Genomic DNA, 70768 nt, shown 5'->3' with positions numbered 1-70768 from the left:
GAAGAGGACAGACATTTGACCCCTCTTGAATTCTGCTCCCCAAAGCACTCAATACATTCCACCACTGCTAAAAATGAAATCAAAACAACACCAAAACAAAGCAGGGCCGCTTCACTCACACACCTGAAAGCAGCACTTGGCAGTCTCGAAGAGGGGATGGGTTAGTCTGGCTGAGGGGAAGAGGATCTGGTTATCTCAGTTCAGCACCGCCTTACAGTATAACCACCGAACCCAATCCTAACCCAAAGGGGATGGGGCCAAAGGGTGGCCAAAGCGATGGGGAGGGAGTGGGGACCCCACCTGCATTCTGGTGCCTGCCCAGGTTTCTCTGTGTAGATTGTCCACATGGTTTCCAAGAGCCTTGCGGACCACCTGCATGGTTATAAAGGAGACTTTAGGGAAGCGAAGAAGCAGAATTGGGCAAGATGGTGAGAGGAGAGACTCCTGGGACTGGTCTCTGATGGGAAAAGTGACAGTGTCACTAAAAGAAGTAAAAGTTGGTCTAGCTGAAATCACGGAAGCCAAAAATGCTGAATAGCCTGCAGAAATACAGACCCAAGGTCACTGCAGCGGTTCCCGCCTTGACATTTCTGTAGCTCTTACTGCCATTGATCACATCAGCATGTGGGGGGCTCTCTTTTCTGGGAATCACCTTGCTTTAATTATTTACGTGATCTCAGGCAGGGGGTCTCAAGTTACCCAAAACTGTCTTATCACAGTCATAAGCATGTCAGGGACATTCTATTTTTTTTTTTTTTGGTGGGGGAGGTAATTAGGTTGATTGACTGATTGGTTGAATGATTGATTTTAATGGCAGTACTGGGGACTGAACCCAGGACCCTGTGCATACTAGGCATGCGCTCCACTGCTGAGCTATACCCTCCCCATCTAGGGACATCCTTTTTGAGACTGCCATAGAAGCCAAACTCAATAGCTCTGAATAGTACTTAGCATCCCTCAGCCCCCCACCCAACTCCAGCAACACTCGCTCTCATTCCTCCTTAGGTATCCTTTCTTGATACCACCATCTGTGCATTCACTTAAGCCAGAGACACCATCGCATTCCTCACTCCTCTCCTCTTCTTCCCCACCCACCACAGAGACCAAGTCCTCACTACCTCTACCTGCACCTCCCAAGCTTGGATTGAGATCACTTCTCACCTGAACTATTGCAACAGCCCTCAAGCTGGTCTCCTTTGCTTCCCGTCTCCACACACCCTGCAATCCACCCATCACACAGTGGTCAGGGTGTTACAGTTCTGACTTAACCACATTACTCCTTGGGTTAACACTTGTCAGTGGCTCTCATTACTTAGAGGATGAGAGAAGGGGCTCGAGTCCTCCTAACGGGACGAGAGTTAAGGGCAAGTCTGGGTGGGACTGACTGGGAAGGCTGGGAACACAGGGAGAAGTAATTAGAAACACCCAAAATATGTGCATAGTTTTTTTTGAAATCTTAAGTTTTGCCCCCTATTTTTTTTTTAGAGGAGGAGGTAATTAGTGAAGTCTTAGGTTTTGAATTTTTTAATAGACCTTATTTTTTAAGAACGGTTTTTGATTTACAGAAAATTCAAGATAGTACAGAGTTATCATACATTTCGCACTCAGGTTTCCTTATAGTTAACATCTTGGTTTAGTATGGTGTATTCATTATTATAATTAACAAAAGAGGGTTGGTACATGGTTATTAACTGAACTTCATGGTTTTTTCCAGTTTCTTTAGTTTTTACCTAATGTCTTTTTCTGTTTGAGGATCTCATCTAGACTATCACACATTTAGCTGCCTTGTTTCTCTAGGGTCCTCTTGACTGTGATGGTTTCTCAGACTTTCCTTGTTTGGTTTTTTTTTCCTTCTTCTTATATTATTTCATGCCCATATGTGTATATTGAGATACAATTCTACAAGTATAATTGCTGGGTCAGTGTATGTGCATGAATACTTTAAAAAATTATATTTTAAACAAAATTTGATACATGAAAAGCATAAATGTTACACGGATATAAATTATAACATTAGTCATCCAATAAACACTCATCAACTGACCACCTAATCCAAGAACTAGAACATGCCTGGTCAGGTATTTTGCAGACTATCCCACAGTCTGGGTTTGTCTGATATTTTTCTCATGATCAGACTGAAGTTATGGGTTTTGAAGAGGAAGACCATAGAGGTCAGGTGCCATTTTCATATAAAGAGTACATACAATTAACATGACTTATCACCTTGACCACCTGGCTGAGGTAGCGTGTGTCAGCCTTCCCCACTGGAAGGTTACTCCCATCGCCCTCCAACATCCCATCTTTCCATAATGTATCTTCGGAAGGAAGTCACTATGCAAAGCCCACAATTAAGAAGTTGGGAGTTAGGCTCCCCGCCACTGAGGGCGGAGTATGAACATAAAGTATTCTGGGTTTTCTGTGCAGGAAACGTCTCTCTTCCCTCTGCTTATGTATGTATGTATTTAATCGCTTATTTACAACAGCGTGTACTCATGAATACTTATTTTGTACTTTGGGCTATGACCCAATAGTGCTTTATTTATTTTCTTTTTTATTGTGGTAAAGCACACATCACAGAAAACTTACTATCGTAATCACTGCACACTTCAGAGGTATTAAGTACGTGCGCCAACGTGCACATGCACGTTGCTGTGCAACAGTCACCGCCATCGTCCTGCGGAACTGTAGCTCTAGACCCGTTCAACACTCATTCCCCATGACCTTCTTCATCAAGCACACTTACCTCTCAGACTTCTTACCCTTCTCTCAATACCCTGTGAAGGTGGTTCTGGAATCTCTACCTCTCTCAGCATGTGCAATAACTTTTCCCAGGTCCCAAAAGGCTTCCCAGCAGCGTGTCAGGACTGTCCGTGGAGGACCGAGTCGTAAGTGTTGCCCTCATACCAATAATATCCCCCTCATTCAGCTTCATAGCCCGCTGCTCACTGCCTAACAGCCTCAAGATACTCCCCCAGGAAAGGATTCCCATGTGCTGGTACACATTACCTGCAGATCCATCAGCGAATAATTCTGCCCTCCCTTAGCAAGACCAGCACTAACCCAGTGGGCTTCACCAACGGCCAGGAGAGAAGGGGCGGGGAGATCTTGAGTTAGATGATGATGTCTTACAAGGCATCTGCTTCAGCGAGGCCTCTTCACAGTCTCCAGCCAATGGCAATGTGGCGACTGGCGTCTTCTATCCAAGGAGAATGGCGCACTTTTGTAGGCCGAGAAAATTCAGGGGACTTGGAAGTTCAGTGTTATCAAGCACATCCATGAACATGTTCCCATCCCACATTTTGAGATTCCGTTGCTTCTCTATGAGGGCCCTGCCCTTGGCATAAGAAACGTGTGGATGCTGCAAATTCAGCTTTCTGTGAAGGTTACTACGAGGTTCTAGGCCTGGTGTGTAGCATCATCTGCCCTCTGTGGGAGATGAGGGACTTTAAATACTACTATGCAGGCCTTCTGACTTTGGGCCAGTCAAAAGGCGTAAATGGATGGCCTGAGTCTGCTGTTTTTTTCTCTTTAAAGTATCAACAGCATCCAGCAACAATCAACCAAGTCCACTGTCCTTATGGGCACCGTTCCCTCCATGGATCTCAAACATCAGACGCTGCACCAGCCAGTGCGGCACCGTCTGCTGTACTTGCCCTGCTTCACCATAAAAGATAGTACGTTCTTGAACCCATTATCCTTGAAACAAAAAAATAGTAAAAGACACATAAAAGTGTCAGGAAATCTTGGCCAGTTTTGATGAACCCCTCAGCAAGGGCAGACTTGGGGAGTGAGGAAGCCTTCCCAAAATGAATGAATGGCTCTTGGCTTTGGCGCTTTTGAAATGTTCCTAGCATAAAGGAATGAGAGTACAGTTCAAGCAAGAAGGAACTACAACGGGGTGGGGGCCACCACTGGTACAGGCTGAAAAGAGAAGGGCGACCCAGACGCAGGCCAGTCTTCCAAAATGCCCATGGTCTCCTGCTCCCCCTAGTGTCGTGATGCAGAAGTGCAAGGGCCCCACCCAAGGAAGAGTCCAAAAAACAAAGCTTGGGTATCCAGGCTCCAGGGAGACACCTCCAAGGAAATGGTGATGAATAAGACAGGTTGCGCCCTGAAGGGTTCAGAGTGAGCAGGGGCACAAGGTACGTGCACAGGTGACTCTGCTAACAGTAACTGCCGCCCTTTACTGAGCGTCGGCCATACATCTGCCACAGCGTCAAAAGCCTCACACGCGTGGTCTCATCTTCCCGGCACACCACCGCCATCAACACCACGATGTGGGTGTGGTTACCCCCTTTACCCTAGAGCTAAGGAGACTGAGGCTCAGAGAGGACAAGGCACGCACCCCAGCGTCACTCAGCTGGTCACTGAGATCCAAGCTCAGATTGCGTCTGAATCTGGAGCCTGTGCAGGCGCTTCGGAGACTCAGCACGGGAAGTCGCACGGGGTGAGCCAACTCTCAGAGCCAGTGCCTGAAGGAGATGACATGTGACTGGGACTTTGAATGAGCACCAGGGAATGGATTCCAAAATGGGATGGAGCAGGGTCCCAGAGGGAAAAACCTGAGTTCAGGCGTCAACAGGGAAAACATTGTGACTGAATGGAATTGAGTGGTTCAGCTTGGCTGGATTGTGGGAAGCAGAGGGAAATAAAATGGAAATGCCAGCCGGCCTTGGTACTGTGTTCTGTGTTCTTAAGACCCCTGCTAGAGGCACGAGGCAGCTGAAAATGAAATAAGAGGTGTGGTTTCCAATCCATGTGGAAGGACAGAACCCACTGGCCCCTTGTGACTCTTACTGAGCAGCAGGGATGCCCCAGTGCCGTCAGGTACTCTGAGGGGTAGAAACGGGACGACTGGATGAAGGCCAAGTTAACAAGCATGGCAGGGCTGGTCTGAGACGGCGGCTGTGCCTGGGAGAAGGAGAAGAGGAGAGGATTCCTTCGCAAGAGGCCACTTGGTACGGTGACCCTCTCCTCTGGACCCCAAATGGTCGTGTGTGGTCCAGCAAGGTCAAATGCACTCAGATGGACAAAGAATACACTTTTCCAATTGAGGCATGTTTCCAGAAAAGTCATGACATAGAGTACAATGCAAAAAGACCCACACTCAGCGTGAGTAATTGTGTCACCGCTACGTCACTAAAGGTTTCTTCCTGGCTAAATTAAAAATAAAACTTTAGAATAGAAATATGCTCTCTGGGGTTGGGGGGTGAAGGATACAGCTCAGCGGTAGAGTGCATGCCTAGCATGCACCATGTCCTGGATTCAGTCCCCAGTACCTCCATTAAATAAATAAATAAAAACCCAATTACCTACCCCTCCAAAATTTTTTTAATTTTTTAAAATTAGAAAAAATATATGCTCTCTGGGTTCTGATAAGGATCCAACATAAGGGAGAAGACAGGACCCTTGATTCATGCCTTGGCTTAGACCACTTTCTAAGAGCAGTCAGGGTGACCTTTCTCCAGCAAAACTTAGGTCAAGTCACACCAGCTCCGACCCTTCTAGAGCCCCCACGCCCCAGGAACTCAGTCCCCGCCCGACTCCCTGAACTCACCTGCTCCTCGTCCACTGTCCTCAGGTCACATGATGCTCACTGAACCCATTAAGGCCATCCCTGTCTCAGGGCCTTTGCACTTGCTCTTGCTCTGCCTCTATCCACAGACCTCTGTATGATCATCTTGCCATCATCCAGGCTCAGCTCCAACGTTTCTGCCCCAGAGAGGCCTTCCCTAACCACCCTAGTTAAAACTTACCATGTTGTAGTTTCTTCACAGCCCCCATGAGTTACCTGAGATTGTGCTATTTACTTGTTTCTTGGTGGTATATGTGCTTACCACCTCTCGTTCCCTGCGAGGATGTAGGCGCCAAGGGGGAGCAACCTGCGTGGGCCTTGCCGTGTGCGCTGTTCATTCTCGGCCTAGAAGGTGGCCAGTGCGTGGCCAGCCCTCAGTTAGTATTTGTTGCTGGGGACACACTGGCTCTCTGTAAACTGAGTTTTCCACGTATGGGGTATTCTTGGTCATTCCCACCCTTGCCCACCTGCTGAGGCCTCACAGAGACCTTCAGGTGTAGCAAGAACAGGACCCTATCCTATGGCTCATGAGCCTAGAAACTGGTCCAACTTCTGGACTCTCCCTCCAGACGCCCAGTCCCCAGGCTCTTTTGCTCTTTTGTTGGAGTCATAGCGGTGTGATGGAATGGTTTGGCAGAGAGGTAGGTAGGCGTAGAGGGGAAGGGGTAGGGAAGGAAGAACTCTCTGAGCCAGAGGGATGGGTAAAGTTATCTCCCAGGTCAGGAAACCTCTAGGAGAAAACAGAGCGTCCTTGACCGTAACTTGCCCCCATGCACTGAGGAGACAATGCTGAGGGTGGCGTCTGTCCTCTGGGAAGCCTTCGGCAGAGCCTCCTGGCTGGTTAAGCCCTCCTCTACCGGCTACAGCAACCTCCAAATAACCCTAACAGAGCGCTTACCGTCCACTGCTGAAGCCACATGTATAGTCGGCTACCTGCCTGCTCGAGGCTGTGAGGACTTACAGAGCGGGAACTACATCTTACTTATCTCTGAATTCTCAGCGCCTAGTTCTGGGCCTGGAACGTGGTGGGTGCTCACTGAACGTGGAGTGAGTGTGCTTCTGCGGCGTGCCGGGGTGAGTTCTCTATTTCTGTGCCACTCCTTCCCTGTGGACCTGAGGCAGACTTTCCATGCAAACAGCCGCTCATTGTCGCGGCACCCAGCACCGCACCCCAGCGCAGGCCCACGCACAGTGAGCGCAGATTCCCGGGCAGCCTCGCAACAAAAGGAGGAGCCGAGAGGCAAATCTGGGACTTGTGTCGTGAGGACACCGTTCTATTTATACTTTCCCCAAGGGAAACAGACATTTCTATAAACATAAAAGATCTCAACACGCCTAAGCATGCGTGTTGGAGGGTGGGGACATGTGTGTGTCGCGTGCATCTCTTGGGGTGGGGGTGAAGAAGCTGCCTACTTGACTACCTCCCTCAGCTCAGCCTCCCGTAACCTTCTGTTTGGACCAGTCATTCAACAGATATTTCTTGTTTAGCTCCACATTCGTTTGTGCTTGCGAGTAGGCGACCATGGGAACCTTTGTTCCTTGAGACTGATATTTAATCTCCCCCAAAGCAAAAGCTCCCTCAACTACTGGTCTCCTCTGTGACACAGCATGACTTCAATTCCTGGAACATGTGCTTTACTGGGACCTCGTTATGTGCTTGGCTCTGTGCTGGTGTTTGGGGAGGACATGTGCTTTGTCCTCCAGAGTTAACATTGTTATCAAGTCATACACCCAAATATCTCAACACCCAAGAAGAACATTCTACATTTCCTAGCAGACGTAGGAGAGACTGTGGAAGTAAGACAGTGTTTCCTTAGAGAAGATATATTTCTTGGGGATGAAAAAGACTTCATGAAGAAGCTACCATTTGAATTTTATATTTCAAGGGTATTTTGTATACTCTATGGGAAACTCAAAATATCAGGCTCTATTCATTTAACACGGAGATAGTTGACTTCTCACTACATCTTCGCACCTCCTTCGGGGGTTGTCTGGCTTCATTTTTAAGACCACTAACTTGCTTCTTGGTTTGCTTTGACCTCCAAGCCAGACAGTGCTTCCCTTCTCTGCCATGACAGCTCTGGAATCCAGTCTCTGAGAATCACCAATCACATCCCTGTTGTAACTTCTGTGTTTCCACCACTTGCCTCCTTCCCCAGGCTGGACTGCAGTCTGAACCACCCCATCCCCCAAGGTTCCCATCACTAGTGTGACCTTCTTATTGGCCCCCAGGTGGTCTACAGCTCCAGGTCAGCCCTCAACCATGATCCTGCTGCTAGTCTTTCTGGACCCACAGTGGTGATGGGAAATGCATAGCTGCAGCCCTGGCCACCCCAGTCCATTCGTCCCTACTCACCACAATCCTACTCTTCTCTCTGGAGCAGATTCTCAAGGTCTCGTCCTCTCCTCAGAGAGTCTTATTCCTCTGTCCATAGCCTGATTCTCAGTCGAAACTTGGGATTCTATATTGACATAAAAATTGAGCTCCCTTCTTGTTCACTCTTATTTTCTCCAGCTAGACTCTAAGCAACTTGAAGATCTAAATTTTCCACTGCTTTCATTCTTGATGGTTACCCAGCCCTGTGCTTAGCTGCATGGCAGGTGCGCACCAGACATCTGGAGATGCATCTCATTTGCGTGTACTTCCCTCAGTGCCCAGCAAAGAACACTGCACACAGAGAGAGTACCCCACACACAGTAGGGGCCAGCTGAGGATGTGAGTGTGTGCGTGCATGCGTGTAGCACGGGGTATAGAGAGACCCAACCCCACGGAACCTTGGTATGACTCAGAACTTCAGACAGAAAGCACCTGATCTCTCTACCTGGAAACAAATACAAGACCTGCTTGTCTGGGTTCCACACACCCACTTGCCAGTATCATCCCGGATGAAAGGTGTGCATGGAAAAGGAGGAGGAGACAGGAGGGACTTCCCCCACTGCCTTCATCTCCCCACCCCGGCCTCACTGCTGAGAGCAGAAGGAAGTCAGCCAGGGAACAGAGGCCAGGGTGGTCGGACCTGAGGCTCCCGGGACCCACACTTGGGATCTTCTCTTTCACGCTTTGTGGCGCTGCCTTGTCTCATGCCCATAAGTGTTGAGATACCAGGTCCCAGCCCTTTTCCCTGATTCTTTGCTGCCTAAAATAGAACTATATTTTAAACTGATTATTTAATGCATTTCTCTTTAAGGGCTTTTGTTAAGAATGAAGGAGCGAGCCTACATTTTAATATTGTAAGGATGCATTTTACATAAGATAAACAGTAATGTATTTATAGATGTCCATGTATCTGTAGCTAAATCATGTTAGGCCAACTTTAGAACACTCTGCATCGCATTTGAAATACAATCTTTTTTGAAACTTGCATATAATTGGACAGTTTTGTCGCCAGGTTTAAGACAGCTGTCACATTCAAAGAAATACCTCCAAAAGCAATTATATATTTTAATTTAGGGCACTAGAGGAACGCCAAGGAAAGTTTCCAATAACACTCAGAGCAAAATTTCTCAAAATTTCTCAAAATTACATTTCTTACCACCCTATCTGGATACAGACAGTCAGATTGATATAGATACTACTGACAGAAATCACCCCCCTTCAAAAAATTCTCTCCCCTTCCTTTCTAAAATTGCAAAGAAACTGTGCAGACAGCAGACACTCAGCGTGTGTACATACTCTCTCTTTCATCTCTTCCTGTCTCTTTTATGTCTCAGTTCTTTAATATGAAGATCAACTTAGCCTTTTGATTTTCTTCAGTTTAGTGTTAATTTACCCTCCTTGCCCATTTCCCAGATTCTGAACAACAAAGAAAGACAAACAAGAGCTCTCCATTTGGAGGGACAAGCTAGTGTGAAGCCACTTTTCATACTGTCCTTTTAATCTGCATCAAAACTAAATCTAGCAAGAGAATTCGTGGTTCTCCAAATGCTACTGAGGGAGCAGAGGTCTGCCGCGCAACTCATCCCTCCCAGGTCGGAGGATGCAGAAGCAGACGCAGCATCCTACAGATCTGGGTTTTTCGGGCCGGCTGATGTCCTTCCTCCCCAGTCGTGTGAGTTTAGCAGAAGATCCTCTTGGTTGGGGAGGGAATGTCTCATAACTACTTTTTAAGATTAGGCACACTCACTGCTTGGCAGCCCTGAAGCTGGGGTGCAGAGTGGGATACTTCTACCAAGAGAAAAGGAGCCACCTTGTCTGTCTTCTCCCCCTCCTTCCCCAGACCCATGTATGCACACAGGTGTGAGCACACAAACGCCCTGGCCTCCAGCTTAAACTTACCTGATACATTCTAGACGGGACTCCCTGGAGTCCTGGGGGTTTGGTTGTCTCTTTTAAGAGAATCAGGAAGGAAGCAGAGCCAGACAAAGTGACAGGTGTCCTCTCCCTCAGTGACAAGACATAAAACCCAAGATCCAGGGACCCTTTGGGAGACTCTGATCTCACTAAAGACACTCCCCAAGTCCTCCGCATCTGTCTCTAACCCACTCAGAAACCCATGTGTGTGTATTGCTGGAAGAGAGGAAGCAGCCACAGGCACCTGGAGGGAAAGATTATGCAGGGACAGGAAACTTGCCTAGCTCCATCCACCTCGCTGTGTTTGTGAATTGTTCCTCTACCTTATCCTCTTATCCAGTGCCAGGTGGGTGTCAGGGATTCCCGACAGAAAGACTATGTGAGCAAAGACTTAGCAGTGAGAGACAGCAGGTTATCTGCCAGGAACTACAAACGGGTCCTTACTGACGGGGCAGAAGCATCGACGGGGGAGTGGTGAGACAAAGCTGGGGGGTGGGGGGCAGGCAGGGCCATATCAGCCCAGAACTTAGGCTTTATCCTGTAGGGAGGGGGCCTGAGGGGCCCTTGAGGGATTCTGTGTAGGAGAATGTCATGGGCCCACTTACATTTAAAATGTGTTTATTTAAAAAGTGTTCATTTTAACATGGCTTCAGACTTACAGCAAAGTGTCAAGAGCAGTACATAAAATTCCCAGATGACCTTCAAGCAGATTCACCTAGATTTCAAGTGTTGATCTTTCTCTCTCTCCCTCTCCCTTTCTCTCTCTCTCTTTATTTGCTTATACAGGTACGGATACAGACATATAGATACATACAGACAGATTCAGAAAAAAGGAAACAAGACAAACATATATAGAAGGAGATGTATGTGTCTGTATTTATATCTATATTTGCATAAACAGATACTAAGCTGGGGCATATCTACGTGTGTGTGTGTGTGTGTGTGTGTGTGTGTGTCTGTGTATCTGTATTTATCTGTTTTGTTTTCTATTTCCTGAACATTTGGAGAGTAAAATGCAGATGATATGCCCCTTTGCCCCTAAATGCTTCAGTGTCTAGTTCTTAAAAACAAGAAATTCTCTTACTCTTGCTTTCAAAATTATTACTTTGGTGCCTGTGTAGAAAATGGTTTGCCTCTAGAGAGACCCAGATAAGGAAATGGGTAAAGAAATCTCGTTGGCAGTCAAGGCAAGAGCTGATGAAGGCCAGACCAGGGTAGGCGCTTCTTAAAATCACACACATTCTGCATGGTACACCTTACGTGTCTAGGCGATAGATCGATGAGACTAGTAGGTGGTGAGATGAGGTTCCAGGTGCTGCCTTGTTTCTGGTTGGGTCTGCTGGGTAGATGGTAGGTTGCAGTGCAGTTCACTGAAATAGGGAGTGAGGAAGGCGGTGATAAGTTCTGTCCTGGGCGTGTTGTGACCAGTGTGCCTTTGAAACATCCAGATGGAGATACTGAGGAGGATGCTGGATGTACTACGGAGCTGAAGCACCAGGTAGAGGCCTGGGCTGGAAACGGAGATTCGCGAGTCATTCGCAAGTATAAAGGTGGTAATTAGCAGTGCTGGAGTGAGTGAGGTCACCAAGAGAAACGGGGAGCCTGGAGGCAGATCCCTGTGGAAACTCAGCCTCTTAGGGACCTCATTCCATATCTTGGGGCCCTGCAGAACAAAGTCAAGGCTTCATTCCATGCAGCAGCCAAGTCTCCCAGGACGTCGCTGTCATGACAGGGAAACCGCTGGCTGTGGGCCTGGCGAAGCCAGTGGCTGGGGAGCCGGCTGCGGGGGGGCTTGGAGGTGAATCGCTCACGTCTCACAGTTGGGGGCTCCCTAAGAGTCAGGAAGGGGAGAGGTGATTTGAAGGGGTTAATCCCTTTGCTCTGAAAGGCTGGATAAAAGCAAGAGAGGATGGGTTCTTGCTTAATGAGGTCAGAGTGCAGGCCACAGCGTGTCCCCGAGGAGAGGGGCAGGCCGAGAAGGGCAAGCCGGAGCCCCGCGCTGTGAGCTGGAGAGCCTGGGAGCAGACGCGTGGGGGCTGGGCGCCCCACAAGCCTGGTCCTGCCATGGCTGCAAAGGCCTGGCTTTGCGGGGGTGGGGGCAGACAGGAGGCGAGGAGAATTCCTAAGAGTTTGATGTCAACCTAAGTCCTGTTTCATTTGTTTCTTTGGTTGTTTTTACCTTCCTTTGGTCTGGTTTGGGATCAGGTACCCAGAGTTCAAGTCTCCTCTCTGGCATTTGAAAATTGTGACCCCGCATAAGTCACTTCCCTCGCCTACCTCATCTTTTCCGTATTTGCTAGTGAAGAGACAGGATGGACCACATTAACAATACCTGAGCTTTTGGATTTCACTAAAATTTAAAATTATATTTTTAAAAACAACGCATTCAGGAAAGAGGGCCACCTCTTTATTTGTCCAAGTTTGGGCAAACATCCTTTATAATTACTATCACTTCCGTAAATAAAGGTGATTCTAAAACCAATAACTCTGGAAAAAGCATAGTCCCAAAAAGCAAACAAAAAAGAAGACCTTCCAAAGAAATAAAATCAGCAACCTTATACCAACCTCTACAAAATACCATAACATTTCTCATTTCTCAGTGACTTGCTGAGAAGATCATCAAGTGTTGACCTAATCGTCAGACCAGGAATTAATTGGGAGCATTTTGTGTGACTCCTGGGCTCCTCCCAGCTCCGGCACCTGCTAGTCTAGAATGCTTTCCTGTCCCTGACCAAGCGCTGCTACCAGGAAGAAGGACCGAAATTCTGGGAACTGACGCTTCCCTGCTTGGCTTCCTGTGTTTCTTTCTAGTGCTCAGCACAAACCTGGCTCCCGGCAGGTGAATTCCCCCTCCTGTGGCCTCCTCACACCCTCCTCTACTGCTGCCCAGCGCAGTGTTCTGGCTGGTTACATGCAGTGCACATATAACACGCAGCGTGTGTACACGGCGTGTGGCACCTGCGACTCGCTGGGTGTCCCGCCGGACCAGACACGAGGTGTATGAACAGGCATCTGGTCCTTGTTTTCCCTCCTCCCAGCCCCGATCTCAGCCCAGTTTTGTCACTTAGAATCATAAGGGTTCCCTTGACTCCCCCTCTTCCGCTCCCTCCATCCTCTCCGTCCTCCAGTCCTGTTCTCAATTCAAGAACATTCTTAAACCTGTCTTCCCCTTTCCACTTCTGTCGCTGCCTCTTAGGTCAGGTCCCCCGCCTGCATCTCACGCACCTCGCCCCTGCTCCTACCTCACCGTGTGCACCACAGCCAAACTCACCTCCAAAAACACCCTTTCAGTCACGTCCCTCCCTTGGCTCCTATTCGCTACGGGAAAATCACACTGTGTTTACACCTGGAAAGGGCGTTAGGGATTATCATGTTTTGCAGAGTAGAAAATCGGAACCCCAGAGAGGAGAAGCTTGTTGTCCAAAAGCACACGGTTATTGTTGTGAGAGCCAGGGCTTTCTAAATAGAAGCCAGCGCCCATCTGCCTCTCTGTGCTAATCAATAGAATTTTACAAACTATCCGGCATACGATCACAGGGCATCCCTGCAGGACTTAAGGGTCAAAGCCGAGGCCCCCTTAGTGTGCCTTCCGCCCTGCCTTCCAGCTCTGCCGGCCCGGCCCGGGGTTCTGACCACCCACTCCAGTGAGTGTGGTCTCTTTTTTTCCCCAAACACACATAGGTTCTTCCCACCTTCAAATGTAGCCTCAGTCCGTATTCCCTTGCCTGGAATGTCCTCATTCATTTCACAGGAATGTATTTAGCTCTCAATCTGAGCCAGAACCCTTGCTGGGTGTCAGGATACAAAGATAAAGTCAGGGTTTCTGCCTTGAAGGAGCCCCACAGTCTGGGAGCTTTTCCTGCCCACCCTGAAGCTTCACTGTCCCCACCAGCCCAGCCCAGCCCAGAGGAGGGACCACTCCTCTGAGTTCTGTGCCTCCCTTGTCCCATGTTATCCCTCAGGTCCTGACTCACAGTGTCTGCCTCCCAGATCCAGTTCCTCTGTCACACTAGACTGGCTTTATCTCCCCAGGAAGGTCATCCACTCCTTGAGGGCTGGGCCTGTGTATCACTCGGTTCCCCAGTCTCCAGAGTACTGGGCCTGGTGTCTGACGGGATCACTACAAAGCTCAGTATGCACCTCCCGTCCCCACGGCCTCACCATCATGTTCACACTCATGCAAGGGAAGCGAGGATGAGACGACCACTAAGAAAACATGAAGGGGCAGAAACGTCCTCAAGAGCCATATGGAGCCTTAGGGTACAGGAACCACGCGGAAGAAGCGGGGTCCTGTGCCTGCTAGACACAGACCAGTGGTCAGTAGTGGGATGTGCGGAGGTTTTGGAAACCGGGAGGAAATACCATCTCCCATTTCATCAGCCACACTGAGAATTGGCTTTATTCCCTACAAACACTGAGTGCTGGAGGACAGGAGAGACTCACACGTGTGCATGTGAGTATGCGTGTGTGTGTGTGCGTGTGTGTGTGTGTGTGTGAGCATCAGAGAGGCAGAGGTTTGGAGAAAGAGAAATACAGAGTGAAGCTAATGAAAGTCAGTGAATAATACCATTCGAAATGTCCAGGATAAGCATTTGGTTTTATTGGTAACATCGAAATCACCCGTGCCTTCTGTCCTCTGCAGCAGAAGCCATACTGACCAATCATTCTTTTTTTCTTTTTAAGTTAAAGTACAGTCGGTTACAAGGTGTCAGTTTCTGGTGTACAACACAATGTCCCAGTCATGCATACGCATACATGTACTTGCTTTTGTATGCATACATATATTCATGTTCTTTTTCATTAAAGGTTATTATAAGATATTGAACATAGTTCCCTGTGCTATACAGAAGAAATTTTTAAAAATTTTATTTTTATACACAGTGGCTAACATTTGTAAATCTCAGACTCCCAAATTTGTCTTGAGGTCTCTGACTCCACCACAAGTCTGTTCTGGGTCGTGGGGGCTCCTGTGAGAAAAGGTGCACGGGATCTAACATCCAAAGCTCATGGATCAGCTGAGGTCACACTTTCTCGAGTGTGAGGGCCTCGCTACCAGGACACTTGAGCTTTTGAGCTCTTCAGCGAATCCGAGTCCAATCACTGAAAAACATCTAAAGCGCCTGGAAGGAGGAGGAGACATGAAGCCTTTTATCCCCCGTCCCCCTTACACAGGCCCAGGTCACAGAGGCAGCCCTGACGCCCCGGGCCCCGCTCTGCTCGGTCGTCTTGCCCCGAGCGTGGTCTGAGCACACGACTTCTTGGTGGACTCACGGTTGTCCCAGGGTAACTGCAGCACACCGCCTGCCCTCGCTCCTGCTAGGGACCTACACTGAAATCCCTTTCCAGCTCTTCCTGGGGTTGCTGTTGTCACAGTGATTCCAGGTCCAAGAATTCCTCTCCCAGGAAGGCCTGGATTCCTCTGGGTCTCTCGGTTACTTGCCCGTGCACGGCCTGCGATCCTAATAGTCCTAATAGTCCCAGCGGGAGAGACGACTGACTTCCAAGCCCGTGTGCCCTAGAGCCGCGGTGTGACTCCCCGCGATCTAGGGAAGCTGTGAGGCTTTCAGTAGAGCTGTGGCTAAATTCCGGGTCTGAGATTAAAGCCGGCCATCCTCTGGGCTAGCTTATCTATTTGCATCTCTTCCAGTCAAGGGCTTCTAATACCCACGGCGAGTGCTGCTACTTGTCTTCAAGTGTTGCAAAGATCAACTCCGGACTCCGAGAGCGCTTTGCTCTGGTCTTCCGAGCCCTGCTCCATGGAACACCCAACGGATGTTAAGCTCTTCTTCTGTGCCAAGTACTATGCACGTACTTCACATACGCTGCCCACTGTAGCCCTTACCACCCGCCTGCAGAGGGGTGTTACCCTCTTCACAGATGAGGAACGTGAGGCTCAAAGACACCACGTGCCCCAGGCCACCCAAACGGTGAAGGTCAGAGCCCCAGCCTCTGCATTACTTGGGGGTTTCTTAGAGGCACGTTCCAATCATCGTCAGACACAGGGAGCATCCAAGTCCGTGCCCTGGGCCGTCCCTCTTTGTCCTGGAATCTCTAACCAGAATGGGCAGGAGGAATTAGGACTGATGCTCTGGGAGCTCAGAACCTAGGACCCGGCCCAGCTGACTCCTCCGGGAGCTCATTTCAGTTCAGTGTTTCTCAGCCCTTCCACCTCCACTTTATGATAATCATTTCCCTGGGAAGCCTGGAGTCCGGGTGACTTACACACACGTAGAGAGATAGAGAGATAGGTCCTGTCTACTGTAACCACCCCGTATCTCTTCATGAAGCCTAATGGTTTTCTAAGGAACAGGCAGGACAGAAGGCGGAGGCCCCCATTTACCGTTTAAGCAGCAAGAGATGAAAAACCGAAGCTGCTTGCCCGGCTTCTCGCCAGTTCAGGCTGAATGTGGTTCCAGGTCTAGGTTAAAGTTAAACCTGCGCTGAGTTTAATGGGCTTCCCAGGAAGCCACGCACCCGTCATTTGTTAAGTTTCCCTTAAAACAATGCTCTCTGGTTACCCCGCCCAGCCTCCCCCTTCCCCCACCTACCGGAACGTCCCGGAACACTGCCCTCACACCCCCCACACCCTGCACTGGCCTGAATGCTTGCTTGGGACGATCCCAGATGCCAAAGTTCTAAGTCAAAAGTCATGAGTGGGTTTGGAAATCCGAGGCAGCCAGGTCTCGTAAAGCGATGGGGAGGTGGGGCTGGGGCCAGAGTTAAGGCACCATCACCCCCAAGCAAAGAGGGAGGCTGCCAGCCCAGGGGGTGAGTAAAGCCTGAAATTTGAGGAAGGACAGGTGCATCCTCTTGTGACTAGGGCCTAATTAGGATGCCCCAATCCTAGGCCACCTCATGGCCTCAGGCAAGGATACAAGATGTATAAGAGGTGGGCAGGCTCAGAGCGTTCCAAACCCCTCGGCATCTCCACACTCCAGTCGCTGGTGAACTTGGGTAAGTCTGGCAAAGGAGCCCCCCTCCTTGCAGCCTTGCTCCACATGGTCCCAAACTCTGACTGGGAGCTGGGCTGAAGCTCTGGGTGGTTGGTCAGAAAGAAAGTCCTCGTTTGGGCATCTCTCTCTTCCTCATCATCTGGGACCACCCGATCGTGAGGGGCAAGTCAACCGCTGAAAGGTGTGGGAAGGCGGGCTGAGATGGGGCGGGAGGGTCTGCCAAAAGGCCACGTCTGAGGCTCCTGCCGGCATGTGTGGTGCGGGTGTTCTGTGTCTCCTGGTGCTGAGAGGGGCTCGGGAGGAGGATAGGGAGGCACCGGCTCAGGGTCGGAGCTGCCTTTAAGGGAAAGAGGAGCACAGGGAGAGAGGGGAGCTCCCCAGGGAGCAGGAGTGCAGAGGCCCCGGGGAGCTGAGCAGCAGCAGCAAGACGATGGGCGCAGGGGCAGGGTCCTGCTCCGGGAGTCGGGGACCACTGTTCCCACCGCCCTGTGCTGCGTGCCTGGGGGGTGACTGCCTCCCTCTCTGAGTTTTGCTTTCCTCAACTGTAATTAAGAGGCGAGCTAAAAGGTCCATTTTGTCTCCAGATTCCTCTTTTCTGTGAATTTTCTTAGAGAGTGGTTAAGATGCTCCTTGCTACCCTTTTAAAATTGCTAGGAATTGATTTACTAAGTTGAAACCCTTACACGGTGCTCATCATGCACTGGTACTCGTGGGTGGGTGGGTGTGCGAGTGTGTGCGCGCACATACACACACGTATTCACGGGTGTACATATTTATGTGTGTGTGTTTGTATGGATGGATTTTTACGTATTCATTTAATTCTTATGACAACTTTAAGAAAAATAAGTACAGAGGAGTTCTGTAACTTGCTCAGTCACACAGCTGGTTCATGGTTTAGCCAGGACTCAGATCCCAGGAAATCCTGTTTCAGATTCCATAGTTTTTGCCATAACAGTACCTTTCTTTTTGTTCTCTTTCTCTCCATCTCTCCTTCTTTCTCTCCTCTCTCTTTGTACATTTCTCTTTGTTTTCTTCTGCCTCTCTCCCCTTCTCTTCTCCCTCTTCCTCCCTTCTTTCTCTCCTTCCTTTCTTGTTTTTTTGTCTCAAAAAGTTTGGAATAGCTTATAGCCTTGTAGCTACAACTTATACTCAAGCACACATGCACACACATTTACACACACACACTTCATATCGGTGAATCCACCAGGGCAAAGGAAAAGTGGGGCAAGTGTGAACGAGGCAGGAGGTTCTCCCAGATCAAGTCTCTCTAAGGCTCCAGCGTTCCTCACTCCCGTGTCTTTCTGTTCCCAGTACACATCCTGCCCAGAATGTCTCAGCAGAAGCAGAAGCAGTGCTGCCCCCCGCCCCAGCAGTGCTGCCCCCCACCCCAGCAGTACTGCCCCCCGCCCCAGCAGTGCTGCCCCCCGCCCCAGCAGTGCTGCCCCCCACCCCAGCAGACCAAGCAGCCTTGCCAGCCTCCACCCAAGTGCAAGGAGCCCTGTGCCCCCAAGTGCCAGCTGAAGTGCCCACCCCCTCAGCAGTGCCAGAAGTCCAAGCAGAAGTAAGCCCCGGGCCTGTGACCAGAGGCCAAGCCCCCGGGGGATCACAGCGCGTGGAGCCCGCTCCCCTCTCTATGCAGCCGTGGGCCCCACTCACCACCGGCTTCTGCGTGCGGCCGCACTCCGGGGAAAGGCAGCACCCAGACGGCAGCTTCCTGGATCGCTCCCTCTTGTTCATCAGCAGCTGCAATTTCCATCTCAGACAAGGATCTCATTCTAAGCTACCTAATTATCTTTGCTGACGTGTATCTACATTACCCTGTCGACTTCTTGGAAACTTGGCCCTGTGCCTGGACACCCTTTCCTGTCAACCTTCAATTCTGCTCCTATTTTCCAAACAATTAAACACAATCCCTCTGGCATTCATGTCTCAGTTTGATTATTTTGTTGTCTGGCAATTTAAAATTCCTGCAGGTTTTGTACCCCACTCCCCAGCCCAGAGCGCTGGGAGAGCTGGGCGTGTGGGCAGGCTGAGGAGGAGGCGTGGGGCAGAGGCACTCTGCAGCTGAAGGACATTTACACGGGTCCTGCTGGGGCAGGGAGGAGAGATGGGCGTCTCTGTGGCCTGGAGACACAGCCTACATCCATGGAAAATGAGAACACCACATGGGACCAGGGGAGAGGATGCCCATCTAGGAACACATGCCCAGACCGCCCCCCAAAAAATCATCCTTATCCTCATAGGCCCAGAAAGAGTAAGGGACTGCCCCGGCCAAGAGCTACATAATAGCCAAGAGCTACAAGAGCTACATACAAAGAAGAGGATTGAGGCAAATAAATTATAATTCAGAGAACACACTCCAAGCGTTTATGGGTCAAAAGGAATTGAGGATAGGGCCTTAAAAATTCTCCCATAAGTGAAAGAAAAGGCCAAAGTTTCTTCAGGCTAACCAAATGTGTAATTAGGGGACAGTCTCTGCGAGCATCATATATCCAACACACACACATCCACTGCCAATATTTTATCAAATCACAGCCCCTGTTATTTCTCCAGCTTGTGATTCTCCTGGGCTATTTTCCCTCTCACTGCCCTCCTGCTTCCAGCTCCCTAAATCCCTGGGATGTCAGGGTAACCAGGTAAGTCAGACCCATAACGAATCCAGACTTCCTGTTGCTATTGCTCCCACTACCCCAGCCCTTTCTACCAAACCCTTCCCTTACAAAACAGTCCGCAGACTGGGGTATCAGAACCTCCTCTCCTACACCTGACCCCCTTTTTGTGCCTCTGGGCTACAGAGGAGTCACTGAGAACCAGCAGAAGTACCTAAAAGAAGCCATAGGAAAACATAAGCTAAACATCTGGATTACCCGCAGCCTGTGCCACAGCCCCCGCCGAATGCAGAATCCGTTCCAGACTGAAGCTTCAGCAGAGCTTCCCCGCTTGGCTCATCTCTTCTTCCTCCATCCTACCTCTTTTCGTGCCTTTCAGCTATGCTCCATCCATCTGTTTATCCATCACCAATCCATCTATCGCATCCATCAGTCCATCAGGGCATCGTTTGTTAGCACCTCCCCCGCCCATTTGCTTAGAATGCATTGGATGCTGTGAAAACACAGATGCACACATGGGGCTCTGGGCCTCTTGGTTGAACAATCCCCACAAGAAGACCGAGCTGAGAGCTCCCAAGATAACAAAGAACAATTAGTGAGATGGCGTCTAATTAAAGGATGACTTGGGAGCCATGGGTACCTCCTTCATGCCCTCAGAATTCAGAGGAGACAGACAGAGAGAGAACCATGAGGGCTGCTGAGGGGCTGGAGGAGAACTTGGCCACCTTTGTCATCACGGCAGCTGCCCTGGGGCTCCCCAAAAATGTCTACTCCATAAGGAACACCTGGAGAAGATGGATTCCAAATAGAAGGACAGTGGGATTCGGGTAGGCAGGGAGGACGACATTCCAGGACTGGGTGCAGCCTGAGCCAGGGCTGTTCATGCCTGGTGGACCGAGGAGGGCCAGCCCTCCTGCGTCCCAGCCTCGGTCTTTAGTGGTGACAGTGAGGCCTCTGCAGCCACCCTCACCCGCTGAAAACCGCAGAAAGCTGGAGGGCGGCTCCAGTCTTGTGACCTGTGTCTCATAAACACCTCCCCCGTAGTGTTGCATTCAACAGAAGCTCAGGTATGACATACAAGAAGCATTGAGAAGCTGTATCAACCTTAACTGAACCCCCTGAAAACGAAGAGACCATGCCGAGCTTCCTGCACACTCAGAGGTCTCCTTCAGCCAACTTTCTGAATGTCTCCTCTCTTGACTCCCATACGCTCTCTCCCCTCAGATCTCTCGTTTGGGTTCTTACCCTCCCTCACTTAACCGCTTGACATGAGGTTTAATCCTACCTCTCTGGGCTCCATTTAATTTTCTCCTCCACTAATTATCATAATTAGCACGTATGCACATGTGCTCGTGTGCAGACCAGCTTGCTGATTTTTCTTTTATTCCCGTCGCACTGGGTTTGGATCCTGGAACCACCCTGATGCTGCGGTGAATCACAAAACTTCCCCAGGTCTCACTTTTCTCATCTGTGGAGTGGACAGAGTAATAGCTGGCTGCTGGGGCTGAAGGAGAGGGGTGCTCAACGAGACTGTAAATAAATAGAAGGCATCGCGTCACCCGTAGTAAGCGCTGAATGCTAGCTGCTGCTTTTACTCCGATTCTCCACTTTCTGCCAGAGCAGCAAGCTTAGAGGCAGGACCCACCGCTTATTCCTGCCAACTAGAGGACCTGAGCTTTAGACCTTTAGTGAGACAGGACACACCTTGGGGACAAGAGCAAAGACCGATTGCGTAGAGTGAAGGGTCTGAGAGGGGTTCACAGTGGGAGACGAGATCTTGTCTAGGGCATAATCACCCCATTTGGTGGTTGCCCTTTTCTTCCAGAATCTTCCCTTTTTTTTAACTGAAGTAGTTTACAATGTTGTGTCAATTTCTGGTGCACAGCATCGTATTTCAGTCTTACATATACACACACATATTCCTTTTCATATTCTTTTTCATTATAGGTTATAGTACAAGACATTAAATACAGTTCCCTGTGCTGTACAGTAGAAAATTCTTGTTTATCTATTTTATGTATAGTAGTATCTCCAAATCTCCAACTCCCAGTTTAGCCCTTCCCACTCCTTCCCCGCCTAAGGTTATTTCTGTCTGTGAGTCTGTTTCTGTTTTATAAATAAGTTCATTTGTATTTCTTTTTTAGATTCAACATATGAGTGATAGCATACTGTATTTTTCTTTCTCTTTCTGACTTACTTTACTTAGAATGACGATCTCTAGGTCCATCCATGTTGCTGCAAATAGCATCATTTTATTATTTTTTATAATTGAGTAGTATTCCATTGTGTAAATATACCACAACTTCTTTATCCAGTCATCTGTCGATAGACATTTAGGTTGTTTCCATGTCTCGGCTGTTGTAAATAGTGCTGCTGTGAACATTACAAAAGATACAAATCTTTTTGAATTGGAGTTCCCTTCAGATTTATACTCAGGAGTGGGATTGATGGATCATACGGTAAGTCTATTTTCAGTCTTTTGAGAAATCTCCATCCTGTTTTCCACAATGGCCGCACCAAACTACATTGCCACCAACACTGTAGGAGGGTTCCCTTTTCTCCACAGCCTCTCCAGCATTTACTGTTCATGGACTTCTTAGTGATGGCCATTCTGCCCGGTGTGAGGGGATACCTCGTCGTAGTCTGACAGATCCTGCTCTGGCCCACAGTGATTTTTCCCTGTCAGGTTGCACAGCCAGCTGTGTCTTTTGGAGGCAGCCTTTGCTCCCTGGAGGCAAGAGCTGAGGCCGATAAGCTGAGGACCCCTGTTCAGGAGCAGGGCCCTGACTGACACGGGGCGCAGGGCACACTGATGCCATCCTATTGATGCAGGCATTGCTATTCCTGTTAGAGACGGGGCTGAGCTGCAGAGAAGCTCCTCACCTGGGCTCACAGTGACAATAGCTTGTAGGTGGTAGAGTTAAGGTTTGAACTGAAGACCCTCAGCTCTCTGGTCCGTACTCTTTGTGACATGGCAAGTGCTCTGACGGTGTTACCAGCTAGAAAAAGCATAAAGACTGGAGACCATCCTTCCAGAACTTACAATCCACTGATCTGTTGGGCAGGCAGAGCCAGCATGTTCATGCTATCACACACGCACACGTGCTTACACAGGGATACAGGCTCATGCACGTTCACACACTCATATCAGTGACACCCACGGGGTTGTTATTCAGAGTAAACTCGTTAACTTTGGAGACTGACCATGACCACCAAGAGCAGAAGCTGGAGCGGCACCCCGGAGGCACCGGCTGTGACAGGCATTGTTCCCCTGGCTTCTCGGCGCTGGAGGACTGAGCTGGCGGCCGCCAGGGTGGTGGCACAGGCGCTGGTGGGCACAGGAGCTGGTGCAGTGGCTGCTTGCCCGCTGCTACAGACGTAGTTTTCACATTTTAACTCTGATTCAGCAACACCTGCACGTACCACTCTGCACCTGCTGGACATCAGCCCGGCGCTCACTCGCTCTTGCACACTCATGCTCATATTCCCACGTGCATACGTTCATGAGTCCTCACATGAGGCATGACTTACCCCACGCTGACACACAATCACACGCTGCCAATCACCCTGAAATACATATTCACACAGCAACACACAACCCTTGAACGCACCATCACGCATGCTCACACTGTAGTCTCGCGCAGGCACTTGGCCCCAGAGCAGAGAGTCCAGACCTCTCCCCAGGCCTCTGCAACATTCCAGCAGCGAATTGCCACTCAAGGACAGAAGCACAAAATCCCAAGAAGAAGGGTGTGATGCTGAGGGCTTGGAAGGAGCTGTGCCTCCCTCCGGGAGGAGTACGGGTATATATTCCAATAAATTCCCTGGGAAGTGGTACGGTGCAGAAAAGGACACACTCACCCTGGGGCCTGACAGACCTGGACTCGAACCCTGTCTTCCTTCTGTTTTATTGAGTAACCTTGGCCAGCCTCACCTTTCTAAGCTGTAAAATGAGACTAACTCAGACTTCCAGGCCTGCACTAGAAACTCAAAGGGAGTTGCTCACAGGTGGTAGTGGCCTGTCCTTCCCTCGGCCCTCCTCTACGTGGCCCCTGGGAAAGTGAGGGCATCTCAGTTGCCCAACTGCTGGGCACACACGCTGCGGGGCCCCAGGGGATCCCTGGCTGGCACTGGATTTCAGCAGAGAGGCTGCAGCTCTAGACACCGGGCATCCTTTGTCGGGAGCCCTGTCTGTGGGTGCAGCCAGATGGGGTCCACTCTGCCTTCCCCTGCATGGGCCCCGGCTGCCTGGTGCCCCTAGGAATTGCAGACTCCCGGCACTGAAGATGTAGCGGGCTTGGCCTATCCCCAGGTCTGCTGAGACCTCCTGGGTCTCTGTGGTGCCTTTTGAATTCTCTGTGTGTGTGTGTGTGTGTGTGTGAGAGAGAGAGAGAGAGAGAGAGCTGTTATTGTCTCTTGTTGTCGGGGTGGTCCAGGGGCAGAGAATAGTCATTGTTGATCCTGACTTCTGGCTCCTAGGATTCAGTCCTCTGCCTTCTGGAATTTTTACGCCAGTTATTAGGTTTCAGGTGACTGCCGCTTCCAGCTCGCTCTCCAACATCATTAAAAGGAAGCCCTTCCCCCTCTCTGTCCTCAGCTCTCCAGACGGTCAGCCCTTAGGCTTGAGTCTCCTCTGTCCCCAGGGGCTGATGAGACAGAGGTTCACTTCCACTGGAGCTGAGGAGGCACTAAATACAGCTCCCAATAAAGAGCACTGGACAGAGAGTCAGGAGACCTGAGCTGTCGCCGTGGCCCTGCCCCAGCCGCCTGTGTGATCCTGACGGTTCATCATCTCCTTTCCCCGCCTGGTTTCCTCGCCTGCACATGACGACGGCAGGCTCACCGGAGTCTTTCTCAGCTCCCTTCCCATGCTGACTCAATGGACGGTGACTCTCTCTAATCTTTATTTAATCTCTTCTTCTCCTAAGTAGTCACAGTCACAGAAAACCCTTAAAGAAGTAAAGATGGGGTGGGGCCACCCAAGTGACTCGGCATTCTGTATGGCTTCCTCCCAGAGGCCCAGAACAGGCTTAGCTAAAACCCGCATCCATCTTGGAAGATCCCTCAGCCTTGGGACTAACTTGCCTCCCTTCAGGGAACCAGTGCACACACAGTCTGGGGCCAGTTTCCGATTTGTACACACATACATGAAAGCACCAAGTTACTGGTACAAGCAAGGCACTATACTAGGGTTTGAACACTCTTATCCTATATAATATTCATTACTACCATAAAGGATAAAAGTTCTTATTTTGCAAATGAGGAAAATCAGGCCCGAGGAGGTAACAAACTCTGCCCAGGACCACACAGCTAGCAGCTGAAGAACTGAGATTCAGACCGAAGGCTGTCCACAGAGAACAAACACGTGGCTGCCAGGAGGTAGAGGGGCTGGGAGGGGATAAACTGGGAATCTGGACCCTGCACTTGTTGGGGAGTGATGGAGATGTTAGCTACCCTGATCGTGGTGGTGGTTCCATGGGTGTACGCATCTATCAAAAGTCATCAAATTGTACATCTGAAATATGTGCAGTTTACTGTACAGGGATCACACCACAATGAAGGTATTTTTTAAAAAATCTAAGTCTATCTTTCACGCAAGCTCATCCTTTAGACTAATTCTACTCTCTCCTGACGGGCAGGCTGAACTTTCCCAGTGGAAGCGTGGGCTGAGCTGTCCCCATTTTCATTTCATACAGTTCTTGGGAGAGAGAGCACTCTGGTTGATGGCTTAGACCTTCCTTTCTGGCCTCCATGGACCTGGCCAGGAGCCCTGTTTCTTGTTCATAAAGGCCTTAGGGAAACAGAGTGAACGGGAAGACAAATAAGCACCTGGCTTTGCGGTTGGAACAGGTGAGAGATTACCTTGTGGTTTCCGTTCAGGTCTTCACTGACTGTCCCTACTGCATTCTCTGCGCGCAAGTGGGTCAGCGTGGTGGCCTGTGCCTTGGCTCCCTGCAGACAAAGTGTGCGAGTGCGTGTGTGCGTGTGTGTGTACATGCATGTGTGCTATTCTCTTTATGGATCCTCAGGAAAGTGCCACTAGCTACCATAGTGCCATAACTTTAGTAAAAGGTTCAGCCGGTTTCCCATCATACCTGGTATTACAACTGGGCCCCTGTGGGGACAGTTGTAAATTCCGAATCCCAGTTCTAAAGAGGCTCACTTTGCTGCTTCTTAGAACAGACTGGGGGAAGTTAATAGAATGATGTTGGCTGTGCTACCCCAGGCGGCAGGTGACCTGGGGCTGCAGGGTGGATGCCGTGGAAAGAGGGAAAGCAGCAGAGCCAGGATAGACAGCAGGGACTGGCAACCCGGGGAAGAGGTGAGCGAGGCCAGGCGTGAGCTCCGGCCGCCCGCAGGTGCCAACAAGGGACCCCACACAGCTCAGGCTGGGGCTGATCACAAGCTCCTTCTGCACCAGACTTGGCCAAGAGGGGCCGTCTGCCCCAGAGCTGGGAGCCAGAAGAAGTTTGTTTGCAGGAAGAAGAGTGGGAGCTGAGCGGTAATTAAAGCAGCCTCTGTGAGAAATCTCACCACCTGAAATTAGAGACGGTCCCTCTGAGACCGCCCATGGGGACAACCCCTGAGACAGGATGTCTGGACCTTCAGCCCAATTCTCCCTCCTCAAGATTCACCTCCTACTTGGAGATCTCTTGCTAAATATGGCTTCCTCTTTTTAAGCCCTTGTATCAGAATTAAAATGAAGCCAGAGCAGCCTTTAAACAACAGTGTGCTAAAGGCCCAGTGACAACCGAGAGGGAGCGGACACAGAGCAGGGCGTGTAACCAGACCATCTGGTCGATAAAGCTGCCTCACTCATCCCAGCGCGGCTCCGAGGCCAGGGTCCTTCCCGGCCCGCTCCCGTCCTGCCGTCATACGCAGAGGCCCCACGTCCTCCCGGTCCAGGGGCACGCCCAGCGCTTGGAGCTGGCCCTGGGCTTCATAACGCCTTTCCTGCTCTCTCGGCAGCAGTGGTTTGTGAGAACAGTGATTCTTAAAGGGGAAAGATGGCAGGGTGATATCTAGGCTCCGATATCACCTTGTCCAGAAGCCTTCCGTGACCCCCAGGGGGGGTTTCAATGTCCCACGGCTTCCCTCACGTGTGCCCTTCGCTGGCCTGGAGATGATCATGCTGTCTTGTAATCACTCGGTCACTTGTCCTCCTAGTCCACTCACTGCCTGTCTGTTCACCAAACACAGGACTTGGCACAGACAGCTCCTCCTCAGTAAACGGCAAACCCATTGCTAGATCGCGGAAGGTCCTGCAGGGGGATCTGAGGCAGCGCTTTCACGCTCTGCTGGGCCCCCTCTAGTCGAGGCTTGCTTCCCGCACACACCACGTGTCTGCTCAGCAAGCCCTCACCTTGCAGTTGACTGACTCCCTGAAAGAACCACAGCAAGTGACCTGGGCATCCTGAGCCCTGCCTGTCCACACACCCTGTGAGGGAAGGCTGCCGTCAAGCGGCACAGAGAGACTATAGTCTGGGGGTGAAGCAGCGTCGTGCAGGGCAGGTTTCAGTCTTAGAACCAAACTGACATGGGCTTGAATTCTGGTCCAACCGTTTACCAACTGCATGACTCTGGACAAGTTACTTAACCTCTCCAGGTTTCAATTGCCTTGTTTGTTAAAAGGAGGTAGCGCTTCTCCTGCAGGGACTGAGAGCAGCTGTGTAGAGAGACGAGAAGTCACTGCTCAGTAAGTGGAAGCCATTGCAAGGAGGCTGCTCTCACCCTCCGTCCACGTCGGCTTTCCTGAATTCCACCAAGTACCCCCCCCCATTCCCCGCCCTTGCCCTGACCCAAGCCAGCCTCCCTGCTTGGAACCCCACTGCCGTCTTTAACCAGCAAGGGGAACTTGGGAGGCACTGGCTCCAGTGGAGAAGTAGCTAGTCCCTCGGCGTCAGGGCAGAGTGGCCCAGCTTGAGAGGCCGTTGGAGAGGAGAGCACCGGCTGAGGTCCTTAGTTTCTCTGCCTGTAAAGTGAGGTGAAGTGATCACCAGAGTCTCCTCCCATCCGAGGCCTCTACCCTGCGGGTCTGAACCAGCCCCCTGAGGGAGGAGGAGCTCTGCTGAAATTGCAAAACAGTTGCACTGGCTTAGCAGGCCCAGCAGGTGGCACTCTGCCCTAGCGGCCCAGGGCTGACAGAGGCTGTAGTTTGGCACAAGTTCCTGTGGCCAGAGTGGGAGGAAACAGATTTATTTAGCTTCCCAACTGCAGACAGAAAGTCATTTGTAGGAAAGTATCTGTTTCCCACAAGCAGGTTGTCCTCGCCGTGTAACGTGTAAGCCCAGGCCGGCTCCTCCATTCCCCTTCCCCCACCCCTACATCCCACCTCTGCGTGCAGTCACATATTCACACGCGTGTGCACACATATCCACACACACCATACACATGGCACATGCACACACACCTGAGTATGCGCTGGACTTAAGCATGTACTTTCCCGTGGGGCAGAGTCCCGCAGAACTAGGAGGGGGCGATCTCCTTGGAAGGAAGGCGTTAACGCCGGCGTGTCTCAGTGTATCAGTCAGGATAGGCTAAGGCACGCTGCAGTAACAGGTGAGCCCCGCATTCAGCGCCTTAAAACAACAAAGGCTTATTTCTTGCTCACCTTACGCATCCGCTGAGGGTCAGCTGCAGGCTTTCTACAAAGTGACTTGACTTTGGGATGCAGGCTTACAGGGCAGCCTCAGTCTGGAACATGGTCAGTCGTCATGGCAGAGAGAAAAGAGGCTCTTTCTGAACCATGGCTCTTAAGGTTTACATTTTACGGCCAGAGCAGATCCCGTGGCCAGGGCTGCCACCTTCCGCGGGGCAGGGAAGGATACTCCCCGGGGAGGAGGGACACAGGGAGCAAAACACTTATAAACACAGCACAGTCTACCTCGCCCATGTCAAGAGATTCCGGGATATCCGCCCTTTGGAATTATTGATACCATTGTTACCTTCTTTTGAACAGTGAGTATTGTCCTAGAAAAACCAACCAACATTTATTAAGGGTAGGGGGAGGCAGAGTGCGTGCTTAGCATGCACAGGGTCCTGGGTTCAAACCCCAATAGTGCCATTAAGATAAATAAATAAATAAACAAACAAACAAATAAATAAATAAATAAATAAATAAATAAATAAGCAAGCAAGCCTAATTACCTCCCCCCCAAAAAATTTTTTTTAAATAAAATAAAATAATACTGTTTAAAAAAACATTTATTACATTCTCCTGGATGCAAAAGTCTGCTAAGACCCTGAATAGGAAGCAGGGCCAAGCTCAAGAAAGATAGGTCCCTGCTCTTCACAGGCTCAAAATATCCAGCCAGGAAGGAAAGCACGGGCTGAACATGAAGCACGTGGCAGGCATGCTTGACATGGGCCAGCCTAGAAGGACAAAAAGCACCAGGAAGGGAGAGCCCCAGGGATGGGGAGGACACGGGGCCCCGCTGGATCAGGCAGTGGACATACGTGTCCTCTTGCAGCCACACACTCTGGAATGACCGCACATCTGGTTTGTTTGGACACACGTTCATTGTGTGTCTATTGTGGACAAAGTACCACATAGGAGTCAAAGGAGAGCAGGAGATGTTTCTGTCCTCCAGGAGCTCACAGGTAATAAAGGGACAGACCGGGACACAGTCTCTCCCAAAACAGCAGACTGGGCACTAGGATGGGTGCTTCCTTAGCGAACACAGGAACCAAATGTTGCCAGAGCAGCACGGAATGAGGGGAGTGAGGGAAGAGATGGACGAGTCCCTGGAGTTCTAAGGTGAGTCTGGCATGGACAAGGGACAGGTACTCCAGGCAGATGGACTGGCTTCCTGGCAGAGGAGAATGAAAAAGACAGAAATTTATTTTTTAAAAACATCTGTAAATAAAACAGTAGAGTATTTGTGCAGAGACAAAGAGGAAGGTGGGATGACTGGGGAGAGAGATTAGAAGCCTTCTCAGAGAGGGGTCAGAGCACGAAGGGCCTTCTAACCCGTGTTGGCAACCGTAGACTTCATCCCGAGACCTGCAGGCAATGATGGAGGGTTTGGGCACTGAGGGGCGTGGTTACTATAGATACAAGGTATTGCCCTGCCCCTTCCCTTCTCATCCAGGTCAGGAGGGGTGGCTGTGGAAGGATGGTGTATCTGCATGTCAGTCAGCTTAATGCCTGCAGGGCCGATCACAGCCCAGCACTGAGAGCCCTGAGCAGACCTGAGGGTTTCAGGCATCACCGGCACTGTCTGAGGCTGAGTCTGGCCGCCCCTTTGCTCACTGCCTTCTGCAGTCACTTCCCAAGGAAAGTCTCCGTGGTCAGAGGGCAGGGCACTGACCAGACAGACTGGCCCATCTTGTGGTATCTGCTATTTTATCTGTTTGATTTGGTCCCTTATCTCAGCCACCATCACACTGGTCCCTCTCTCTGACCTGAGGGACAATCTCAGCCCCAGGGCCCAAGGCTCAGAAACAATCAGGCTCCCCAGTGGCTAATGTCCTCTTGCCCCAAACATCTTCTTACAGGAAGAGAGCCACTGACCCACCATGGCTGCCTCTGGCTGGTCTTTGCTTAAAGTTACATCCACTAGCTCAGTTGACCAGGAACAGAAATCACATAGTACCCACAAGAAAAAGAAATAAAATTAAGAAATAGTCGTCCAGCTCACAAGATACACTCCTTAGGTGGGGGCTCCTGTAAAAGCATCCTCTTTTGTTTTGTGCCATTAGTCCCAAGTTCCCAAAGGGGCTTCCTTTGCTCTGCTCTAACAGGATTTGTTTTTCAAATTTAGCCATCAGCTTACAAACCAGCCAGCCAGTCAGTAAATCAGTTGGTTGACCACTCAATCAGTCAGCTGATCAGTTGTTCAGTGAACTAGGCAGTCAGCTAGTTTGTCAGCTCATTTCTTGTTTATACACTTACTTACTCACTTCCTCCCTCCGTCTTTCACTCACTCACTGACTCACTCACTCAACAGCATCCTTTAGTCATCGGGCCACCCACTCACCAACTAGCTAGTCTATCCAGGTACCAATTTTTACCGAGTATAAGTTCTGTCCTAAACATCTTTCCTGCCTTTAGGAAGCTTGCAATTTGGCTGGATATAAAGAAACACACACACGAACATAAACATCCTGGCCTCTTATGGTGATGGATGATTTGAACATCGATCTTCAAGTCTGGGGAATATAAAGACAACGTGCATGGCTGAGATAAACAGGGAGAGTGACTTAGAGAGGACAAGCATCAACCCGAACCTGAAAAGCTGGATTAGTCCACAGAGCATCTTGGCACGTCACTGGTTCTGCCAACGTGTATGTCTAACGTTGTGTTTGCCATTCAGTTCATTTGCTTATAAATCATTCACCTCTTCATTTATGAATTCATAGTTTTGTTCATATTTATGGAGTGAACATCATAGGTGTTTAGCTAGTAAGAGGGGTAGAAGATAAACACATGAATATACGGTAAGGATGAAACAGCTCCTACCATCAAGGAACTTATATTTGATGCCAAGGTAAATAAAAAAGTTATATGTATATCAAGTCAAAAATTAGATGAAGAGAGTTTTAAATAGGTATACATTTTTTAAAAATGATACAGATGAACTTATTTACAAAACAAAAAGAGACTCACAGACATAGAAAATAAACTTATGATTACCAAAGGGGAAAGGGTGGGGAGGGAAAAATGAGGAGTTTGGGATTAGCAGATACACACTACTGTATATAAAATAGATAAACAAAAAGGTCCTGCTGTATAGCACAGGGAACTATATTCAATATCTTGTAATAACATATAATGAAAAAGAACATATATGCATATATATGTATGTATAACTGAATCACCATGCTATATACCAGAAACGAACACAACATTGTAAATCAACTACACTTCAATTTTTTAAAAAGCTGTGGGAGTTGAGCAGAAGAGGAAAACACTTCTTTTGGGAGAGAATAAGGAAAGAGGTCACGGAGAAAGCGATGTTGCCGGCCAGAGCCAGAGCCGAACTCAGGATCAGCAGTTGATCGCTCGAAAGCAATGAGCTTTTTCATCGAGAGACAATGTTTGAGAGACAAGAGTTGGTGAAAAGAGAAAGATGCTTTTTTCAGGGAGCCCGAAACCTGAGAAGGTGATGGAGCAGCATCCCAAAGCCCATCTCTGAGTTGTTGATCAGAGCGCAAGAGGTTTTAAAGGAAAGCTTCACGGATGCACAGGGACGCGATGTGCAGAACAGCACAGTCAGCTCCAACAGTCTTCTTGAAACTAGTCTGGTCAGCGTCATCTTGATCTTTTTAAGCGCAGCTAATCTTCAACTCCAGAGTCAGTTTGTTCCCATTTTCTTGAGGCCAGCTCCTGGAGTTATTGTCCAGGCCATGGATTCAGTGCTGCTCAAGATGGAGCAGCTTGTGTCCTGGCTACAGTCCAGTTGCCATGCGGTGAGCCTTCTCCCTCTGGTGGTGATTTTAGTACCTGCACAACAAATCAGGAATGTGTCTCAGACAGTTATGTCCTTCAGGAAGGAACTAGGGATTCTGTGACTACAATACGGCTGATTTACTGTTTCAACTGTTACCAGTTCTCCAGGCCTAACTACTTTTTGTGTCACTGCATGTCTACATCCTTTCAATCATTAATTCTTAAGCCAGGAGTTTGTGACTTACAGGAGGCCTCTGGGAGAATAAAGCCTTTTTCTGCAAACAAGAAATGGTCGACATGGAAGGGCTTTGGTCCCTCAAAGGACCCCATAGGATCCTGCTTGTTTTCAGCAATATTTTAAATGGTACTTAAAGGTGACCTTGAATCTCACTGGGAAATTTGGTAGTGGAGTGCCGTCACAGAGCAAATGGTTTGAGGCAAGAAAGCATGAGGAGAGTTTTGGAAACAGCAGTCCCGCTAACAGCTGTGTTAAGGAAAGGTGGGAGCTCAGATGGGAATTCTAGGTGGGATCAGCTTGTGCAGGATTTTTAAACAATGTGTATCTTCTCTCCTCCTTCAAGTCCCTCAATAATTCTCACTCATAAATCTTAGCAGATCACTCCCTGCTTTAGGCTAAGCCAGGGATGCCTCCGTCTGCCTCTCAGGGCAGACATCTCTAATCGATATCAGCACTCTTTCTGGTGGAGCCTGAACTCAGTCCTCTCAATTCACTACCGATTTCACTGGGATGAAACACAGTTGCCCTCCCAGACTTAACCATATGTTTACAGAATGTTAGCCCTCAGTGGGATCTCAGAGGTAATTTTAGCCCATCTTCTCATCTTGGAGAACAGGAAAATTGAGGCCCAGAAAAGTTAAAGGGTGTGCCCGAGATCTCACAGGCAGTGAGGGGCGAGTGTCAGTAGGGCTATTTCTCTACTCCCTTGGCTCCTTCCCTATGTCTCCAAGGACAGTGTCATGTCCAAGGAAAGGCTGATTAGTATGTCAGCACCACCTGACTTCCAAGAGGCCGACCTTGGCACTCTACCCAGAGATGGATGCTTTGCTCACCCCCTCCCCTTCCACCGGCAGTCTTTGACTTCCGCACTTGAGTCTATGGGTGTTCTGTTGGAACGAACCTCTCACCAGGTCCAGGACTTTATTTCCCTCTTTATGTAACTCCTAGGGCTGTGGAGCGTCTTCGAGAAAGGTATCCTAGGGGGACGAAGGGTGGAGGGAGGAGATAGATAAATTAATCACACATTTCTGGAGACTCACCCCTTCACTATTTCCTCTCCATGGGACTTCTTTTAATACTATGATGCAGAATACCTAATATTAGTATCGGAGCGTCTTATTTGCAAATAGATAAATCAGAAGGTGAAATGAGTCATGTTTAAAGTGGATTTCCCAGATGAAAAAAAGGTCACAAGTTCTCATTAAGTGGCATCTTCTAGAACATTTGTTGACAGATTGTTAAGTAATCAGTGGAGGTGAAGTTGAAACCAAAATGTCCTAAGCCATGACTGCTGGTTAAGCATCAACCAGAAATTAAGATAAAGCAAATGTCACATGATTATAATTTTTCAAATGAGATGATATTTGCAGTTTGCTCAGTTAGATTCCACATATAAGCAACATCATATGATGTTTGTCTTTCTCTCTCTGACTTACTTCGCTTAATATGATGATCTCCAAGTCCATCCATGTTGCTGCAAATGGCAGTATTTCATTCTTTTTTATGGCTGAGTGATATTCCACTGTGTGTGTGAGGGTGTGTGTGTGTGTATCACATCTTCTTTATCCATTCATCTGTTGATGGACATTTGGGTTGTCTCCATATCTATTTTGCTGGATAAACAGCTTAAACATAGGAATGCTGGCAGCCCCAAACCTCCACTGTTCTCTCTACCAAGCACAGTCCTCCCCTCCTAAAAGCCTCTCATGAGTAATCCACAGCTCTCCTTTGTGTCTTACTTTGTTTCAGTCTTGGAAATAGCATGATAAATAGGTTCTATGCATCTCCAGATGGCGCCATCAGCAGCCCTTCTTTTCCCCCAAAGCCTAGAGACAAAGGTGCCTGGGTGAATATGAATCTAAAGGGAGAATTAGGTGATTAGCATTGTCCCTGGCAGAGTCCCCTCCCAGTGTCAGGTCTCTGCTGCCTGGTCACCCCATTGTTTGTCTGCAGGGTGGGGCTGGGGTTTCTCAAGCTTTGACTCACCTTTGGAAATGAGTCTTGCCTGTGCCCTCCCCTCCCTGATGGAGTCATGGGCACACACCTGCTCTCAGGTGTCTTCTCCCTAGAGAGGCAAGATGCACAGCCTGGCTTCCTGATTTCAATACAGTATGGTCCTCTGAGGATGGGAGAGCAGTTACAGGACTCACAAAGGGCCAGATGACAGTCTGGTGTCCGGCCAGGCTGGGGCAGTGGGGGTGCGAGCGGGCACTACAGATCCAGCATTCTTCATAGCTTCTCGGACCCACCTCGCCTGGAGGAGTTGTCTACATGGGGTGGTTTGAGGGGCGCCAAGAAGTCTCCTCTCCTCCTTTGAAAGAATCCACTATCCTAGCCAGTCAGGTTGTCTGGAAAGGAGCCATTACAAATTTAAGAGACTTGGGCTCTCATTTCTGGATTCCAGATCCAGCTGCCATCAAAGCCACAACTTTTCCATCTATAAAATTTGTAATACAATTAGCTTTCTTCATAGAGGGTTGTGAAAATGGTATATAGAGGTGCTTTCTAAGGTTTAATGACTAATAAAAATGCACCTTGCCTGGAGCATAGGGGAGAGGGATCAGTTAGGGTCTTTAAGAGGAAGGAGGGTGACAGGCTTGGTGGGAAAGACAGTGCCTGTATGCCAGAGAGGAAAGAGAATGGGGGACTGGTGCCAGAGGTGGAGACCACCAGGACCAGCTTCCTAACTTTGCCAGGAAGCGGCCCAGTGCTATGAGCACTACAACAGACTAAAAATTGCTGTGAAATCAGGAAACCTGTGATCCAACCCCAGCTTTGACATTAATCTTGTGTGACCTTGGGTCAAGCATGTCTTCATTCCAAGTCTCAGTTTCTCCCTCTATAAAGCAGGGATAATGCGGCCGCCAGGGAAGTTGAGTGCCAGGGTTTAGAAAAGTCTAACATGTTAGATGCATCTAAGTTTGATTGACTCTTGGATGTTCATGACCCAGAGGATACAGCCACCTCGAAGCCAGTCTTGTTTAGCATCCATAACCCACACCCCACCTCGAAGCATCCTGTGAGGTGATAGTTGTGTTATAAGCTGAGGTTTATTACTAGATAGAATCCTCAGAACTGAGCAGGAGTTGTTGACAAACAAAGTAAGAGGCCAATGAGCAGAACAGGAAAATAAGAAGTAAGGTTTATTGTAGAGAAGATACACGGGTGATCAAGACAGTAGGGCGGGCTCAATCTACCCCTTCCTGAGCAGTCACACATACACTGACGCCTTCTAGGTGATCGTGAGAACATCTTGACCTGTGTCCACACCCAGTCCGTCCTGCTGCAGGTTTCTCTTTTAGAGGGTTTGCATCAGGATGGGGATAATGGTGTGGAAACAGGGAAGAGGTGGGTGTAGGCAGCGGTGGTATTCATCTCGAAGGTGGAATGCAGATCCTGGAATCTGGAACCCAGAATGTTTCATTCTTAAAGTTGTTAAGCTTGGGAGAGGGTGGAGAAGGAGGTCTGGCCTGGACAGGAAATTCAAGGAAGAGTTAATTTTTAAGCAAGGCTGACCCCCTAAAATGATCAATGTTCGGCCTATATATGACAGGAAACTCAGAAAAGATCATTAGTCATGGCCCCCACCCAGCGACAGTCACTTGTCCACAGCGGAGACGCCAGCCACTGTCATGCAGGAGAAACGAGCCCTGGGCCAGGGCCCCCACCCAGCTCCACCCCTACTAGCTGCGTGCTGTTGAGCAAGTCAGTTAACTTCTTTAGATCTACTTGTTTAAACTATAACATCAGATTTGCCCTACCCAACAGAATTGCCGTGACACTTAAATAAGGCAAGGGGTTTGAAAAATGCTTTCGAAGGAACTTTTAGATATTTCCATCACTTTTCAGGCAGCCTTACCCTTTGCTCTGATAATGACAGAAATAAACACATCAATGGACTTTAGTTGACAGGATCCTGAGGTTTGAGGCAGTGGCCCCAAAATCCTGTATTTCCCCATCCCAGGGGCTAGGAGGCCGAGTGCAGGGCCAGGGCTCCTCCCTCCCAACTGAATAAGTCCTGGAGTCAAGTTGCCAGATTTAGCAAATAAATGCAGCCTACCTAGTTATATTTACATTTCAGATAAGCGGCAAGGAATTTTGTAGTATGTCTCATGCAATACTGGGGACATACTTAATACTGAAAAAATTCTCTTTATCTTAAATTCAAATTTAACTGGGTGTCCTATATTATCTGGAAACTCTACCCCAGAGGCCAAATTCTACCCAACCCTCTTTCACCACCACTAATACCCATGGCAGTCTGACTCCCGGTGGGCAGGGGGGACACAACACCGTCACGGAGATTGAGCCTGGGGGCGCCATTCCCATTCTTCTACCTGTAACCATGGCCTCACCGTATAGGAGCTATAATGGGAAACTAAAACAATGGGCTCGAGGCTAACCTCAGGGCACCGTGATCGCTCAGGAAACCGCAGCAGTAGCAGAAAAGGTGATGTTCCTGTTTTTGTTGGAAGTGCCCCAAGCCCACATTCCCCCTCCTCTTCTTCCTTCCTCAATGTCTCTGATAACTCCAAGTCTGCAAACGGAGCTTCAGGTTTGTTCTGTTTTGAGAAGCTTTCGAGCCCTTGAGCAAACGCCTTAGGTGGATGGAGTCAGCTCCAGAAGACAGGGACCTGCAATGCTGGGATAGCTGGTGGGTGGTTTTCTTCAAAACAGGCCAGCGAGGCGAGTCTCCGGAGGAAGAGCAGGTGGGAGACGTGGGTGAGGAGTCCCCTGGGAGGTGGTGATCAGGGCTGTGCCAAGCGCCTGGGGCAGGTTAGGGGCCCTGATAAGGTGGCCAGGAGTAGCTGACATGGACCTGTGTTCAGCCTCCTCTTCTAGGGTCTGGTTTGCGCCTCCGGTAAGTGGTAATTCATTTGTCCTCCTGGGATCTGCTGGGCCCTTTCCTGCTCTTTGATCTGTCTTGAGCCACTAGGCCAAGATCCTCTCTGGGTGATCAGAGAAACGACATAAGCCTCGTGACAATTAAGGAAATGTCACACTAATTGTTACTCAGGAAACTCAGTCTCCGTTCCGCACCAATGCTAGGTGTGACTAATTTCCTTACTCTGGGTTTGAGGGGTTTTCTCACTGAGGGGAGACATTTAGAGCTGTAGCATTTTATAGCAATCCTGCACCTCCTCCGAAGCCTGTCGCACCCTTTCTGCCTTGTCGGCCCTGCCAGTGAGCTTTCTCAAGCTCTGCTTTTAGCTTTACAGAAACGGGTACAATGAATATTGTGTTTTACACTGTGCAGCCTCACTGTCAGAACTGCCAGCTGGGACCTATACTTGCCATTATAAGTGTAAGCTTAGAAGACCAGGAATGATGCCTCCAAAGAAAACCAGAGACACACGTCAGAGCCGGGAAGGCCTCAGAGACTTTCCAGATCAACATCCTCCAAATAAAGGCATGGAAGTCCAGAGACGTTAAGTGGCCCAGGGGTGTGCCTGGCAGGTGGGTGGCAGGTGTGGCTCTGGAACCCACACCTGTGCCTTCCTGGCCAGTGCTCTTTCCTCTGAACCAAGCTGCCTCTTGGTAAACCATCCTCCTGCCATCCCTGACCTCCAGTGATCTATTTGGCCTTCAGTTCCCCAGTTCTCCTTGGACGGTTAGAACCACTGTCCCACAGCTGCATTAAATAACCTGCCTTACCATTTAAAAAAAGGAAAAAAAGGAGTTGCCCTAGCACTCCAAGGTTAAGTCAGGGATAGCACCGGGATTAGAACTCAGGCCTCTGGGGTCCCAGGACCAGCTCTCCCCAGCCCCATCACTTCTACACCACGGCGCTTCTCTCTAAGACACACTGCTCCTTCCCCCTTCCTCGTGGCTTTCCACCCTTTCCCACGCCCATTGTCTGCCCTTCCCAAGGTAGATAGTTGGTATTGCCAACCTATCAGCCAAGATCTCATGCCTTGATCTGGTAAAATATCTGGGTCACCTTTTAATTCTTGACTCAGAACCTCATCTTATTTCCTGTTAAGACTAAGATAAAAAAAAAGTGATACATTCAGTTGGGTCAGGAGTCCGTGCGAGGGTGAAGGAAGCTAGGAAATCAGAGCAGCTGAGGTAAAGGAGGAAAGAGAAAGAAAGATCCCAGTAAGTGCATGTGAATCCACCCGTTAGTCAGCTCACGGCTGCTAACCACTTAGCACATCCTTGGCTGCTGCAGAAAACACTCTTTAGGAGTCAGGAGGGAGAGGAGACGGAGAAAACCCTTCTCATGGTGTCTGTGCCCACGTTTCTTCCAGGCTCAGCTGTCCTGCAGCCATGTCTTCCCAGCAGCAACAGCAGCACCGGTGCCCACCGTGGACGGCCCAGCAGCAGCAGGTGAAGCAGCCCTGTCAGCCACCCCCTGTCAAATGCCAGGAGACATGTGCACCCCAAACCAAGAACCCATGCGCTCCCAAGGCCAAGAAGCAATGCCCACCCAAGGGCGCAGCCATCCCAGCCCAGCCGAAGTGTCCCTCAGCCCAGCAGGCCCCCAAGAGTAAACAGAAGTAAGTATGGACTGAGATAACACAGGCCCACCGTCCGGGCTACCAGATGTAGCTCCTCCTCCTCCTGCTTCTCCTCCCCCAGCCCCAGGATTTGCCCTCCTCTCCTGCCTCCTCCTGCCCAACGAAGCACTGTCAGGATTTCCTCCCACTGAGCCCCTCATCACATGCACCCCCTTGCTCCCTGTCTTCTTCTATATCCCACTCTGATGCTCTCCTGGGTGGACATGAAAGAGGCCTCATCTTCCCCAGCCTCCCCTTTGGTCACAGCTAGGATTCCCTCCCCCAGCTCCCCCTCTCCGAGCTTCTTTCCGGTGTCCTCCCTTAATACATCTGTGCTTCACGTCCTTGTCTATGTCCTGGCCCCAGTCTGGGATGCACTCACTGGTTCTGAGGGGATGTTTGGGGGAGCGAGTGTGCGAGCACACACGTGCCCAGGAGTCATCCTCAGGGACTTCATTGGTCTCCAGCAATTAATGATGGGGGGTGCCAGACCCTGACATCTTGGGTAAAGGAGGGGAGGGAAAGCCTGACTAGCTGGCAAGAGTCTGGAAGCCGCCTGCCAGCTAACTGTGTCTAAGGAAGGATGAAGTTGAGCTCCTACCACTAGAAATCCCCAGCCTACTTGCCGGTTGCGGTTTTGCCTATTGGAAGTTGTCATGCTGAAAAAGCAGACAAAACATACATAAATGACGTGCGAGTGCTACAAAGCACTTCTGCAAACATGTACAAATGGAATTTCCATGTATTTATTTATTCATTAACTCACACTCACTCACTCACTTATCACTCATCCATAATATTTAGCAAGTAACTGGTGATGGGTCAAACAGACATTCTCACAGAACCAGTACATGTTAACCCCCACGTTATGCATTCACAAAAACAATCCCTGATACATTGTAGATCTGAATTTGAAAGTTAGAAAATACATGATTTTAGAAGAAAACACCAAACCTTGGAGTAAGCAAAGATTTCCTAAACAGCACAAAAGAGTCGCCTATAAAAAAAAGTTAATAAATTGGGTTACATTAAAACTAAGGACTTCAGTTCACCCAAGAAGACTACTAAAAGACACAGACTGGGAAATTTTTATACACATATATACACATACATACACATATATTTAATAGATAAAGCATTATATTCAGAATATATAAAGGACTGCTCAAATCAGTAAAAACTACAGACAACCTACTAGAAAAATGGGCAAAGACTCAAACAGGTACTTCATGAACGAGAATGTTCAAATGACCAATAAACATTTAAAAAGGCACTGAACACTAGTTATCAGGGAAATTCAAATTAGAATGAAAATGTGACACCACTACACAGTGCAACACACTGGCTAAAATCAAAGACATGGACAATACCAGGTTCTGGTGAGGACGTGGATAAGCAGGAACCCTCCTTCCCTGCTGACGGGAGAATAAACTGGGCAGCCGCTTTGGGAAACTGCTGGATGGTATTTTCTAAAGCTGAGCATTCGCATCGCCATCCCAGCAGGCTCACCCTTCAGCGTGTGCACAACAGAAACGTGCGCACGTGCTGCTGAGACACACATACAAAGAGGTTCATGGCAGCAGGATTTGTATTAAGTCCGTGTCGACAATATCCTAAATCCCATAAACAGCAGAACGGAGAAATTAACTGTGGTACATTCATACAATGAGATGCCCCACAACCATGAGATTAGACACACTGCATTACACGGCTTGGGCAAATCTCATACACACAATCTTAAGGAGAAGAAAGTAGAAGTTAAAAGCATGTGCTGAATGGTCCCATTTATGTAGAGTCAAAATGCCTGGACGTGAGATGAAGGCTGCAGCAGGGGGCTTGTCGGGTTCTGTGTCTTTGTCTGGGTCCTATGGAAACGGATGCAGCCGCTTTGTGAAAATTCATTGAGCTGACTGAACTTTCCCGTAAAATACACTTCCAAATTCTTTAAGTTATTTTTCCTCCTTAATCGACTTGACAAATGATTTTTCTGATCCTTCCTAGACTTCACAGATTTCCTACCCTATCATGTCTTCAAACTCCGTCCACAATGTTACCGAAAAATCGGCCTCTGCACCCCGAAAAGCAAATTCAAACTCGGAGGCAGAGTCTTGGGAACAAAGGACAAAGCAGCCTTACCGCTCTGCCCGGCAACGGGAGTCCCAGCAGGCTCATGCCTTAAAGACTCTGAGCCCAGCTTGGGGTTTGGTGTCTTAAGGTTTTATAAAACAAATTGGATGGAACAGAAAAGGTGATAATCAGGGCATTTTACAGGGGCTACGTCCTCTTAACCTCCATGAATCTTAAGGAGGAACTCGGAGGTCTGTCCACTCTTCTGAGATTATCAGCCTATTACCTCCTTCCTGGAGCACAGCCTCTGGGTTAAAGTTATTCTCAGCAAGTAGTTTCGCATCAGGGAAGCCAGTTTGCTATATACACCTTTCACAACAAGTCATTAAGATTCAAATCATATTTCTGTTCTTCTGAGGACAAGAAAGTATACTTACAAGGACTCTGAATGCTGCAGGAGGGGAGGGAGGGCTCACCGCCATCTCTCCTCTCTGTCCCTCCTCACTGTTGTGGGACAGAGGGGGGGCGGGTCGGTGGCACAGTGACTGTTGTAAAAGGTAAAAGACTGGTAAAAAGAATTTACCAGAGACAAAGTATGACAGTAGAAAAGGAGTTTATTAGGGGCGCACTGCCATAGCCCACAGCGGGCCATACAGACGAGAGGTGCCCACATGAGCCCCGAGGGCCAGCTGTTGGGGGCTTTTATAAGGTCGGGTCACAGGATGAAGGAAGAAGGAATCCAACCCAACTTCTCATTTTATGGACAAAGGACTGAGGTGAAGGGACTTGCTCGAAGTCACAGGTTTATTTTGCTGTGGAGCCGGAAGTGGAACCCACGTCTCTTCTTTCCCAGTCCAGAGAGCTCACCAGGCTGGGAAAGAGGCAGTTTACAATTAGCATAGATTTCTGAGGCAGTAAAAAGACTTCCATCTGGCCCCTCTCTAGGCAGAGGAGGGTCCTGAGACGAATGTTTTGGCAGTTAACCCCCCAGTGGTAAACGATGATGACAAGACCAAGCATTTATTGAGCATGTAATATACACAGACACTTGTGGACATTGTCACCAATTCTCATAGAAATTCTGCAGATAATTGTTATTAAGCCATCACAGCATTTCACATGTGAGAAAACTAAGCCTTGGGACCTAATTGACTGGATGCAGTCATACAGCCAGGACATGGACATGCTGAGGTTCAGTGTGGTCCAGTATGACTACAGAAACCCTGTCCGTTTCTCCAAAGGAACTGAGTGTCAGAACAGCTCCCATGCAGACACCCAGGACTGGGCACTTCGCTTCCAAGGGGCTCCTGGCCTGAAGAGGAGGTGGCAGGGGAAAGAGCTGCCCCAGTTTGTGACCACACTGTTCTGCCTGTGGGGCTGGGAGAGTGCTCTGGGCAAGTGGAGTGGGGAGTGTGGGGCCGGCCGACGTCCTTCACAGTCCAGCGACCCCATTCCTGGGCTCTCAGACGTCTGCCTCTGATCCTTAAAACACAAAGTACTTTCTCTACTGGGCGTGTTTCCCCAACAAACAAACAGCCCTAGGTAATGCCAAATCTCGCAATAGCTCAGGCCGGCTTGCTTCAGCCCACCTTACCAGAGTCATAAACCCCACAGCCCTTCACAGACCCTAAACCTCTTACCTCACCTACAGCCAGTCAGAGCCTTGTGCACAAGCCGGTCAGGTGCCCTGCCACCCAACTTTACAAATGCCTAGGAACCGGCCCTCGGGGCTCAGCAGGCACCTCTCGTCTGTGTGGCCCGCTGTGGTCCATGGCAGTGCACCCCTAATAAACTCCTTTCTACTCCCATACTTTATCTCTGGTAAATTCTTTTACCAACCTGCATGTCACCATGTCACAGCCCCCCCACATACACACTGTCCCACAACATTAGTAAGCGGAGTCCATGTGATCCTGGCGCCAGAGATGCCCAGAAAATGACACAATGGATAAATGAAAGAACAAACAAGTGAAAGGTCAGATTTCATAAACCATTTCAGACTGTGGTAATCAGAGAATGTAAAAAGAAGCGACAACTGTGCGTTTTAGGTGATTTTGAAAAATAAAGGTTTATTTCTAGTGAGCGGGGGAGGAGGACAGAAACCCATCATCCTTAGCTCTCTGGGACTCCAAAGGTCATAATCTGGCCCTGCCAGAGGCTCCTTGGAGGTAGCAAGCATGGACCTCTAGTCCACAGGAAATCAGAATATGTCACCCCAAAATACGCTTCTTTGCCATAAAAATTATTTTGAGCTGAAGGCGATTCAGGAACAGCAAACAGGAAAAAAAATCCCCCCTTTCTGCCTAAAAGCAGGATATAAATTCCTCTGCTAGAGCTAGAATCTTACCGGACTGGGATGGCACCAGAGGCATCTGCAAACCAAACCTCCTCCGTCAGTTCCCACCCACGTATTTACCTTCCCGCAGTTTGCTGCCCTTGGAAGCCGAAAGCCGCTTTCCTCTGTCCTGTCATTTCTCTACAAATGTCTTGTCCCTTGTGGAAGATGCTGTTTAACCGCAGTCCTGCTTTGAGCTCTTTTTTCAGGTTTCTCTCCTCTGATGTGTGCTACGGGCATTAATAAATGGTTTGATTTCCTTTTGTTCATCTGTCTTTTTTTTTTTTTTTTGAGTCCCAGCTAAAAACATAAGATGAGTGGTGGCAGAGTTTTGCTTTTCTTACACCACCAAAAAGTCTCTATACCATGCAGGTGGCGGTGTCCAGGCAGGTGACACAGGGCCAGCTCCTGGCTTGAGGCCACTGGCTCCAGGATCAGCCCAGATAAGCCCGCCTGGGTCTGTCTTCTGATGATTCCCTGGAGGGAGGGTGGGAGTTCAAGGGTATGCGGAAGTACTTAGCCTTCCTGGGATGGGACTTAATTGCTTCCCAAGGTTCCCAGTATCCTCAGGCCAAACACTCACCTCCATGGGCATCCAGCTGTATCAACATGAACATGTGCCCAGGCAAATCAGCGCCCACCTGAACCTCCTTCCACCTGGAGGGGTCATGGGACTGCGGCTCCTTGTCTGGATTCAGGTTCTAGTTGAGATAACCTGTTGGAGCAGTGACTTTCAAACCTGGTGGTATCTGAGGACTTTTTAAAAAATCAAAAATCAACTGATTAAATAAAATCTCGAGTGGAGGCCACTTGGGGATTTTTTTTTCAAGATACCAGATTCTGTCTGTAAGTTGCAATCAAGGTAGAAAAGCCACTGGGTTTACAATCTAGTGTTTCCCAACTTACCTGATCATAAAAAGCACTTGGTGAACACTTTAGAGACACAGAGCCTTAGGCCTCCCCTATCTGTTTCTATTATAGTAGGATGAAGAGGTTGTCACTGTATCTTTAACAAGCATCCCAAGTGATTCTTTTTTACCCACTGTCTTAATTTATTTATTTATTTTTAATTGAAGTATAGTCAGTTACAATGTGTCAATTGCTGGTGTACAGCACAATGTCCCAGTCACACACACACATACATATATTCGTTTTCCTATTCATACATGTATTTCATTTCATATACATACATATATTCATATTCTTTTTCATTAAAAGTTATCACAAGACATTGAATATAGTTCCCTGCGCTATACAGGAGAAATTTGTTTTTTATCTATTTTTATATATAGTGGTTAACATTTGCAAATCTCAGACTCACAAATTTATCCCTTCCCACCCTCTTTCCCCTGGTAACCATAAGACTGTTTACTATGTCTGAAAGTCTGTTTCTGTTTTGCAGATGAGTTCATTAGTGTCTTCTTTTTTCTTTTTTTAAATTCCACATATGAGTGATATCCTATGGTACTTTTCTTTCTCTTTCTGGCTTACTTCACTTAGAATGACAATCTCTAGGTCCATCCATGTTGTTGCAAATGGCATTATTTTATTCTTTTTTATGGCAGAGAAATATTCCATTGTGTATATATATATATATATATACACACATATATACCACAACTTCTTTACCCAGTCATCTGTCGATGAACGTTTAGGTTTCTTCCGTGTCTTATGCTCAAGTCAGTCTCCATCGGGGAGCACTCTTCGTTGATGGGTATTGAGTCCCAGAAGCTCACAGAACGATGCCTGTTTCTCCACCAGACTTTGGCAAGGGTAGGACTTCATGCTTGACGTGTGGTTGTCATTCAGCAAATATGTGTTAAATAAATGACTGACTGACTACTTCACAAATCAAGAAAATTATGGAATGTTCTGAGTCACTGGAGATGAGTCTAATAATAGATGTGCTTCAGACCCTCAGGAGAAGCACTTTCCTGGATATCTCGCATCCATCTGCCGTGCCCTCGTCACTACAGTAGTTGTTTTGCATAGGTAATCACGTTTAATAGCAGCCCTGGCAGCCCATCTTATCATTCCTAACTCACAGGTAAGATAAACAGATTCTTAAGGTCTCAGAGTCAAATGCTGGATTTGCCTCTTGGCCCCACCACCTATTTGCCACATAAACTTAGTCAGATGACAGTCTTTGTGCTTCAGCTTCCATGTCTGTAGAGTGGATTTAAGGACCCGTTCCTTGCAGTGATAGTGTGCAGATTAGTGTCAAGTGCATAGAACAAAGTCTAACACTTTGTGGTGCTAATCAAATGGAAGCAATTATTATTAAGAAACTTTCTGAATATCACACACACACACACACAGCCGGTAAGGAGCAGAGCTAGAATGTGAACCTGGGACTTCATGTTTCCAAAATCTATAAAGGTCACCCTGGACTCTGGAGGCACTTGCTTTACAAAGTGGGTCAGTGATGAAGCAGGCACAGCTGAATAAACAAGAGGGGACCAACAACTACAAATAGCAGCCACCCGCGATGGGGTTTTGGACTCTCTGTCCAAGTATGTTTAGTCATGTGGTTATCACTCTGCCTCTTCAGCAGCCCAAGGGGCAATGAATGATCAGTGAGGGAGCATTTATCTAGGGCAGTAGTCTGAACCATCTCAGATTCCATTTTGAAATTCAATACCCTCAATTAAAAAATATATGTGTGTGTGTGTGTGTGTGTGTGTGTGTGTGTCTTTGATCATCCATACCCAGAAGAACTCTATTTCCAATTGATCAGTTAAGCTGTGTGAGAATGTCAGGACCCATCTGGGACTCCTTCCCCTCCCTCCCCTCCTCCTCTTCCTTCTCTTCCTCCTCCTCCCTCTCCTCCTCCTCCTTCTCTTCCTCCTCCTCCCTCTCCTCCTTCTAAGAGTAGACCAGCATATGGAGCCCCCCACTAGTATTGACAAGCAATATGGCAAAGTTGTTAAGGGACTGTATCCCAGCACATCCTAACTTTATGACCTCTTGAGAGAGTCACTTAACAATTTTCTGCTTCAGTTTCCTTATCTAGGGCATGCCCTGGTCATTGCCTGGTCACCAGCAACTTAAGTCACCCCCTGCCATCCGACTCATATAAAGCATGGACTATGCAGTCATTGCTAATGCCCAGTAACTCAAGGTATTATCTGACAAACATGAACATCTGAAAGTGTAGAGGAAAAAATGAGGAGGGATAAAGCAATCGTAAAACCCAAGCATGTTGCTCCACTCAGGAAGGGCACCCTGCCCTTGGGTCCACACACACACGCGTGCACACACACACACTCGCACACACATGCTGTGAGCAGCAAAAGGGAAACACACAGACAATACAAGAAAAGATTCATCAGATTCGAAGGGGGAGGAAAGAAGGAGACAAATTAATAAGACTGATTATGTATAATATTTCTAGCCCATTCACTTTAAAAGTGTTTGAAGAATCCTTTCATTTCATCTTTACAACAATCTTGTGTCATACAACTTAAAGTTCCTATTGTAAAGAATAGGACATTTAGTGAAATTATGCCATTTATAACAACATGGATGGACCTAGACGGTCATACTAAGTGAAGTAAGTCAGACAGAGAAAGACAAATATCATATGACATCACTTATATGTGGAATCTAAAAAAAATGACACAAATGAACTTACTTACAAAACAGAAAGTAACTCAGACATAGGAAACAAATTTATGGATACCAAAGGGGAAAGAGGGGGAAGGATAAATTAGGAGTTTGGGATTAGCAGATACACACTGCTACATATAAAGTAGATAAACTACAAGGTCCTACTGTACAGCACAGGGAGCTATATTCAGTAACTTGCAATAACATATAATGAAAAAGAATGTATATATACATATATATAACTGAGTCACTATGCTGTACACCAGAAACTAACGCAACACTGCAAATCAACTATACTTAAATTTAAAAAAAATAGGACATTAAAGTGCAGAAAGTTTAGGTAACTCGCTCAAGGTCATCCAACTAATATGGGTGAAAAGGCTTTACAACTGTGCGGGACTCTAAGCCTAGGTCCTTTCTTTTCTACCTGATCCAAGCAAGAGAAGCCAGATTTAAATTTTTGTCCATCCCATCAGGGACTGGGAAAAGAAAAGAGGGAGGGCAAGGGACGTGCTTTCTTCTTAGGAAGAAAGGCTTCTGTCTGATTCTGCTGCTAACGAGGCTGTGAAGACTGGACAGAGTCCCTTCCCCATCCTGAGGTGGGAAGCCCCATGAAAAGAGACGGCAGGACCCCCAGGCAGGGCCACTACCCTCCTGCCAGCACCATTTGGTTCCCTGGCCCTGCAGCATTATTTCGCTTTTTAAACTCTGAAACGGCTTACTTCTAGGAAAGTGAAACTTACCCCTAAGATTCTATTGGTTCCCTGAGCTAATTCCTGATTGATCCATTTGTAGTGCTTCATTTGCATGGAGCTCACTCCTGATTGGTCCATTTCTAGCAAGCTTGTTCCTAATTAGTCATCTTTGTTATACCTTATTTGCATATGATGTTACAAAATGTTGCAAAGTCTAGAATGGCAGCCTATAAAAGCCTGTGTAAACCTACAGACAGGGTCCAGAGCTTGGAGTGTTAACTCCTCTGGGCTTGCTGGCATAATAAACTTGAGTTTTCTAACCCTCCAAGTGCTGCTTGGTCTCTCGTCTGGATCCAGGTTGCTGTCACAACTGAGCTGTCACAACTGAGCTGTAACACACTTTGCTGCAACAACCCCATCTGTCTCTTGCCTTCAGCGGGACAGGGTTGGGTAGAGGTTCTCCAGCACTAGGACGTTTGTGCTCTCTCCACCTCTGCATCCCTGTGTGTAACCATCTCTTCTCCTGACTACTGGACCAAAATGTTCGGGAGGCTTCTAAACCCTGGGATTTGGTCCTTCTCGTCTTCTTTTTCAGATAGGGGACACTGTGTTATAGAGATTTTGTTTTTCTTTAACCATTGTGACCTGAAATGGGCAGCAGCCAAAATTCTGGTCTCCGAGGATCCTCGTGGTGATTGGGGGATGGCGACAGCAAAACTTAATACTGCTTGTTTTCACATGTTACCATATTTTATATATTGGTTCCTATGGCAAAATGACTGGAATTTGAATTCGGTGTGACAGTCTCTGCAAGCTCTGGGCCTTGGGGAAGTAAAGGGGGAGGGAGTGACCTCAGTCAGGAAGTAGGCTCAGCGCTGCCCTCTTCCCCGTTCTGCACGTGAGGGATGCACAGAGGCCTGCTCAGAGCGAGTGGAGGATCCACAGTCAGTCCAGAGGGAGCCAGGCATTGACTTGGGAAAAGCAGCAGCCGCTTGTGTTTTAAGGAGGGGCTCCTATGACAGACTGAGAAATTCTGGGAAATGTACCTACCGTCAGAAGCCACCTGGCTTCCCCTTTCTTTGTGTGGGGAGTTTGTGGGGCCAGACTCACGGGCTAACCCAACCCTGACGGTGAAGAAACAGAGCTTCTCTGAAGCAAAGAACAGACTTAACACTAACCGCTGAGTGAGCTTCAGAGAAACAAACCAGGAGAAGGATGTTGATGTCAGGGGTCGAGGGAAAGTTCTGGAGTCAGGAACCAGAGCGGGGTTGGGTGGAGTCAGGAGGCACAGGTGAAGGCAGGCAGGCGAGTCCAGCCAGGGTGGGGTACTGGGTGCCAGGACATAAAATTCCTTTACATGCAGGGCCAAGGCCCATGGAGGGCACAAGTACCCCAGCTTCAGAGCTGGGCTCAGATCCTCCAGGGCTGGGGACAGGCTGGGTGACACCCCAGGGCAGGGAGCAGGAAGCAGTTTCCTCGGGGCTGAGAATCCTGCCAGATGCAGCCTCAGGTTCTGCCTGGAGCTCCCTCTGTCCGGAGCTCTCAGGAGGGAGTTTGGGTGAAGAAAGAGTCCTGGTCCCAAGCCTAGAGGGGAGCTAACGTGAAGCAGGAAGCTTGGAGCTCGGCTGTGGTGACGGCACGGCCAGCAGCCCAGAGGGAGGCGGGTCATTAAACTGGCCGACCGTGAAGCAGAGGGATGGGGAAGACATCTGTCCTTTGCTGAGCCCTTACTCCTCTCAACTTATCCCGAAAGACAACACTTCCCAGAAATCTCTGGGCTTCTCTTTACAAATAATGCCATTCATTCATTCATTCACCCATGCATTCATTCATTCATTCTATAATTAGCAACTCAATGAGCAGCTATTACATATCAGGCACCGTGTAAGGATGGATGTGGATCAATGGCTCTGGTGACACGGTGAGAGTTTCATCCAGGACTCAAGGTCATACGAGGTGACCACCTGAGGCGCCAGCAAGTGCTCTGCAAACATTTAGGTGTGTGCTGAGGGGCTAGGGAAGGAGGAATTCTCCACACACCTGGGCGTAAGGGTGATTGAGATTTTCCAAAGGCCACACCTAGTAGCACAGTGTGTTTGGAGGGCAGCTCTGAAGCAGTGACTTCAGGTTCATGTTATGTTGATTAGAGGAAATTGCTGGTGTTAAGGACTCAGGGAATCCCTGTTCTTCTGTCCCCAGGAAAGGGAAGCCCACGGCAAGGAGACTCTCACAGTTCCGACCATGATGGAGGAAAGGCATACCTGGGCAGATGCTCAGAGGATGCTCACCTTTTGCCATCCATAATGCCATCACTGCTCAGGGGACCCAGGCTTGTCTCCACGCCACCCTGGGACCACCTCCAAAGAGAAAGCAACTCTGGTTCAAAACAGGCATCTTAGCATGTCAGCCTTTCCCTTCCTCTCTCAGAGCCTGGTCCAGGGAGTGACCCTAAACTGAATGAGTCCCTTACTTCACCTACGCTAACACAAGCCCCCTCCTATTTTTAGCGGTGCTGGAGATACCTTCTGTCTACCCCCAGAGCCACTTGAAACATCAGCAGCTTTATTCCTACTTAAGAGGAGTTATCTTAGCAAATATTAAGGTTTTACCCAAAAGGCAAGGCTTTCTCTGGCTTCTCGCATCACCACTCACAGAAAGCTTCCCCAAGACTGTGAGCGCCCCCAGCCCTCCCCCAGGGAGGCTGAGCTCCGCTCTCCACCTTTAATCTTTCTCCTGCCTGGGCTCAATTTCCTCTGTAGGCGTCAGGAGGAGGGGGAGGTTCAGACAAAGGCAAACGGAGGATTTCTGTGTGGAATTCCTCTTCACGTTGGTGGGTGTGTTGCTGTTGGATCCTGGGTGCGTTATTTCACCTCTCGTGGCCTCAAACTCCTCAGTTGTCTCTTGGAGACCTTGGACTGAGTGAGGGCTTCTGAGCCATAAAACTAGTGTCTCTGAGCTCGGGTGTGTTCGTCACCCTGGGGAGTTCCGGCTCTGTTGAGTGGAAGTGGTCTTCATATTGGGATGGCTCCTAGCATGAGACAGGACTGGCATGTATTAAGGATGTCATGAATGTTTGTTGAATGAATGAGGATACAAATATTACCACAGGAGCACTGTTGTTTTGAACAGGTGCAGGTCTGATGCTCAGAAAGCCCCCAAAAGACAGGGAGCCAGAGAGAGGAAGAAAACCCTCAGGAGCTGTGTCTGGAGTTGGAAGTGGGCAAGAGGTTGGGGACGATTCATCCCTGAGGGCCCCACGGGGTGGGCCTGGGGTGATGGTGGTTAGAAAAGCTCCCAGGTTTTCAGGTGCGGGTGGTACACAGTAGGGTTAGGAAAGGAGGAAGGCCCACAGCCAGGAGGCTGGGTGGAGTGGAGGGAAAAGGTTATCCCAGAAGTGGAATTAGCTTTTGAAAAGTCTCTGAAGTAGGAGAGGGGTGAAGGTGTGGTTGGTGAAAGCAAAGCAGGTTTACCCAGATTAACAAGCAGTCGGGGAAGGGTGGGGTTGGGGGGTGATAATTAAGTAATTCCGAATGTACATCGTTCCGCGGAGTTAGGAGAAAGATGGGGGACTTGGGTGTAAGGGGCTAGGATGTCGCACACCAGGAGTCTATAATCAGTCAGTTCTGTGATGCCATAGCATCTACCTGACAACTCATGCCCAGCTCGGCTCCTCTGCATCCCTTCCCTTCCCACTAGCTCACATGCCCAAACGTATTCTATCCCACAGAACATAAAGAATGACCATCTCAAGGAAAAAGAGCAGAAAGGTAGCAAGGCCACCGAAGGACTCAGCTCTCCCTCCGGGGTGAACCCTTTAAATCCCTCAGGAAGCCTGTGGCTCACCCCTCCCCCAGCGCAAGCTCTACACCTGCGTCTAAGGGGAAGGGTGGCAGTGGGAACTGGGCCCAGATGACATCATTGTCAGACAGCCGGTGCCAAAAAATATCAAGTGGGTGGTTTTCATCACAAAAGCTGAGCCAACGGGTAATTGAGGGGAGTGGGGTGAATCATGTCTGACAGGTAAGGAATGAAAATAGAGGGGCCCAGGGTGATTGCATTTCCTTGAGGCAGGGCTCATTCATTGTATAAAAAGCCAGCTGGCCGTGGACTTCACATCAGACCGGAGCAGCTAGACAACCCGTTCTCTGTGTACCAGGTGAGTCTCTGATTGGAATCAACTTGAAATTCTTCATGTTTTCAGTTTTAGGAAAGTGGACAAATATGTGTAAGAGGGCTGAAGCAGGGTATTAATTGGAGGGAGAGGATACAGGGGTATCCTTATTTTAAATTTAACATGGTTTGGGTTTGAAAGGAGCTTAGAGCTGGTGAAGTTGGTGACCTCAGTGGACAGCTGTGGAACTGGGGGTCGGGGAAGGGGACAGATCTGTGCGAGTTCCCACACTAAGTGAGCAGCAGAGTTGCAACTAGATCCCAGGCCCAGGGCACACTCAGCAACACCACTGTTCTCTCAGTTTATGATGCTTATAAAATTTTTAATTCATAAGATGGACCTCTCTGAATATTTATTATATTTAAAGTGCTCTGCTAGGCATGGTGGGCACCTTAGATGGTTACAGAACTTACTGAATAAACTTACAACCTAGCGGGCAAGCTAATGCATGAACACACACAGATGAAATGCAAGGTGGACAGTGACTGGTGAGAGAGAGGGGGGCGGGGAAGGGCGGGGGCAGTTTGGGGAGCTCCCAGGGACCGTGCACATTGCGAGCTATGGTGGAAGGCTATTCGGACAAGCAGAGGTGGGAAGGAAAGCATTTTGGAGAGGATTGTGTGAACAAAGGCCAGAGTGAAGTCGTAGGAGCTTAGATTCAAACAGAGGCATCCTGTAAGGGTGTGTACAAGGCAGTTGTCTCTACAGTATCACTTTCCAAAAGACTTAATATGTGTTCTTGGGTCCTTGTCAGTGAGGGATGTGACAGGTCTGGGGATGAGAGAGAGCCAAGGAACCAACCCCACTGAAATGGAGCAGAACGAATTGCCTTTAAGTTCCTCCTCTTGAAAGACCCAGAAATTATCAAGGCATATTTTACTCTCATGTAGTGGGAAACAGCTAGGGGGGGAGGAGAGACCATCTTATCTAAATGGGCCTGAAATGAAATCTATCTGGCATTTAACTTGGTTTCTTCTCTGTTGGATCAAATCACTGATCAGCTTTTCTGTCTCCAGGTCCAGCCTCCTTGGAAGCATGAGTTCCCACCAGCAGAAGCAGCCCTGCATCCCACCCCCCCAGCTTCAGCAGCAGCAAGTGAAACAGCCCTGCCAGCCTCCACCCCAGGAACCATGTATCCCCAAAACCAAGGAGCCCTGCCACCCCAAGGTTCCAGAGCCCTGCCACCCCAAGGTTCCGGAGCCCTGCCACCCCAAGGTTCCGGAGCCCTGCCACCCCAAGGTTCCGGAGCCCTGCCAACCCATAGCTCCGGGGCCCTGCCACCCCATAACTCCAGAGCCATGTCCCCCAACGGTCATTCCGGGGCCAGCTCAGCAGAAGACCAAGCAGAAGTAACGCGGTCCACAGCCAAGCCCTTGAGGAGCCGACCACCTGACGCATCGTCCCTCCTCCCATCCTGCTTATGCGTCCCATTCGCAATTAGCCTGCTGCCACCCTGAGTCATAACCTTTCCCTCTTTGCGCCCTCTAACTCAGTCTGGAGGGCTCCTGAGCCTCTGGATAAGGCTGCAAGTCTCACTGGCTGAGCTAGCGTTGTGGCTGCTCAGGGCTCATCTAAGGAGGGATGTTGGGGTTGGGGGAGTCAAGTGAATCTTCCCTGTTCCGCCCTCATTAAATTACTTTTAACTCATATCTGGCTGTGTGTGTCATTGGCCAACTCAGCTTTCTTTGTGGTTCTTTCACGTGAAGCAGGAACTGCGCACAGCGAGGGCTGTAGTCAGAAAGTGCCTGACCTGGGCACTGGGAACGTGTGTGCGCGTGTGTGTGTGCAAGCTGTACTCACAGGCATCGCTGGGCTGGCAATGGGACAGCAGGCAAGGCCATCAGAGCCTGTTACCTCGGGCAGCCTGAGCCAGAGCGGGGCTTTCTTCTTGCCCTTGAGTAAATTATTCTTATCTGGGTATAGATGGTGTCTGCTTCATGCCACCTTTGACTCTGAGCCTTTGCCCCCAAATCACCTTTATTCTGTTCAGTTTATTTCTTTATTATTATTACAAAGAAATAGAGCTCGAACATGTTCCAATATGATTATCTGTTCTTCTCTCATCCTTCCTGATGCCCCAGCACATGCAGCCAAGGACTTAAACACACACACACACACACATTCACATCTACACATACCATCACCTACCCCCTCCTACACACACACAGAGATCTCCAAATCACACAACACATAGACACACACACACTGTCTTAATCAACCAAGTCTTTTTTTTTTCCTCTCTCTCTTTCTTTCTTTCTTTCACTGAATCCCCAGTGTGAAGACCCCAACGCGGTAGCAGGAATGGAATAGGATCTACAGTGTCTGCCCTAGAAGGAGCCTGAGAGAAGCGATCTTCACGCTCTTTCCCATATAAACATACATTCACACAAATACACAGACACAAAAGCACACATGCACTTATTCTCTCTCCCTCCCTCCCTCTTTCTCTCCACACACACATACAGGGTACCTCTTGGAGCAGAACATAAAAGCAAATGTAGCAAACAAAAAAGAAAACTTTAGGTAGATAACAGAAGGAAAAGAGATTAATATTGATGAGACCAAAAAAAATCAGCATGAAGATGAGGGAGAGCAGGTCGTTAAGATATAAAATGCAACTTAAGTGTCCATCGACAGATGAAAGGATAGAGAAGATGTATGTATACAATGGACTGTTACTCAGCCATACTAAGAATGAAATCTTGCCATTTGCAACAACATGGATGGACACAGAGGGCATTATGCAAAGTGAGATACGTCAGACAGAGAAAGACAAATACCATGTGGTTTCACTTATATGTGGAATCTGAAAAAAAAAACAAAACAGAAACAAAACAAACAGAAGAAAACAGAACCAGATTCCTAAATACAGAGAACAAGCTGGTGGTCACCAGAGGGGAGGGCTTGGGGGATGGGCAAAATAGGTGAAGGGAATTAGAAGATACAAACTGCCAGGTATAAAATAAATAAGTCACAGGGATGGAATGAACAGCAGGGCGAATCTAGTCGATAATATTGCAACAACTCCTCATGGTGATGGTGGTGACTAGACTTACCGTAGTGATCAATTTGTAACATACACACAAAAGCTGAATCGCTGTACACCTGAAGCTAACACTGCGTGTCAACTGTACTTCAATCAAAAAAAAAAAGTCAACTGAGTCCCCCGAAAATTTTTAAACATTTTATAAACCATAAATTGAAGTTATATTTATTTTTAACACTTATTTTACATGTTTAGAAAAAGTGAAGCACACGAAGATATTGATGAGCTAGAGGAAACATTTTTCTCCAGAACCTTCCTAAAACCCTGCAGTAGTTTCTGGGCCAGCAGCCCAAAAAGAGGGGAAAGAAGGTGCAGTTAAACATCTTTTTTTTTTTAATGATCTCACACATAAACCCCCACGGAATTCTAAATCTTTGGGGGAACCCCCGCCCCCCAGAGCACCACTCCATCCACCCCGCTGACAACCAAGGAGTCCAGTCTCGTACACTGACCACCGAGGGTTAAATAGGTTGCCTGGCGCAGGAGGAGTTCTCCCAGTCTCAGCGCCTCCTCTTCCTCCCGCCCCTTTCCTCTCCATAGGCACGACGCCAGGCCACCCACCCAGCTGATGGACGCCAGACGGCACTAGAAGGCAGGCTGCGCTTTTGCGTGAGGAACTTGGGGCACAGACTGGACCCAGGTCGGTTAACTGCAGGTTCACAGCCCGGGTGCAGCTGTCACCTGTGCAGATGAAGAAATGCACGTCTGGCTCTCTTTCTGGGTGTATCTTGGTTTCCTGACGTTCCCCTGTCCTAGCAGCTCCACGAGTGCTGAAGGAAAAAGAGGGCAGTCTCTGGTTTAGATGAGGGCTGTGTGATAAGGGAGTTCCCACTGGACTGCCGACTGTTTCCTCCCATTTCTGACTCAGAAGAGCCTCTTTCCTGAAAGTCTATGGCAGCCACTTTGCCAGCGGCTCCCGGCGGCTCCCTACATAATGCACTGGATTCTCTGCAGTGTTGCCCTTCCCAGTCTCGTTTCACCTTCTGTCTCTTTTCTGCTGTATGTTCAACACTCTTCCATTCGGGTCACGCCCACACCTCTGCAGGGACAAGTGCCTGCCAAATGGGAGGAGCTTATTTGATGTCTGCTGAGATGCTGAGCGGGCTCTACCCTCGTCAGGGGATGATGCTGCGGATTTGAGGGGAATATTCTGAACCTCCCTCTGTGGACACTCAGTTGCCACTGTCCTTCTAACTGCCAGGTGCAGCAGGGCCCCCAGTTCTGAGCCTCTGCCCCATGTAGCAGCGTGGCTGCCCAGTCCTTTGGGGAATTTCAGACGGCTTGTGTGTTGGTTGGGAAATAACAGCCCAGCCGTCCCACTTCCCTATGACTGAGGCTGCCCGACCCTATAAAAGGCTATTCTTCATGATTGCCACCCTTTTGAAATTTTAAACTCAATCTGTGTTAGATGATTGAGTGAGTTGGAATTCTTGATATTCAGGTCTTTTTCTTTTCCACCAAGAAAACCCACGACAGATGTCAGGTTATGCTCTCCCGGCACAGAATCGGATCACTTTCTAAAGCACTTTAGTTTCACTGTGCGCCATAGTGATACGTCCTTCTGAACACAACTTAGAATTTGAATCCTGGGGTTATTTATTGCATTCAATCGACATTTGAGGTTCCACAATTTGGAGCCCAAATGCCTACATATAAATTTAAACAGCCACATCTGGTTAGTGGCTCCTCTACTGAGCAGCCTAGTTTCAGAGTTACTTCCAGAGCCTTCAAAAATGGGCCTTAGATCAATTCTGAGTTTCCTATGCTGACCTATCACATGATTTCTCTGGCCTAAGCACTGGTTTTCATCACTGGGCAGTTGTGTTTCTCTTTCTGCAACTCAGATAGAGTATATGTTTCATGGCACGTCCCAGCCTGGATCCCCCTAGAACAGAGTCTACAGCAAAGTCACATGCAAGTAATTTCTTCTTTGCAAATGTAATCCTAGGGAGAAAGAAGAAAGGATCAAGGAGGGATGAAAGTAGGCAAAAGGAATGACAATCTGTTACAATGAGTATGTTACAGAGTAGACAACCACCAAGGGCATTTTTGTGAATAGTAATTTTTTGATTTGCATTTCCCTGATAATTAATGATGTTGAGCATCTTTTCACAGACTTGTTGGCCATTTGTATGTCTTCTTCAGAGAAATGTCTGTTCAAGCCCTTTGCTTACTTTTTAATTGGGTTATTTTTTGGCTGTTGAATTGTAGGAGCTCCTTATATATTTAGGAAATTAACCCATTATCAGATATATGTTTTCCATTCTGTAGGCTGCCTTTTCACTCTGTTGATTGCTTTCTTTGTTGTGCAGAAGCTTTTTAGTTTAGTGTAGCCTTGCATGATGACTTTTGCTTTTGTTGCCTGTGCTTTTGGTTTCATATCCATGAAATCATTGTCAATACCAGTGTCACAAATGTTTCCTTCTATGTTTTTTATAGGAGTTTTATAGTTTCAGGTCTTTCATGTAAGTCTTTAATCAATTTTGAGTTGATTTTTACAAATGGTAAAAGGTAGATGTCCAATTTTTTTTTTTTGCATGTGGATAACCAGTTTTCCCAAAACCATTTGTTGATGAGACTATTTTTTCTACGTATGTGTTCTTAGCATGCTGGTCAAAGATCAGTTGACTGTATATGTATAGATTTATTTCTGGGCTCTCTATTTTGTTCCATTGGTTTGTACATCTGTCTTTATGCCAGTGCCATACTGTTTTCACTATTGTTGCTTTGTAACATAGTTTGGAATCAGGAGGTGTGATGCCTTCACCTTTGTTCTTCTTTCTCAAGATCATTTTGGCAATCCTGGCTCCTTTGTGGTTCTATATGCTTATTATTAAAAGAACAAAGGATACGTATTGATAAGGTTATGGAGAAATTGGAACCCTTGTACACTGTTGGGGGGGAAATGAGCAGCTGTTGAAAAAGCATGGAGATCCCTCAAAAAAAAAAAAATACAACTACCATACGATCCGGCCTTCCTGTTTGTGGGTATTTATCCCAAAGACTTTAGATCCACATCTCTAGGAGATAGTGGCACCCCCATGTCCATTGCAGCACTATTCATAGTAGCAAGATATGGAAACAACACAAGTGTCCGTTAGCAGATTAATGGACAAAGAAAATACAGAATCTAAACAAAATGGCATACTATTTGGCCTTTAAAAAGAAGGAAATCTTGCCATTTGCAACAATATGGGTGAAACTGGAGAACATTATGCTAAGCGAAATAAGCCAGTCACATGAGGACAAATACTGTATGACTCCATTTATAGAAGGCATATAAAAGAGTCAAACTCAGAAGAAGACAACTCAGTGGTGGTTTTCATGGGTGTGGGTGGGGGAAATGGAAAGTCATTAGTCAATGGATATAAAGTTTCTGTTATGCTAGAGGAGTAAATTCTAGAAATCAGCTGTGCAACATTATGCCTATAGTTAACAATATGGTTAGTGTATTTAAGATTTAGGAGAATAGGTAAGTGTTCTCACCACGAGAGAGAGAGAGAGAGAGAGAAGGAGATGCTGGGAGATGTTGGGTATGTTTATCTTTTTATTATGGAGATGATGTCATGGGTGTTTGCATATGTCCAAGCTCACCTAATTATACATATTAAATATGAAAAAAATGGATTTCAGAAAGATTTCCTCTGCAGATGAAGGAGGGAAGCATTATCTGTCAACTCACATACTCCAGTGGTGAGTCATGGCTGTCAAGCATTAACTATCCGAGTCTGCATATCTACAAATAAACTCAAAATTTCCACAGACACCCTCATGCTGTTGCATCCTGGAACCGAGGATCAAGGAAGGAAAGGCAGAGTCCAAGGGATTGTGTGGGAATTCCATATAATCATGGCTGGCAAAAGAGCAAGACCAGGAGACTTGGAGAGGGTTTAGAGCACCAACAACCACCCACAGACAGGCCCCAAGCAAGGTCCAGGCCATTGATGTGGGAAGAGTAGCAGCCTCCTGCCACCTGGAAAGGGGTCCAGCAGAAAAGATCGAGATACCTCTGGAGGTGGGGGCGTCTCCATCAGAAGCGATGTGACTCGCGTCCTGTCTAAGAGTCAGTTTCCGCAGCGCACGCAGCGCTGGTGAAGAAACCAAGCTTCTCCGAAGGACAGGAAGAGGCTCAGCACCCAGCCAGTGCGTGTGCTCATCCAGACTGGAGCAGCGGCGCTGGGGTAAACCAGAAGTTCTAGTGGCTGAAGAGAGCATTTTGTTAGGGTGAATAAACAAAGGTTAAGACAGAGCAAAGGAGAGCCCACCAAAGAAGGGAGACAGGCAGTAAGAAAGAGATTTCTTCTGGAACCCAGGTCCATAGTCAGTTTAGGACACAAGAAAGACCAGGATTCATACAGAGGAGCAGGAAGCAGGTTTCTCTGGAGATTAGAATCCCCGGAGGAGCAGCAGGACTGGGGGTTGAACATCCCTGTGTCAGGGGCCTTGAGAGGTAGTTTCAAGAAAGGGAGGGACCCTGACCAACCTGAGAGGAGAGCTAATGTGATGCTGGAAGCTAGAGCTTAGGTGTGACAGTGGCACTGGCCCCACCCCAGAGGGATGTGGCTGGTCAAACAGTAGCAGGGAGGGAAGAAGATGGGTGGGGAAGGGAGCAGGGGAAGAGCATGACGAACCTTCACCTTCTTCTCAGCTCAGACTTTGAAGCCTGTCATGAGATAGTGAATCATTTCCAAGAAGTCACTTTATGGTTGTCAAAGCCGTTTATGGACATCTTTCTAAAATAATGCTATTCTTCTTTCTCTCTCCCCACTTCCTTCCTTCCTTCTTTCCTTCCTTCATTTCTTCCTTCCTTCTTTCCTTCCTTCATTTCTTCCTTCCTTCTTTTCTTCCCTTCCTCTTTCCCTCCTTCCTTCATCCTTTCCTTTCACCCTCCCCTCTCTGCATCTATACATCTAGCAGGGAAAATGATCATTGCTCATTACCTGAGCATCTAATAGACATTGCGTGAGGTTACAGGGCAACCAGGGCTTTGGAGAACTGGTGCAAGGGGATCCTGGTGGTGGCTGTGCCTGGGGTTCGGGTTCATGGGAGGAAACAGAGGTAGAGCAGTGGGAAGGGAGGAGCTGTTCACATTCCTGAGTTCTAAGGGTGTTTGGATTTCCCAGGGGCCACACCTAATAAAAGACTGTGCATTGAGGTCAGTTCTGGGTTGGTGACCTCTGTTTCATCTTATCCTGATCAGAGGATGTGATTGGAGTGTGAACTCAGAGAAGGAGAGCTTTCTTGTTCTTTGTCACTCACAGAGAAGAGAGATTCCATGAGAAGCAGGATCTTCAGGGCTGTGCCATCATGTTGGACAGATCCAGCCAATCCTGCCTGTCCACCCCAGTAACATCTGCTCGCTGTGGTGAACATGGCACATCAAGGGTCTCTCCAGAGTGATGCACTTCCAAAGGAGGCAGCTGGTCCTCTCATTTCCTCTTCCAGGCCTGAATCCACTGAGAGATGGGGTATCAGTGACTCACATATTGCCTCCATCCCCGGGGCCTCCAGTAGGACCAGTAATACCTAGTGTTCATCTTCTCACCCACTGAGGAAACGAAAATGCTCAACACACTTACTCGGAGCTAAACATTAGGGTCCTGTCTAAGAGGCTTGGTTATTTCTGGTCCCAGAAGCCTGGAACTTCTCCCTGAGTTAACTCATTGCCACCCAAGAATCCTGTTGCCCGTAGCAACCACACCACAAAGGGTAGACAGTGAGGACAGACCCAAGTAACATCATTGTCAAACAATAAATACCAAAAAAAAAAAAAAAAAAAACCAGTTAAGCCAGAGGTTTTCATTACAAAAACTGGAATGAAGATAGATTAGCCGCCCCCAAATCCCGCTTCCTCTTATTCTGCATAAAACGCCAGCTGGCCAGAGACGCCTAACCAGACCCGAGAGGCCAGACAGCTCGAGCTGCTCTGCACACCAGGTGAGACTCCCCACTTAATATTTGCCCAAGGGCGTTTTATTTTGGTTGGGATCTCTTTGCCATGCTGCGGTATATTTATTTCAAATGAGAAGTAATTTGTGTTTAAGGTGACGACAGCTCTTTTTGACTTCTCACTTTAGATTACAGCTGTGGGACTTGGGGTCAGAAAAGGGGAGTGGTTTCTGTTGATCATCTTTTCAGTTAGCAGGAGGATATAGACTACAGCCCATGTCCAGGGCACTTTCGGTGACACTTTAATACCCTCTCTAATTAATATTGAGAATATGCAATGTTGAAGGCACTGCATTGGCAATGCGGATTCAAAAGATACGTTTTTCTTTACTCCAGGAACCTAACAATCCATCAGAGAACATGATATATGGGTGAAATTTGCAAACATACTACATGTAAAGTGATTAGTGGAGAGGGCGAGGCAGGTACTGTGCTGTGACAAGATTAGAAAAATGACTTAGAATCTGGCAGAGAGCCTCTGGGAGGAGAGCCATGAGGGGTGAGCATGTGTGGACAAGCAGGAACAAAATGGAAAGCCTTCCAGAAAGCGTGCACAGAGAAGACGATGTGAACAGAGGCTCCTAGGTGGAAGCACATGGGCTCAGGGCTTTTCCTGCGGGAGCTGAGGCACTCTGCGTGGTGGACATCAGAGGGTAGACTCCAGGCTTTGAACCTGATCCCGCTTTCAAATGATTGAAAACCTGGGACTTGGACCAATCCTAGCAGCCTGGCGTGATGTTGCTAATGTAGGTCTTCAGAGTCGCCAGGAGGAGAGGAAGCACAGGGAGAAAGGCTCCCCGCCCCTGGAGCGGAATAAAGCAGCTTGAGGCTCCTCCTCTTGAAAGTGGACAGGAACCCCCCAAGTTTCCCTTGATCTCAAATGCAGGGAAACAAAAATAGAGAGAAGAGAAGCTCTTATTTCTGAAGGGGCATGAAACAAGATATTTGCCATTAGATTTGGCTTCCTCCTTGTTCCACCAAAACACTGAGCCAGCTTTTCTGTCTCCAGGTCCAGCCTCCTTGGAAGCATGAGTTCCCACCAGCAGAAGCAGCCCTGCAACCCACCCCCTCAGCCTCAGGAGCAGCAGGTGAAGCAGCCCTGCCAGCCGCCTCCTCCTCAAGAACCATTTGTCCCCATAATTGAGGAGCCGTGCCGCCCCAAAGCTCCACAGCCGGGCAGCACCAAGCTTCCAGAGCCAAGCCATCTCACCATAGTTGAGCCATATGACACCAAAAATCCTAAGCCAGTCTACCCCACGGTTCCTCAGCCTGGAAAACCCGATGTAGCAGAGCCAGGCCCCCCACCAGTCATTCCAGACGCAACCCAGAAGAAGACCGGCCAGAAGTAACGTGGTCCACACCCATGCTCTTCAGGAGCCCCCGCCAGATGCCGAATACCTTCTTCCCTTCTGATTCTGTGTCTTCATTGTGTAGACCTTGTCTTCAGTATTTTCTCACCCTCAGTCACAGCCTCTCTCTTACCTGCATCCTAAAAATATGTGCTATAAGGTTTTCCTTACACACTCTGAAGAGACCTCGAGCTCTGAATTATGCACAAGGCCTTAGCAGCTTTGCTGGTCCTCAGCTGCTCAGGGTTCAGCTGAAGGGGGAACCTGGATGGAAAGAAATGTATGTCTCCCTTTCTGCCGCTATTAAAACACTGTTAAGCACACTCCTGGCTGTTTGTGTCACTGGGTGACTGTGCCCCATTCCCTGCTATCCCTTCATGAGTGGGACCTGGAGACAGAGAGGAGTTGGTGTAGATGTCCTGTCTCCTGCTGGTACCCTGTGCTTCCATCAGCGTGTGATTACATCGAGGGCCTCCCCTGGCATGCCAACAGCTGTGTGCAATAGAGGCCAGAGCCTGTCACTTTGGGCAGCCATGCCTGGAGCAGGGCTCTTCTCTGGCCCTGGACTCAGTTATGCCTGCTCCAAGCCACCTCTCATCCTGAGAACCCTGTCCCCAAGGCTCCTGTTATTCAACAACAACATCAAAAAAACCCCCGAAAACATCACTCCTACATACTTGAACCTGGTATTCTGGTTTTATTCTCTCATTTTTACCTTACAGATACCCAACACACAGAGACTCCCGCACACAAGGAGACATATCCATTGTAAACAGGCACACACTCATGATTTGATCCATGGGCCTCATATAATTAACGCTTCTACTCAAGTCCTTCCTAGCCTTCCCACTTCTAACCATAAATAGCAGGGATCATCAGAGGGGTCCTAGTGTCCTAAAGTGACGCTTCTATTTTGATGCACTTAGTCAAGGCTCCCTGACCCACGTTCTTGATACATACACACACCCGAGGCTACAAGTTAGGGCCCAGTGGTCTCCTTTGTGTTTCTTTCTTCTGGTGCTTCCAAAGCTTTAGGAAGGGTGCTGCTTGTGGCATGCTACCTTGTCTGCTGAGCCATTTCTCCAGCCTTTCATAAAGTTCCTCCTTGGGCATTCTACCCGAACACTGGCCATTTGGATTTCACTTTCCATTAGAGCTGAAGCTTCACAAATGAGTTCCAGGAATTAAGGGACATTTCATTTGTAATGTTATCCAAGGCCAAATTCAGAGTTGTTCAGGGTTCTGTAACAGCTGCCGGAAGCAGCAGCATCCTTCTGGCCTGACTACTCACAGCTTTTGTTCGTCCCAGGAGAGATATTTTGTCCAGTGTCTTAGATGGATTGTGCCTCTACCCATCTGGCAAAACGGGTTGACAGTGAGTGCAGCTGCATTGTCTGCTGTTTGAACTAGTTCTCTAGTCCTGTACCTGGGTAACCTTGCCCTGAGTGAATGAGAATGGGCTGAGGGGAAGGCACTTGCTAGACTGGTATTGCTCTTGGCTATCTGGACCAGCACAGCAGCTGAACTTAATATCCCTTCCAAAGGCGAAAAAGTTTAGGTTCAAATCAGTGGCAGAAGGACAAAAGGAGAAATAGTAGCAGAGGACAGAAGACTGAATAAATATATTATGCAAAGAGGAAAATCCAACATTACCTTGCTTCCTTGAGAGAGGCTCAGACCAAAAAAAAAAAAAAAAGAAAAAGAAAAACAGGTGATTTTCTCTTAGCAATTATACCAGATGCTCGAGAGGGTGAGGCCATGTGTTGGCTGAGGCCACCCCTGCTTTCGGAACTTTATAAAATTAAACAGAATTTTTAAAACCTGAGTGGCATCATCTGGAAGATATTTTGACTACACAGTATGATGGTGAGCTGTACCAATTATTAACGACCGAGCAGAACTGTAGTAATGTGCCAATGTTTTCTGACGCTTGTTTTCCAGGATACACGTACTGCCAAAGATATTATTGGGGGTGGAATTACCAGGAACTACTCCTATGGGGCCATCTAACAATGTAGCATATAATTCCCTGCAGACTGATCACTACATAACTATAAATCTTGATGACTGAATGCTTAGAGATTTCAGTTATGTTGGACTGTTATGTTCAGTTGTAATGGACAACACATAGCAGTATAAATATCATCTTTTTTGTTATGGATGCAAAGCAAATGAACATAATAGGAAAAGGTGATGAGTTTTGATGGGATTAAAGACAATAGGCATATCATGGTGGATCTAAATTACCCTGAGGAGTGGTCCCGCCTTGAGAGGAGAGCGCCTATGCAAATCCTCATGGAATACTCAGGCGATACCACGTCTAGGTGTGACTGCTACTTGTCTAACCCTATAACTGCCATATGGGTCCTCACATACTGGGTACAAAACACGTGTTCTAACCATACTCAAATAATTAGTACACAATGGCAACTGAAATAGTCTATAGGGGCCATTTGGTGATGACACTGCTTGTAGACACCTGGTCTGAGGTGCTGTAGTGATGGCTGTTCCCGGATGGTCATGGCCAGTGGTAATCCTGGTCTAAAGCTCTTCCTTACTGACAGCAGTAGTGACTGTGCTGGGAACCCCGCTTGTCTAACCAGCAGGATGTGATGCTATGTTGACACTGTAATCCTTCACTCTCTGGAGCAGAGCTGGTGACTGTTCCAGAGATTTTGAGTGTCCCCTCTTCCTCTTTCTCTTCCTCTTCTCCTCATTCTCTTCTTCCTCCTCCTTTCCTGTTTATGAAACCATGATCTTGAAAAGCTTCCTGATTATTGGGCCAAGACAAGGGAGGAGGCCTTAATAACATCACTTTAAAGATTTAATTTATAACAGTTAATCAGCCCTACTGGCTGCATGAAGACTTTGACAAGATATGAAAGGCTTAGTCACTCAATGCACTGGCATCATGTCAATGAACCCAACTGCACAGTTAAGAGGTATAGACTGGGGAGTGAGAGGACGACATGGCAGATTGTGGGATCTGGGGAGCTGAAGGAGAAGATGGAGAATAAACATGAAAATAAATTTTAAAAATCACTGTCTTTTAAAGACCGAAGCATGTTTGGAAAGAGTAGAAGATAGTAAATATATAAGATCAGCCGTAACTTCATCTTTCACCTAGATTCCAGAACTTCAGTGCTCTGATCCTCTCTCCCCTCCCGCAAACTACTCGCAATCACTTATGTGTGATGCTGTGAGTCTTAAATGATATCTTACACTTATTTTTGGTTTCATGCAATTTAAACCTGGTTTTTACTTATGAATAAAAAGGATTTACTTTCTGATAAAGGAATTTCAAGCACATAACTGCAGTCTAGGGGAGTGTTGGGGTCAGATGAGATGCAACATCCAGATTCCATTAAAAGTGTGTCCCCACGTTCCACAGTCACATAAAGCCAGCATTTTAGCTTTATTCCTAAACCAGACGGGGCCCTGCACCAGCCATGGCCCATGAAGAAAAGCTTCAGTGCCCAAGGGGACAGTAGAGAAAAGAGGATAGGTCAGGTCAAGGGCTGAATGGAGGAACTGTAGAAGAAATTTTGCAAGGTGAATCTCTGAAAAGGCAGAAATAAAGTCTTTCTCCAGGGTTGGAGAACATACTAGGGCATTGTTTCCCGAACTTTAGTTATTGCAAAAAGGCCCATCATATTTGTCATAATTGCTCATCACCTGTAACATGTAATCTTAATATTTTTTACCTTAAATTCACTTGATACTAACTTTTGCCATTTTTAATTTAATTACCTATAGGTAATCATGGGCATGAAATGGTAGGTGAAATGTTTAAATTATATATACATAGAGACAGAGACAGAGAGAGACAGAGACAGAGAGAATGTGAATGCTGGCAAGTCCAAAATCTGCAGAGCTAAAATCCTGCTGGGAAGCCATCATGCAGGGCAATTATTTCTTCCAAGGGGAAGGCCAGCCTTTTGTTCTATTCAGGCCTTCAACTGATAGGATGATGTGTATCCACCTTACAGAAAGCAACCTCCTTTACTCAATCTACTGATTTCAATATTAATCTCATCCAAAACATCCTTAGGCAAATCCCGAGAATAATGTTTGATCAAATATCTGGGCAACATATGCCGGTCTAGTTGACCCACATGTTAACCATCAAAACTTCCTGCCAGCACACCCACAAGTTTTATGAAGAAAGTGAAATAAGAAAGAGGTTTATTTGACTTATAGTCCTCTGTGACCATTATGAAAAATCCTGAATATAAATTAAAATTATTATTAATGATTAAGATGTTGTAAATGAATGGTAATTAACTCCAAAGACTGAATTAATAATTAAGTACTTTTAGCTTTCTCTTGAATTTACCATTAGATTCTATGTCAAAATGTTTTTAAGTAGTTTATGAATATTAAATACCTAGAAAATTGTTTGAATGGTATTGCTATTTAGACTGGATTTGCCAATAATTTCAAAAGTGCAGGAACACAGAAAATTTGAACAATCTTAACTTGACATTTCTTAAAAGGTGAAGGAATAGAAAGAAGTCAGTTGGGAGAAATTATGCAAGAGCAGGGAGTTTGTCATGTTGGGGAGTTGTGAGCAGGAAGCTTGCTTTCCATTACAGGTCTGTCTTTGAGCTGCCAGAACATTGGAATTACACTAGGTTAGGCGGTGCTCCTACAGAGCCCCTTGGCCTGAGGTGGAGCAGATTTATAAAGGCCACAAGGATCTACTTTGTGACCTTTACTTGAAGGAGCAAAGCAGTGAAAGGACGGCCCTAGAGGTCACTGTTTCACAGAATGTTTCTAAGTATCATGATGGAAAGGCAGGTGAGAAGACCAGAAACCTTCCCTCAGTTCATTTTAGAAGAAGAAAGCAGACTTGGGTTGGCAAGCCACCGATCAAGGGGAAATGCATTATAAGAAGGATCTGAGGCAAAGAGAAAGGTGTCACCAGGTAGCCAGGCTCTTTTCAGCCCACTGTGTACAACAAAATGGCAACCAGCTCACGTGGACCCGGGCAGGTAGGCAATTCAAGGAAGGTGAGAGAAGCAGTCATCGTCCTTAATCAAGAAAGAGAGCCTTTAATTCAACACCCATTTATGATAAAAACTCTCGCCAAAGTGGGTATAGAGGGAACATATCTCAACATAATAAAAGCTATATATGACAAACCTACAGCCAGCATAGTTCTCAACGGTGAAAAACTCAAAAGCTTCCCACTAAAATCTGGGACAAGACAAGGATGCCCACTATCACCACTCCTATTCAACATAGTCCTGGAAGTCCTAGCCACAGCAATCAGGCAAGAGAAAGAAATAAAAGGGATCCAAATTGGAAAAGAAGAGGTAAAAGTGTAATTATATGCTGACGACATGTTACTATATATAGAAAACCCTAAAAGGTCCACACAAAAGCTACTAGAGCTGATTGAAGAATTCAGCAAGGTAGCAGTTTACAAAATTAATGTCCAAAAATCAGTTGCATTTCTTTACACTAACGATAAATCAACAGAAAAAGAAAGTAAAGAAACAATCCCCTTTAAAATAGCACCCAAAGTAATAAAATATCTGGGAATAAATCTAACCAAGGAGGTGAAAGAATTATACACAGAAAACTATAAACCATTGATGAAGGAAATTAAAGAAGAATTTAAAAAATGGAAAGATATTCCATGCTCTTGGATTGGAAGAATCAATATTGTTAAAATGGTCACACTGCCCAAGGCAATCTACAGATTTAATGCAATCCCTATCCAATTACCCAGGACATATTTCACAGCACTAGAACAAATCATAATAAAATTTATATGGAACCATCAAAGACCTAGAATTGCTAAAGCATTACTGAAGACAAAGAAAGAGGCTGGAGGAATAACTCTCCCAGACTTCAGACAATACTATAGAGATACAGTCATCAAGACAGCATGGTATTGGTACCAAAACAGACATATGGACCAATGGAACAGAATAGAGAGCCCAGAAATGAACCCACGGACCTTTGGTCAACTCATCTTCGACAAAGGAGGCAAGAATATACAATGGAATAAAGACAGTCTCTTCAGCAAATGGTGTTGGGAAAACTGGACAGCAGCATGTAAAACAATGAAGCTAGAACACACCCTTACACCATATACAAAAATCAACTCAAAATGGATTAAAGACTTAAACATAAGACAAGATACAATAAACCTCCTAGAGGAAAACATAGGCAAAACATTATCTGACATACATTTCAAAAATTTTCTCCTAGAAGAAATAAAAGCAAGAATAAACAAATGGGACCTAATGAAACTTACAAGCTTCGGCAGAGCAAAGGAAACCAGAAATAAAACAAGAAGAAAACCTATGGAATGGGAGAAAATTTTTGCAAGTGAAACCGACAAAGGCTTGATCTCCAAAATATATAAGCAGCTCATATGACTCAATAAGAAAAAAATAAACAACCCAATCCAAAAATGGGCAGAAGACCTAAACAAGCAATTCTCCAAGGAAGACATACAAATGATCAAAAAGCACATGAAAAAATGCTCAATATCACTAATTATCAGAGAAATGCAAATCAAAACTACAATGAGGTATCACTTCACACCAGTCAGAATGGCCGTCATTCAAAAATCCAAAAATGATAAATGCTGGAGAGGCTTGGAGAAAGGGGAACCCTCCTACACTGCTGGTGGGAATGCAGTTTGGTGCAGCCACTATGGGAAACAGTGTGGAGATTCCTCAAAAGACTAGGAATAGACTTACCATATGACCCAGGAATCCCACTCCTAGGCTTGTATTCAGAAGGAAATCTACTCCAGGATGACACCTGCACTCCAATGTTCATAGCAGCACTATTTACAATAGCCAAAACATGGAAACAGCCTAAATGTCCATCAATAGGTGACTGGATAAAGAAGATGTGGTATATTTATACAATGGAATACTACTCAGCCATAAAACCCGACAACATAATGCCATTTGCAGCAACATGGATGCTCCTGGAGAATGTCATTCTAAGTGAAGTAAGCCAGAAAGAGAAAGAAAAATACCATATGAGATCGCTCATATGTGGAATCTAAAGACTCATGGACAGAGAATACAGACTTGTGGTTACCAGGGGGGTAGAGGGTGGGAAGGGATAGACTGGGATTTCAAAATTGTAGAATAGATAAACAAGATTACACTGTATAGCACAGGGAAATATACACAAAATGTTATGATAAATCACAGAGAACAAAATGTGACAATGAGTGTGTATATGTCCATGAATGACTGAAAAATTGTGCTGAACACTGGAATTTGACACAACATTGTAAAATGATTATAAATCAATAAAAAATGTTAAAAAAAAAAAGAGAGAGCCTTTGACCACCACTTACAACAGCCCCCCCGCCCCCCAATTCTCCCACTGCCGTAAGTCACTGAAACTGAGGGCTAAGGTAGGGACTCTGTGAGTCAGGAGAACTTAATCCAGTGGGGAGATCCTGGAGCAGGGCATTTCCTGTTTCCAGAATCCCAGTCAAGCCAGGTGTGGATGGATTTGCATTTTGGTTGGGAAATTACTGGACCAGGCCAGCTTTAGTCAGCTCCACTTCCCCCTGGGCGGGGCAGCCAGCCCCAATAAAAAGGTCCTCGGCGCCACGGCTGCCATCCTCCTGGTGCTCCGCTCCCCGTCAACTTTGGAGAAACTGGTGAGTCTGACTCTTGAGTTCAGCTGAGTTCTTGCGCTCCTAAATGTTGAGTTCCATCTGAAGGCAGCAGTTTGGTGGGTCCAAGGTCATGATCACGGGTTTGCTGCTACTTGGTTGATGGAAAACTGGAATCTGGGCACAGTGGTATGACTGGGGATTCTGGTACAGAGTTCGACTTCCTTTACGGAAGAAAGAAGTTAGTAGGAAATCTTCGACATGATGAAGAGGTGAAAAAACCCCCAAAGTATTTTTCTTCTATTTAATACCCCTCTGCTGTGATTTCAAAGGCTTGTGCTGTAGAAGGTGTGAGGCCCGTGTGTTCGTCCTGCTGGCCCTTTGCTCTGTGTGTGAGTCAGCCTGGTGGGACCTCAGGAGAGACAAGGATGACGGGAACTGCCTGTGGCTTGCCCAGGATTTCAGAACTTGTGATGGCCTTTCGTGAAGATTTTGTTTCATACAAATACCATTGCTTAACGTTCTTTCACACAGAGGCATTTTCTTTGGAAAAATTGTGTGAGAAAAGAGAATGTTTTCTCTGGGCTGGTGAAACAATTTGCTAAAGAGGGAAAAGCCAGAAATTCACTAAAAGGGTTTGAAGAGATTCAAGGAGAGTCTTAGAGAGTCGAGAGGAGCTACCTCGGGGTGTTGATGAGCCTTAGCTTTGCTCTCCGTAGCAGTTGCTTCTGGTGAACACTGTCGTATAATTTCTTTCAGATTGGAAAACTCCAGAAAGATGTCCTACCAACAGCAGCAGTGCAAGCAGCCCTGCCAGCCACCTCCTGTGTGCCCGCCACCTAAGTGCCCGGAGCCCTGCCCGCCACCTAAGTGCCCAGAGCCCTGCCCGCCACCTAAGTGCCCGGAGCCCCGCCCGCCTCAGCAGTGCCAGCAGAAGTGCCCCCCGGTGCCGCCTCCCCAGCCCTGCCAGCAGAAGTGCCCACCCAAGAGCAAGTAGCGGCTTCAGCACCCACGGGATCAGGAACGGGGAAGGCCGACTGGCCCTTCCGGGCCCTTCCGCAGCTCCACCTTCGTCTTCCCTTCAAGGCCCATCATGGATGCAGAAGCAGCTTCTCCGCCCTTCCCCTGGAATGTGCCCGTGGTGATGCCTGACAGACGGAGGCTTCCCTCCGGGGCCTGCTGTCCTGCGCCCTCCGGGAGGCCGCTGAGAGGGCGTCGCAGCGCTGCAGGAGGACGAGCGGCGGCTCCCTCCCGGGCGCCGGCAGAGGGTCCCGGCTGCCTCCTGTGTCCCTGCGTCCCCTGGGCAGGGGTTCCTACCACCTGGGCAGTTGTTCCTTATCCTCCACTTCCTGAATAAAGCACAGCTCTTTTCTGTGATGGAATGAAT

At 47.8% G+C, this 70768-nt stretch overlaps 2 protein-coding genes and 1 long non-coding RNA gene across 12 annotated transcripts; 2 read left to right on the top strand and 1 right to left on the bottom strand.

Moving 5' to 3' along the window:
- Positions 1-35185: 35185 nt before the first annotated feature.
- Positions 35186-36693, bottom strand: LOC140688104 (uncharacterized). The gene is made up of 2 exons (XR_012062844.1): positions 36461-36693; positions 35186-35527 (listed from the first exon to the last, which is right to left on the bottom strand). It is a non-coding gene; the product is annotated as an uncharacterized lncRNA (long non-coding RNA).
- On the top strand, positions 35524-38909 carry SPRR4 (small proline rich protein 4). Of its 8 annotated transcripts, none has more exons than XM_072946533.1 (3): positions 35695-35762; positions 36420-36507; positions 38309-38909. In XM_072946533.1, the coding sequence occupies exon 3, from the start codon at positions 38328-38330 to the stop codon at positions 38559-38561; it is 234 nt and encodes a 77-aa protein (XP_072802634.1). In that variant the 5' UTR covers positions 35695-35762; positions 36420-36507; positions 38309-38327; the 3' UTR covers positions 38562-38909. The 8 variants fall into 8 exon arrangements, with proteins under 8 accessions (XP_072802629.1, XP_072802634.1, XP_072802635.1 ...); XM_072946534.1 differs by lacking the exon at positions 36420-36507 and adding an exon at positions 36594-36612 and having other exon boundaries at positions 35710-35762; XM_072946531.1 differs by lacking the exons at positions 35695-35762; positions 36420-36507 and adding exons at positions 36762-36918; positions 37315-37467.
- A 12354-nt stretch (positions 38910-51263) lies between these two features.
- LOC102542655 (uncharacterized) lies at positions 51264-53081 on the top strand. 3 transcript variants are annotated; one of them, XM_015248189.3, is made up of 2 exons: positions 51264-51419; positions 52451-53081. In XM_015248189.3, exon 2 carries the CDS (start codon positions 52470-52472, stop codon positions 52785-52787), a length of 318 nt encoding a protein of 105 aa, XP_015103675.1. In that variant the 5' UTR covers positions 51264-51419; positions 52451-52469; the 3' UTR covers positions 52788-53081. The 3 variants fall into 3 exon arrangements, with proteins under 3 accessions (XP_015103675.1, XP_072802628.1, XP_072802627.1); XM_072946527.1 differs by having other exon boundaries at positions 51302-51419; positions 52457-53081; XM_072946526.1 differs by having other exon boundaries at positions 51345-51419; positions 52436-53081.
- The last annotated feature ends 17687 nt before the right edge of the window (positions 53082-70768 follow it).

This window comes from Vicugna pacos, chromosome 21 (assembly GCF_048564905.1).
Source record: "Vicugna pacos chromosome 21, VicPac4, whole genome shotgun sequence".
Classification (NCBI taxonomy): domain Eukaryota; kingdom Metazoa; phylum Chordata; class Mammalia; order Artiodactyla; family Camelidae; genus Vicugna; species Vicugna pacos.
This window is presented reverse-complemented; position numbering and strand designations above follow the sequence as displayed.

What these genes read in the sequence shown, in the direction of transcription:
- SPRR4 (XM_072946528.1), top strand. Translation starts at nt 35,635, where the DNA reads ATGGCCCCCACCCAGCGACAGTCACTTGTCCACAGCGGAGACGCCAGC. An exon ending in AGCTGCGTGCTGTTGAGCAA is followed by an intron (nt 35,763 to 38,308) that starts GTCAGTTAACTT and finishes CGTTTCTTCCAG; the next exon opens with GCTCAGCTGTCCTGCAGCCA.
- LOC102542655 (XM_015248189.3), top strand. Translation starts at nt 52,470, where the DNA reads ATGAGTTCCCACCAGCAGAAGCAGCCCTGCATCCCACCCCCCCAGCTT.